Raw genomic sequence first — 72,089 nt, forward strand, 5'->3', positions numbered from 1 at the left:
TATTTGTTTCCCACTGTATTGCCATTTAAGAGGGGGTTTCGGTGGAGATATCGTGTCTTCTAGGGGTGCGTTCATCCCCCTTTTTAACAATACTTCAATAACTGCAAAAATGACTCATACTAAGAAATTTTGAACTGGGGTATGTAGGCTTGACAGGTGATGAAACTGCTCCTCTCAGTTATTGGACAATGGGTTATGTAATCAAAGCAATACCAGATGCCAAATGTACAATTAGACTGTGATATGTGCAAACCAGATAGCAGGATGGGAAATTACACTTCTTGATTATATCTCACTGTAACCAGCAAAAAACAGTCTCTTTTTTTTTTTTTTTAAACTAATGGCAGTTGTGGTGTATGGCCGGCCGTTCATCTCGGCTAATACCCCCAAGCCGCCAGGTGAAGCCCTCCCTGCAATATGGAGGTCCCCCGAAGACCAGCAGGGCATCATGGACATTGGAGTTTTTATACACAGCCCTGCTGGATACCATGGGGACCACTAGGAGACGCTGCAGGGAGGAACAAGGTTATTTGCCTTACGCGCCATTAGTACATCCAAGTCACATGGACAAGGGGGATAGCGTGCTTCCGGGGTGAAGAAAAGGACTTTGTATCTGACCCAGAAGTGATAAAGAATCACATGGACTGGGGATTGGGAACACTTCCGGGTCAGGGAATATAAAAGGACTGTGGTAACTCCCAGACGGCGAGCTGAGCTGGGTGGAAGGGTGGCAACGCGTCTGGGAGTGGTGGAGAGTTTATTGTTATTGTATTGGTGAATTTGAATGAGTATTGTGGAGGAAAGGGTGCTTTGTGCACTGTGCTGTGAAAAAAAAGTCAACTTTTGGACTTTCATCGGGTGTCTGGAGTCTTTGACAGGGGTTCAAGGGAGCGATAGCGCCCCCTATCTTTCACACAGTTTACAAGGGCATACGGTTTTCTAATCATATTGTAGTTTCATAGTCAGGTAATTATGTAACTGACACAAAGTAACATAATGAAATGCAATGTAGACAAACTTTTTTCTTATTTATGATTTGTTTTTGCTCTGAACTTTACTAAATGTTTCAAAAATGAAGTTACTTGGACTGTGAAATTTCTTCTGTTATGCAACATACTCAGTGCATAAATTTATGCTATTTTAGTAGATGTATACTTTTGAATCATTGAAGAAATGTGTCTGCAGCCTCTTTTTGTTAAATTGAATTTGTATATTCTAACTACTTCTTGCCCCTCTGACTATAGAATAGTCTCAGTTAGTGACCTGCCTTGCCGTGTGTAAGGCATGGAGGGCACATGGTTTTAAACCATGCCTTACATGCTCAATAGTATGAAAGTTAACATGCTCTATTGAATGTGCAGTGCCATATGGTTAGAGTGTACTGAAGATGAAGTAAAGCATCTTTAAGTATAGAAACAACTAAGGTTTGACAAGAAAAACTAAATATATAAAAGAAACATTTTTCCTATTTTTTTTGCCTTTTATTCTACATGTGTAACAACCTTTTTTCTTTATTCTTGTTTGGACTGTTTGCTTTGAATTTTCACTGAATCTTTTAAAACCAGCTTATGGACTGAGAGATTTCTTTCAGCATGGGTTATACCCTTGCTTGATCCTGCCTTAATCACCCACAACTACACAAGGGAAAAGGTTCTGTTCACTTTACATGTGTAATCATAAATGGGCACAAGTGCACCATCCTTGTTGCTTCATTCCCCCGCAACAGTATTATAAAAAAAAGAGTAGACATGGCAGCATGCTCAGGTTTCAGGGAACCGTTTAGTGCATGCAGGCAAATATTGCACACAACTCTGCATATTGTGTCTTGGAGTATGACTGGTCTAATAGTAAAACCCAGGGGACTCATACCCACCTGACAAGTCAGCACAGCCTTCTGGTGGAGCCCTTCAAAGTGTCCAAGCACACTTCCTTGCCATTTGATGTATGCACAGCTTCAGTTTTACTGGCATGGCATAAATAAGAAGCGTAGAAATTTTGTGCATCCTGTCAATTCACCTAGATATCCCACTTAGAATGATTCCCCTCATCCCATTGCGAGTTGTAAATGTCCCCTTCTAAAGAATCAAAATGATCATTGTGGGGCTGCTCAAACCCTCAGCCAGGGCATATATAGTGCCCTCCATAGTGTTTTGGACAAAAACACATTTTCCAGAATTTACCTTTCTAGACCACAAATTAAAATTACAAATCAAACAATTCAAATGTGATTAAGATGTATATTGCAGACTTTAATTTAAGGTTATTTGCATCCATTTCAGTCACACCATGTAACAATTACAACACTTTTTATATATTGTCTCCCTGTTTCAGGGTACAACAATGTTTGGGACAATTGGTGTTACAGGTGTTTGTGATTACTCACAGGAGTTTCATGGTGTATTTCCATGGAAGGAGTGGGAGCTGGGGACCCCTGCCTTTAATAATCCTGTCTTTTAATGCAGACTAATCAGATCTGAACTACAGAGATAACTTCATCCCTCTTTAAAAACGGTGGTTATCACAAGGAAACATGGCCATTCCTGCCGTGAGTAACACTCAACCAGAAAGAACAACCTTGGTAACCCACGATATAACCTACCACCTTCCAGACCTGAAGCAAGCAGAGGTGAAACTCAAGATAAAGAAAATGGTCAAAGAGAGTGACCAGGAGTTTCTCAATTCCCAAAGCCAGATATGTCATGGCGTTTTTGCAATAGTTTCTGACAGTTGAGCTAAATCTCAACATTCAGCTCTTCTCCCATGCCCCAGTTTGGCAACAAGTTTGCTTGAGCATCTGGGTAAGGCCCTTTACCTGTCTGCCATAGACATGACCAAGGGGTATAGTCACATTCCATTGACGCCTTTGGTTAAGATGACTAACTCCCTCACTAGTCTTCCTGTTATACGATCACTGTTTATCTGGTTGCTCTGCTTTTTTTTGTCATAGTCATTCAATTTCCTAATGATCGATTTCACTTTACTCCAAGGGATATTCAGTAGCTTGCATTTTTTCTTGTATTCATCTTCCATATTCTACCTTTCGATAACAAATTCAGAGTATTTTGGAGTATTCTTTTGCCTTCATTCAGAGCATTTGTATACAGATACATGGTTGAGTTAAGGTCAACAACCCTGTTAAGACAGAAACCTTGTTTCTTATTATCCGCACTTATGTGTGCAAGTAATATTCTAGAGTTCTCTTTTGGCAAAATTCTCTGTCATTAAACTGAACAAAAATGAGTTAAGTGTCATCATTGGCCATTGTGAATCAGAAAATAAGCCTGTGATAATCTTCTTATGTTTTTTATAAATTTGGTTAGCTAAATTGACGCTTTATTTATAGGTTTCTGTTACTAGATTGTATGTAGCAAACACTTTTCTGCTTGGCTTTGTGATTAAACCATGAAAAGGATCCAGTGTGTGTGCATCTTTATAATAATAATAACAATGATAATAATAATATATTTTATTTATACAACACCTTTCTCATGCCTTACACCCAGTGCTTGCTTGAATAATAATAACACAAGTATTTTTACTTCAATAAAATATGCGTTAGGTTACTTTGTACTTTAAAAAGTAATCATGTTACTTTTAATGTGTTAGCCTACTGCTCTTGAGATTGTGTTGCTGAATTTAGCACTGTATGTTCAACACAAATGTATCAATTTCTTAAATAATGAGACAGATTATTTGAGCCAGTAGAAGCAATATTGCAATTGCCCAAACATTTGCATTTGGAAATTTATTTTGTGGACACTCCACCTGTGGCTGCTGAAAGCATGTGCAAAGCAAATACTTAGGCAAGCTGACAGAGTGCACCAGACATGCGCAGACTACACAATCCTTAACAGTAACCCAGTTATGGGTTTAGAAGGCCACATAATCTGATTTTTGCTGAGAAATCTTCCTCTGTTAATCAAGTTTCTCAGATGCTAATAACCTGATTTTTCTAATCATTATGACAGTTTATGTTGCATTTTAGAAATTAGGTTTCTGTAAGTAATCGGGTTATTGAAGTGAATGTAAGTGCACTAATTGTGTTGAGTATTGACTCACAAGTTCCAGATAAAGGTGCATTTATACTGCTGTCAATTGAAACCCTTTGACTATAGACAAGTGATTTTCATTTAACTAATTATATACAGGGCGGCATGGTGGCGAAGTGGGTAGCGCTGCTGCATCGCAGTTAGGAGACCCAGATTTGCTTCCCGGGTCCTCCCTGCGTGGAGTTTGCATGTTCTCCCCGTTTATGTGTGGGTTTTCTCCGGGCACTCCGATTTCCTCCCACAGTCCAAAGTCATGCAGGTTAGGTGCATTGGCGATTCTAAATTGTCCCTAGTGTGTGCTTGGTGTGTGGGTGTGTGTGTGCGCCCTGCAGTGGGCTGGCGCCTTGCCCGGGGTTTGTTTCCTGCCTTGCGCCCTGTGTTGGCTGTAATTTGCTCCGGCAGACCCCTGTGACCCTGTAGTTAGGATCTGGCGGATTGAATAATGAATTAATGGATGGATAATTATGTACAGTAACTTCTAAAGTGAACTGGCTGCAGCAGTGATTATTTAAGTGTGCCATCTTACAAATGGTGAATGCTTATGTGATTAATTATTTTGTGTTATATATTTGTTATTAATTTAGACAACTTAGATCTGTTTTCACTTTGATATAAAAGAGTATTTTTCTTTTGATCAGTATCAAAAAAGGTCTAATAAAATCCATTGTAATTCAATGTAGTATAATAAAATGTGAAAAGTTCCTAGGGGGTGAATACTTTTTATAGGCACTGTAGGAAGTGAGATAATGCTCTATAAGGATTATTAGGATTGGAAGATTCTGAATATGAGAAAAAGAAAAACACAAATGGCACCACTGTGCAAACTCAGCACATGTCTGTAATCCTTTGAATGCCATGTGTCTCCAGTGTTGTATGTGTTTTTCTCTTTAGAAGGCAATAGATTATGAGAAAAATAACTATCTGGCATATGTTTTACAATTTGTAACCATGTGCCATTAGAACAATATGGACGAGAACAGGCCAGTCAGCCCAACAAAGCTCGCCAGTCCTATCCACTTATTTCTTCCAAAAAAAAGTCGAGTTTTGAAAGTCCCTAAAGTCTTACTGTTTACCACACTACTTGACAGCTTATTCCAAGTGTCTTTCATTCTTTGTATAAAGAAAAACTTCCTAATGTTTGTGCGAAATTTACCTTTAACAGGTTTCCTATGTTTTTGATGAACTCGTTTTAAAATAACAATCTCAATCCACTGTACTAATTCCCTTCATAACTTTAAAATCATGTCACCTCTTAATCTTCTTTTGCTTAAACTATATAGACTCAGTTCTTTTAATCTTTCCACATAATTCAACCCCTGTAGCCCTGGAATCAGCCTAGTCACTTTTCTCTGGACCTTTTATAGTGCTGCTATGTCCTTTTTGTAGCCTGGAGACCAAAACTGCACACAGTACTCAAGATGAGGCCTCACCAGTTCATTATAAAGCTTGAGCATAACCTCCTTGGACTTGTACTCCACAGATCATGCTAAATAACCTAACATTATGTTTGCCTTCTTAATGGCTTCTGAACACTGTCGGGAAGTCGATAGCTTAGAGTCCACTGTGACTCCTGAATCCTTCTCATAAGGTGTACTCTCGATTTTACGACCGCTCATTGTGTATGCAAACCTAACATTTTTACTTCCTATGTGTAATAGTTTACATTTACTGACATTAAATTTCATCTACCACAAATCTGCCCAAGCCTGTATGTTATCCAAGTCCTTCTGTAATGATATAACGGATTCCAAATTATCTGCTAATCCACCTTTCTTGGTATCATCAGCATACTTAACCAGCTTGTTATTTATATCCATCCATTCATTTTCTAACCCTCTGAATCCAAACACAGGGTCACGGGGGTTTGCTGGAGCCAATCCCAGCCAACACAGGGCACAAGGCAGGAACTAATCCTGGGCAGGGTGCCAACCCACCGCAGGACACACATAAACACATCCACACACCAAAGTCAATTTTTAGAAACGCCAATTCACCTGACCTGCATGTCTTTGGATTGTGGGAGGAAACTGGAGCGCCCAGAGGAAACCCATGCAGATACAGGGAGAACATGTAAACTCCACGCAGGGAGGACCCGGGAAGCAAACCCGGGTCTCCTAACTGTGAGGCAGCAGCGCTACCACTGCGCCACCGTGCTGCCCTTGTTACTTATATTCCTATCTAAATCATTTATATTTATTAAAAATTGTAGCAACCCTCACAGCATCACCCTTTTCTTCTTGTGTCTGAGCCAATTCTGCACCCATCTAAAAAATCCCCCTGAACTCTCGGTTCTTTTAGTTTGATGCCCAACCTCTCATGTAGCACCTTATCAAATGCTTTCTGAAAGTCAAGATAAGTAATATCATATGCTACACTTTGATCATATCCTTTTGTTGCCTCCTCATAGAATTCCAGCATGTTAGTAAAACATGACCTCCCTCTTCTGAACCCATGCTGACTGTTCAGTAAAACCCCTGTCCTTTCCAAGTGTTTCTCAGTCTTATCCTTAATAACACCTTCCATTAATTTTTCTGTGATGCATGCTAAGCTTTCTGGCCTATAATTACTTGGATCTGCCCTGTCACAATTTTTATATAATGGGATGATATTTAAAGCTTATTCCAGTGTATCCTCCTTAAACTTTGTCGCATCTGGTCAAAATTTGCCCTACCAAAGTCCAACGTAACAATTTTATTCTTTGCATCTGCACTCTTACAAAATACTGAGAATTGTATAATATTATGGTCACTTGTCCCTAGTGGTTCAATCACCTCTACACCCGCAATTCTGTCTTAATTATTACAAAATACTAAATGCAGACAAGCTTCACCCCATGTTTGTGCTTTAACATACTGTGTTAAAAAACAGTCACTGATTACTTCTAAAAACTCTTGCTCTAGTGCTCCTCCATCTTCAAGGATATGACACAAAAAGCAACCCCACCACCTTTTCTGTTCTGTCTATCCTTCCTAAAAAATGTGTATCCCTCTATGTTACACTAATCCCCATCTTTATTATTTAGCCAGGTTTCTGTTATTGCTATAATATCATAATTATTCTCTGCTACATACAGCTTTAACTCACTTACCTCATTTTTATACTTCTAGCATTAATGCAACCTATTTTAATGTGTTACTCCTTCTACATTTAAATGTCGGTGTAGAATTTACATTAATACAATTTTTTTTCTACACTGTTGTTTGTTCCTCCATGCATAAACTCCCTGCCCCCCCATTCCCTCCTCTTCATTAAAGCACCAATGCATTTGCTACAAACCATGAGAAAGACCCAGTTAAGATGTGAAAGAAGGTTTTATGATCAGATGAGACCAAAGTAGAACTTTTTTGCCATACTTCAAAGAGGTATATGTGTCACAAAACTAACACTGCCCATGCCTCAAGAAACACCATACATAAAATGAAATATGGTGGTGGCAGCATCATACTAGGGATGCTTTTCATGTACTGGAACTGGAAATCACAGAATTGAAGGGGCAATAGATGGACATAAATACTGCACAATATTGAAAGAGAACTTATTCCATTCTGCTATGAACATACAACTCGGGAGAAGATTCATCTTTCAACATGACAATGACCCTAAGTATAAGGCCAAAGCGACACTGGAATGGCTCAAAAAGAAAAAGATGCATGTTTCAGAATGGCCAAGTCTTGAATGGGGAAGAATCACTCCTGATCAATGTATGGGTTTAATACTTTAGCAAACACTTACTTTTAAGTTTTTCTGCTTCAGTTAAATATATACAGAAAATGGCTTAATTTGACTTTGGAAATGTATTATTACAACATAGCAGTAGAGTGTTGTACCATGTTAGCCATACTGTAGATTGATATGCGAGAAAGTAGGATGAAATGACACCTTTTATTGGCTAACTAAATAGATTACAAATGCAAGCTTTTGAGGCATCAAGGCAAGGTATAACAAAGAAACTGAAAAATATTCTTGCTTATATTGCAAGCAAATCACAGCAAAGTGATTTTTTTCTTTCATCTTAACAACCTTTTTATTCAAATGCTAGCAAAATGAATACACCTGAGATTAATTAATCCTGAAAGAAGAGAACAATGAACTAATAAAATGTTTGATGAAGTCTGTCCTGAGTTTCTGCAGTTGTGTGTCCCGATCCATTGGGTCTGAGCAAATACGATTGTAACATATTGCCTGGCTGTAGATGATGGAGTTCCGTATATGCTTTGGGTAGAAACTGTCATTTCTTAGATATGTCCATCTGTCTGTTGGTTAATGAAAAATAGAGGTCATAAGGATACCGTCCTTTATGCGAATGGTAGTGTCCAGAAAGCTGATTTCTGTTTGTGAATAATTTAGTTAGCTTTATGTTTATATACCTTAATAAGGAATTCTCTGTCATCCATATTCCATGCACATGTAAAATGTATGTTTGCCAGAATTAATTTAGATTAATACAGATTCAGTATGAGTCAGTTGTTGCAAATGTAACTGGTATATGAAAAATATTCCACACCTCTAGTTTTCTTATCATGATTAGAATGAATAATTTGACCAACCTAATGTCTTTTAGTTAGTCTCCTTTAAAAATATTGTTTTGAGATGTGAGTACTTTTTTCTACTAAGGTCTTCATTGACACATTCAAAGTTCTAGTTTACCATGTTTGTTGAATGATTAGAATTATACTTTTTATAATTTTTTATATTAGATGAAAACAGTAAAATATTTTAATTTTTGCTTTATCATCATTTTCACATCTTTGTTATCTTACCATGCAACTTGTTAACTAACCAATAAATGACAGAATTACACAGTGGGGGGAAAAAGGCCAAAAAATAAGAGATTGTTGGCTTTACTTTTGGTATCCCACCCTTATCCCAGATATTTCTGCAGGTTTGGAACAGGGAAACACAGTGAATAGGAAGATATGGTATTGATATTGACAGATCATTATATCATCATACACCACAACAACTGACCACAGTTCAAGAAAATCACAAAGAAAAAAGTGGTGGAATTTCATATTAAGTTAAAGGTGTCACAAACTTGATCACGAGCCATAGCAAGGTTTGGGGCAGCCACCCATATATTATTTTCCTGGCTGCAAAATTGCAAACAAAAAAGAGAGCATTGGTGTGAACAAATCAGAATCCCAAACAGAACTGAGGGAATAGGGGAAGTGACATCACCAGGGTTAGGTGGAATTTCCCATGAATGGTCTGCAGGGAAGCGAGAAAAAGAATTAGTGCACTCTGCCACATCCCGGTCTGATTAGGAATTGCCCTCACTCAAGGCCTTTAGCTGCCTATCATGAATAAGTTTTTCCTCCAACTGGTCAATCTGGTGTTTTCGTTCATGTCTACCGTGCTTTTTTTCTCTACTGTGCTTGATGTGAGCCTGCACATTAGTCAGCCAACACACAAAGGGGCACATGTTGGATTTAGTGGTTACTAAAGGATTAAAAGTTGATGTGAGGCAGATCATGGATATTAGTTTATCTGGCCATTTTCTCTTACTATTTAATGTAGAAATACTGATAGATAAAATGAATGAGAAGCGTATTGTTAAAAAACGTTTCTTTGATTCATCTGCAGCTTCAAAGTTTACAAACAAGACAACCAATCCATTTGTAGTGCTTTATACAATAGTGATAATAATGTAAATAGTAAGGTGACAAATTTTAATGTTAAAGTGAGAGCTGCCGCTGACATAGTCGCTCCAGAAAAGACAGTTAAAATTCCTCTAGCACTGTTACACCATGGAAGACCCAAAGAGTGTTTGATGTAAAGAAAACATGCCAGGGAACTGAGTGTAAATTGAGAAAAACTAGATTGTCCACTATGAAATATTGAAGGCTGAAGTAACAGAATACAATATAGTCCGTCTTGAGAGGCGGTGTCACTTCTCTAAAATTATAAATAACAGTGCTGGTAATCCAAGAGTTTTATTCTCTGCTATTGATTGTTTTCAAAACCCAGGTCTCTCAATGGAATGCCTCCAAAAAACTTCAAGTGAAACTTGTGTGGCATTTGCTATATTTTTTAATCACAAAATTAAGGATATTAGAAATAATATAGTTAATCCCCCCAGTACTGATCCTGTTAAACCCTGGTATTCCATTTTAAGCAAATTAAAGTTCTTTCACCAGGATATATTTATCCGATTTATGTAGAATAATTTCTCAACTGAGACCCTCCACCTTGACCCTATACCAAAAAGTGCTTTCAAAGAAGTATACAATACAATACAATTTATTTTTGTATAGCCCAAAGTCACACAAGAAGTGCCACAATGGGCTTTAAGAAGACAAGGAAAAACTCCCAAAAAAACTCTTGCAGGGAAAAACTGGAAGGAAATTTGGGAAAGGCAGTTCAAAAGACCCCTTTCCAGGTAGGTTGGGAGTGCAGTGGGTGTCAAAAAGAAGGGGGTCAATACAATACAATACACTGAACAGAACAAATCCTCAATACAGTATAAAAATACAAATTTTAGAAGTACGGAGTAGAATTTAACAGTAGATGATATCACATAATATGATTTGGCAATTTCACAGCTGAAATAGCGCTAATCTGATAAAAGGACCCCTCTTTGCCATGATTCCTGCGATCCTCCATCAGGGATGACTTTACCTTAGGCAGGCAAAACAACTTGGTATATGGGCAGTGGCACCAATGCCATATTTGAGTACCGAGAAGAGACACAGAATAGGGGAGGGTTAGTATCAAATTATAACTATCATGTTACTTAGGTTTTAGTGCTAATGACTAACAACATAGATGTAGCCTGTACAGTTAATCAGCAGCTCTAGTCAGGATATGCTAAACTGAAGTAGTGAGTCTTCAGCCGGGATTTAAAAACTGAGACTGAAGGGGCACCTCTTATAGTAGCAGGCAGACCATTCCACAGTTTAGGGGCCCTGTAACTAAAAGCTTGACCTCCCACTGTTATTTTATTAATCCTTGGAATCATAAGCAGACCGGCATCTTGAGATCTTAATGTGCCTCTGGTTTGTAAGTCATGATAAGTTCAGACAAGTAAGCCGGACCTTGGCCATTTAATGCTTTATATGTTAAAAGGAGGATTTTGAAATCTGCCCTAAACTTAACTGGGAGCCAGTGTAAGGATTTAAGAACTGGAGTTATGTGTTGTATTTTCTTGTTCTTGTAATAATTCTTGCAGCAGCATTTTGGATTAACTGGAGGCTATATAAAGAACAGTTTGAACATCCAGTGAATGATGCATTGCAGTAGTCAATCCTACTAGAAATAAATGCATGAATTAATTTCTCAGAATCCTGTTTATTTAGAAAGCACCTTAATTTCCCAACATTTTTAAGATGGAAGAAACATGATTTGGACAACTTTGTAATATGCGCTTTAAATGACATGCTAGAGTCAAAGATAACTCCTAGATTGCGGGCTGATTCAGTAAAATTAATGGTGATTCCAACTGAGTTAAATGATGACAAAATATTATGTGATCAGCGTCATTCCCTCCAACAATTAACATCTCTGTTTTATCTGTGTTTAAAGACAAGTAGTTCTCATCCATCCACTCCTTTAATTCACTAACACAACTAATTAAAGACAACATCGGAGAAACTTCATTTGATCTAAATGAAAGGTATAACTGGGTGTCATCTGCATACAAGTGAAAATTAACATTATGTTTCCTAATGAGAGATCCCAGTGGAAGCATGTAAAGTGAAAATAGTAAAGGTCCCAGTACTGAGCCCTGTGGGACACTATATTCACTTCTGTGTATAATGATGGAGTACTGTCAGCACATTTCTGTACATATTGGAATCGATTTGATAAATAAGAACTAAACCAAGCGAGCACAGTGCCTGTAAGCCCAACATCATTTTCTAGCCTGTGCAGTAAAATAGAATGGTCAATGGTGTCAAATGCTGCACTTAAGTCTAACAACATAATTACAGTGGAGTTTCCTTCATCAGAGGATATCAGAATGTCATTTACAACCCGTAGTGCGTTTCTGTACTATGACCAGTACAAAACCAGACTGGAATTTCTCAAATAAATTGTAATGCGTAAGGTGTGACTGAAGCTGATTGGCGACTACTTTTTCTAGTATTTTAGAGAGAAAGGGTAAATTTGAAATAGGCCTATAATTATTTAGTATGTGTGGGTCTAGGTCTGACTTTTTAAGTAATGGTCAATTTTAGTGCATCAGGAACTATGCAATGCAATAATGAACTATTGATAATGTTTAGAATAGGTGCTGCAAGAACATCCATTGCACTTTTTACTAGTTTTGTTGGCACTGGATCTAGGGAACAAGTAGTGGGCTTCATTTTAGTAATTAAAGTTAAGACTTCCTGCTCAGTTACAGGATTAAAATTATTAAAGTGCTGAATGCAATGTGAGGCAGGGTCTGCTAAGCTAGTATTTGGTTTGTACTGTGATGCTGAGATCTGGGATCTTATATTTTTAATTTTCTCATTGAAGAAGTTCATAAAGTCTGTACTGCTAATATCTGTTGGTATTTTGCACTGTAGATCTGAATTCCCATTTGTTAATTTAGCCACTGTTCTAAACAGTACCGAGGATTTTATTATTGCTCTCTATTATCGTAGAATAGTATCCTGAGCGAGCTTTAGAGAGAGCCTTTTTATGTTTTTTAACACTTTCTGTCCACGCAATTTGCAAGACATGTAGCTTTGTTGTTCTTCATCTGCATTCCAGTTTTGACACTCTAATTTAAGAGCTCAAGTGTTTTCATTAAACCAGGGAGAGTTTCTATGTGCTTTGATCACTTTTGCTTTAAGGGGAGCCACTGTGTCAGAGCATCTCTCAAAGTCACATTATAATGTGATGTTAGCTGATCTAAATTGTTTTCCACGTTTACATTTGATGTTAACTGATCTAAATGGTTTTCCACAATTACACTCGACTTACTCAAAGTATCTATAAATTTTGAAGCAGAATTACAATCTAGATGTCACACTGTCTTTGTTTTAATCTGTGAGTGCGTTGGCAAGGGCAGAACTAAATCAGATGTAATTAAGAAGTGATCGGAAATAACTTCATTTAATGGAGTGATATTTAAATTTTGAATTTCAACTTTATAAGTTATAATTAAATCTAATGTGTTGTTGTGCTAATTGATAGTGTTCTTGGCATAGTTGATTCATCATTAGATAAGGGGGTCTTCCCAGACTATCTGAAGGCTGCAGTTGTTAAACCCCTGCTCTAGAAAAATAATCCTGACTCCTCTATTTTTGACCTATTTCTAACATGCTTTTCTTAAGTAAAATCCTAGAAATGACAGTCATTAGGCAGCTAAATGATCCCTTGAATAAATATTCTGTTCTTGATAAGTTTTAGTCAGGTTTTACAAAAAATCACAGTACAGAAACTGCACTCTTTAAAGTAGTAAATGACTTGCAGGTAAATGCAGACAGAGGCTGTTTTGTTTGTCCTCATCCTCCTAGATATGAGTACCACATTTGATACCATTGATCAAAATATTCTTATAAATCACCTCAGTCAGTGGATAGGCCTCTCCAGTAATGTCTTAAATTGGTTTGGGTCTTACTTAACAGGTAGAAAATTCTTTGTTAGTTGTGACAATTACACTTCAAAGACACATCCTATTCTATATGGTGTTCCACAAGGTTCTATCCTAGTTCCACTGCTCTTTTCGATTTACATGCTTCCATTAGGTCAGATTAACTCAAGGTATAACGTGAGCTACCACAGTTATGCTGATGACACACAACTGTATTTATCAATAATGCCTGACAACCCCAATTCTCTTGGTTTACTGACCCAATGTCTTACTTGTGTTTCTGAGTGATTAGCAAAAATGGATATAATGAGGATATTAGAAATAAACTTGATCCATTAGGCTTAAAATTCAAGATAGAGGTAAAGAATTTAGGGTTAATTATTGACTCTGACTTAAATTTTTAAATTGCATATTAGTCAGATCACTAGGACAGCATTTATTCACTTAAGAAATATAACAGAATATAACAGAGACTGACAGATTTGATTTTTAGGAAGATGTAATTGTCTGCTATAAAGGCACACTGTATTTCTCTTAGTTTGATGGCATTATTCACTATGACCATGTTACATGTCTCTAGTTCTTTTTCAGGTGTGAAAAGTGTTCTTCTGTCACAAGCATTTGGACAACATGCAGTCCTAAATGAATATCACATAAACACTGATGATAAATTGAATTGCACTGCAAAAACACATCATATTACTGAACTGCCTTCTTCAAAATAACTTGGACTACACAAGAAGAATTTTAAAATATTTTTCTTTTCTGAAAGTCTGGATTATTAAAGACACCAACTGAGTGACCCACATTAGACTGTACTCTCTGCCCAGCCTCTGCCATTGTAAAACCATGGTTTATGATATGGTTTACTAAAGTTTATCTCATTCATTTTGAAACATTTCTCAAATCATCCTTAGTAATCACAAAACAGTAATGGTATTTCTAGGAACAATTCATAGAAACAGAACCATATAATGAATTACATGAAAAAGCCTGTAAATTGCTCAAAATTCTGAGCTTATCTCACAAAAGTAAAATATTTATGATAATGAACATGTCAGTGCTATTAGAATGACAAGTTCTTGTGACATTGTTCACAAACAACATAGTCAAAATGCTTCACCATGTTGTCAATATAATAGTGTACTCTCTAAGTATTTCTGATGTGAACTATGGCTAAGGTTTTGAGGACAATGACTGAAAATAAACAAGGTTGCACTTTTTATGTCTGGCACAAATTAATTTCAACATTACAAAGTTACAAATGACTATATGTGGAAGACTGATTTCAAGAGACTGGACAGCATTCACATTTACATTGTTACTGTTTGTACTGTAATCTGTTGACAGACCATATGATTATGATACAGAAAAGAAAAACACAAGACTCTTTTACAGAACAATATAGCACAAAATAAAAAAGTACAAAATTAGCAACATAAACATATGAAACTCCTCTTAGGCAGAACTGTACTTGCAGCACTGTATTTTTCAATCAAAAAATTAATGATATTAGAAATAACATAGTATATCTCCCCAACACTAATGATCCTCCTAAACCCCAGCATCCTGTTATAAACAAATTAAACTCTTTCACTAGGATAGATTTACCTGATTTACAAAAAATAATCTCTCAATTAAAATCCTCCACCTGCATCCTTGATCCAATACCAACAAGGTTTTTCAAAGAAGTATCAGGCGTGCTAAATGATAATGCTCTGGACATAGTAAATTCGTCATTAGATACGGGGGTCTTCCCAGACTGTCTTAAGACTGCTGTAGTTAAACCCCTTCTTAAGAAACATAATCTTGACTCCTCGGCTCTTGAAAATTTTAGACCCATTTCTAACCTGCCTTTCTTAAGTAAAGTTCTAGAGAAGGCAGTCATTATGCAGTTAAATGACCACCTCAATAAACATGCTATTCTTGATAAATTTCAGTCGGGTTTTAGAACAAATCACAGCACAGAAACGGCACTCGTTAAAGTAGTAAATGATTTGCGAGTGAATGCAGACAGAGGCCATTTATCTGTTCTCATCCTCTTAGATCTGAGTGCTGCATTTGACACCATTGATCATAATATTCTTAGAAATCGCCTTAGTCAATGGGTGGGCCTTTCTGGCATGGTCTTAAATTGGTTTGAATCCTACTTTTCAGAGAGAAAATTTTTTGTTAGTTGTGGGAATTACAACTCGAAGACACATGCTATCCAATATGGTGTTCCACAAGGCTCTATCCTGGGTCCGCTGTTATTCTCAATCTACATGCTTCCGTTAGGTCAGATTATCTCGGGGCACAACGTGAGCTACCACAGCTATGCTGATGACACACAACTGTACTTATCAATAGCACCTGATGACCCCGATTCACTAACACAATGTCTGACTTGTATCTCAGAATGGATGAATAGTAACTTTCTCAAGTTAAATAAAGTGAAAACTGAAATCTTAGTGATTAGCAATAATGGATACAATTAGGCTATTAAAAATAAACTGGATACATTAGGATTAAAAGTCAAGATGGAGGTAAAAAGCTTAGGGGTAATTGTTGACTGTAATCTGAATTTTAAATCGCATATTAATCAGATCATTAGGACAACATTTTTTCACTTAAGAAACATAAGTAAAGTTAGACCTCTTATATCACTGAAAGATGCTGAGAAATTAGTTCACGCGTTTGTTTTCAGTCGACTAGATTACTGTAACGCCTTTTCCTAACTAGGAAAAGAAAATCCGAACACATTTCTCCAGTTTTAAAGTCACTACACTGGTTACCTGTGTCATTCAGGATTGACTTTAAAATTCTGCTTATGGTTTATAAAGCCTTAAATAATCTCGCCCCATCGTATATATCGGAATGTCTGACACCTTATATTCCAAATCATAACCTCAGATCCTCAAATGAGTGTCTCCTTAGAATTCCAAGAACAAAACTTAAAAGAAGTGGTGAGGCGGCCTTCTGCTGCTATGCACCCAAAATCTGGAATAGCCTGCCAATAGGAATTCGCCAGGCTGATACAGTAGAGCAATTTAAAACACTGCTGAAAACATATTACTTTAACATGGCCTTTCTATAACTTCAATTTAACTTAATCCTGATACTCTGTATGTTCAATTCATCATAATAAATATTCATGGTGGCTCTAAAATCCGTACTGACCCCTACTCTCTTTTCTATTTCTTTTTCCGGTTTCTTTGTGGTGGTGGCCTGCGCCACCTCCACCTACTCAAAGCTTCATGATGCTCCAACAATGATGGATGGATTAAAAGGCAGAACTCTATGTGACCATCTTCATCAAGCCCTTCCGTGAGAACCCTAAATCCAAAGAGGACTGTTGCATGTATGTTAGGTAGAATGCCCAGAGGGGACTGGGCAGTCTCATTGGCTGCTACGCCAATATACTGTATATCTATACCAATAAAAGGCAAAGCCCTCACTGACTCACTCACTCACTCACTCTCTCACTCACTGACTCACTGACTGACTGACTCACTCATCACTAATTCTCCAACTTCTCGTGTAGGTAGAAGGCTGAAATTGGGCAGGCTCATTCCTTACAGCTTACTTACAAAAGTTGGGCAGGTTTCATTTCGAAATTCTACGCATAATGGTCATAACTGGAACCTATTTTTCTCCATATACTGTAATGGACGTTAGCTCGATGGCCGTGAGGGGCGGAGCTGTGTGTGACATCATCATGCCTCCCACGTAATCACGTGAACTGACTGTGACCGCAGTACGTAGAAAAGAAGGAAGAGCTCCCAAAGAGCTGAAGAAAAACGCAGAATACTTTATTCGCGAGATACAAGTTTAATGAGAAGACACAAGGTATAAACGAGACTTTGGATCACTTTGTAACTGAGTTAAAATTGCTGTAGCGAGAAACTTTTAAGTGCTGGGTCTTAACTAACATTAAATAAAGCCATGGACATCGCAACATCACACAAGAGAGCAGGTCACGTGAACTGACTGAACGCAGTACAAGTGATCACTTCCATGCATCAAACCTGTTCAAAAAACGCATTACACAATTGACAAGGTGGGAAAAGAATATGCTCTGAGCTGAGCTCCACAGCTAACGCGGTCTTGCGGAAGCAACTTCATCATGCTGCCACCAAATACTCACAGAAAAATCCATAAGTTAATACACACACTGTCTCTAGAGTTTCTTCACACACAATGTATTCCTCGCATCCCCGTTACACCCTCTGATCTCCCATTTCAATTCAGATGCCTCCAATTTCCAGTAAGGCTCTGCTTCACGATGAGAAGTAAGAAGTCTCAGGGACAGACCCTACAAAAGGTTGCCATTAATTTCAAGCAAGATTGCTTTTCTCCTGGACAACTATATGTTGCATTCTCAAGAGTGAGCTCACACAGCTTCGCCATATTACAACCAGAGTGTTGAACTGACAACGTGATATATAAAGAGAACTATAATAATTGTAATAAACGAACAATAAAACAGTGGAGAACCTGTGGATTAAATAAAAAGGCAGCTTCCTTTGCAAAGCAAGGAAAAAGGATGGCTTTATATGTTGTTCGTTTATAAAACAGCGGAGAAGCTGTGTAAAGGCTGCTTCACAAAAAAAACAGCGGAGCGCCTTATATGAGCAGGCAGTCAGCTAAAGAAGGGAATCAATAAATATCTATAATCGTAATAAACGAACAAAAAATAGCATACAAGCCGCGGATTGCATTGCATTCTCAAAAGTAATCTCAGTGCACAGCTTGGTCATATTACAACCGGACTGCTGAACTGACAACGTGGTATACAAAGAGATCCTTAACAGATAGTTATTGGTATATTTTCCCTCAGTTTAAAAAGGTTTTCTTTTCTTCTTAAAAAAAATTTAAAAGCAGTTCTTTGTCGCTGCGAAGCGTGGGGATTTTGCTATATACAGTATATATATATATATATATATATATATATATATGTATATATGTATGTATGTATGTATGTGTATATATATATATGTAGATATGTATATATATGTATATATGTGTCTGTGTGTATATATATATATGTGTGTGTGTGTGTATGTATGTATGTATATGTATGTGTATATATATGTATATATATGTAGATGTGTATATGTATATATATATATAGATATGCGAATGTGTAGATATGTGTATATGTAGATATGTTTATATGTATATGTATATATGTTTATATGTGTGTGTGTGTGTATATATATATATATATGACAGCAACACTCATAACAGTGACAAAACAATTACATTGACAATCATGTTACATTATTTTTAAAATGTTTCCTTTTCTTTTTCATAACTTCTTTAACACACTATTTCTCCACTGCAAAGCAGGGGTATTTTGCTAGTTGAATATAAAACAGAAAGACAAAATAACGACACAGCCGACAGCAATGCGGCCAAAAAACATTGTGTTTTTTGTTAACTAGTACGCTGTATTTACTAATGTCGCTAAAGTCGGAGCAGTAAGCTATATGTAGTATTATAACATTCTGCCGTAATGAGAATATCATGGGCCACCACTTGGTTTTCAAGTTACGGACACACGTATATAGCAGCATTTCATGAGCACAAGGCAGCTATGCAGTGTCTGCAACAGATGTGGCCATCCACCATGCATAAGATACCATATTGACATTTGAGGGCAAAGGGGCCCTTCTTTCTCTGCCCAGGGCCACCATTAGCCTAGAACTGCCCCAGCTAGGTTACACTACTGGCTGGGCTGCTGAGACTGGCCACTGAGCAGAACTGACCATCATGAGTAGTAATAGCTTGCATATTTTCATGTTTTTTTGCTCTAGTTTTATGTAATTTTCTGCTAGTATTGTAACGAACAGTTAGTGCAGACTACAGCTGAAGATATGAAGTGGACGCAAGAAGTTGGTGAGTTGTTTATTAACATATTTTTGTGATTTGGAGTTTGTGAAATTAGTGTGGGTCAGGTGGCTTTTTGCATATCGGCTTATTTTACAATATAAACTTTGAAGTAAACTTAGTAAAGTAAAATTTGATTTTTGGAGGATTTGTTTTCCAACTTGAATTACTGAGCAATGAATTCAGTGAGCGTTTTTGTGATTTCAGTTCAAATGAACAGGACTTTGCACTGTTCTCTTACAACGTTGAGAAAGCGCCTGAGAATATCCAAATGGAATTGATTAAACTGCAGTCAGATTCTATTCTGAAGGCAAAATACAACGAAGTTGATGTGCCAGGCTTATATGCTTACCTGCTACCCACGTATGTGCAGATCCATAAGTTGACATTGAGAGTACTGTCTATGTTTGGAAGCACTTACCTTTATGAGCAAATGTTTTCGTTAATGAAAGCTACCAAAAACCCACATCGCTCAAGACTTACTGTTGAGCACCTTTCATCCCTCATAGAAGTTGCAGCTGCACAAGATTTCAAGCCTGATATTGACAAACTGGTTACTAACAAGAGATGCCAAGTGTCGGGACAAAAGAAATAGATCTCACACTCTAAGACTCCTATATAAGAAAATGAAATAATACAATGAATATAATATAATAGGGCAGCAGTGGTATCGCTGCTGCCTCGCAGTTAGGAGACCTGGGTCCTTCCTGCGTGGAGTTTGCATGTTCTCCCCGTGTGTGCGTGGGTTTCCTCCAGGTGCTCCGGTTTCCTCCCACAGTCCAAAGACAAGCAGGTTAGGTGGATTGGCGATTCTAAATTGGCCCTAGTGTGTGCTTGGTGTGTGGGTGTGTTTGTGTGTGTCCTGTGGTGGTTTGGCACCCTGCCTGGGATTGGTTCCTGCCTTGTGCCCTGTGTTCGCTGGGATTGGCTCCAGCAGACCCCTGTGACCCTGTGTTCGGATTCAGCAGGTTGGGAAATGGATGGATGGATATAATATAATAATATAAGGACTTAGCTAAGAGGCTAACAACAACAACAACAACAACATTTATTTATATAGCACATTTTCATACAAAAAATGTAGCTCAAAGTGCTTTACAAAATGAAGAATAGAAAAATAGAAGACACAATGAAAAATAAAAATAAGTCAACATTAATTAACATAGAATAAGTAAGGTCAGTTGGCCAGGGTGGACAGAAAAAAAAAAAAACTCCAGAGGCTGGAGAAAAAAAATAAAATCTGTAGGGATTCCAGACCAAGAGACCGCCCAGTCCCCTCTGGGCAATCTACCTAAGACTCTAATTGTACACTTTTCTTTACACTTTAAGTGTTACATTTTTTAACGTTTTGAGTATTGGAAAGAAAGCTACAGTAACTTTATATAATAATATACTGTAATAGTATTTGTTACAGTGCAGCCCACTAATGCAAGTATGGCAGTCGAAGCGTCCCACTAATGGTAGTGACTTTGACATGCCTGCTGTAGAGGGTGCCTGAAGGTGAGGATATGCTGTGTGTTGTAAGGCCCTATAATGGGAATAGCACACTATGCCCTGAAAAAGTAGCACACATAGTGACGTTCTTTCTTTGGCCAGTTGAAGCCAGCCTCATCCATGTATATAAAGTTGTGAGGTGGTTCATTTTATTTCACTTCCATTATTCGCTATATTCCAGAAAAGAAAAAAAAAGAGTTGTATTAATTACATGTGTTTTCATTTTTGAAAACATACAGTTACATCAAATATACCAATAGCAAATGTTCTTTTCTACAGTGAAAACAAATGTGTACAGGTCACTCTTACTTTACTGTATATCACTATATAATGTTGCTCTGTTTACTGTAAGGCACAGCTACTGTAGGTACAAAGATGGTTTACCTGTACATACTGATACTGTATCTCCTTTACTGTATCACCATTCCTTTCGGATGGCACTTGTTACAGCTGTTTCATGCTCATCTGGTGTCTCTTAGTTGAGATGCTAATAGTTGGGATGTTTTCAAAGACATTGTTGTCTTCTATAACAGCACTATCTCCATTAATCTAATGGCATTATTTGCTAGGACCATGGTGTTAATAGCTTAATTTCCCTGTTGTTCTTCCATTGCCAGAAACTGAAACAATTTGCCAATTGAAGGCTCATGAGATGCACCTCTTAGCTGTTTACTGGACTGGTTGATCTAATGCTTCAAACATTCACCTTCATTGGTAAAATTCAAGATATACCTGAGAGTAATTCACCAATTCAAGGCATATTTAATGAAACGTCTAATAGAAAGGTACATAAAACATGCTTGAAAGATTCTGAAAATTGGTTCATCTGTTTTTTATGTAATGACTTATGCAGTGAACTAATGATTCAATGTTTCGGGGATTGAATAGAGAACCAGTTTAATACATTCTGAGCAACATGATTTAAGGGACTGATAATGTAGGAAACAAGGGACTGATAATGTAGGAAACAGTAGACACTTGTACATAGTCATTAGCATGAATGTGCCACAGCATTTGCAGTTTGTTCAAAACAATGAGACATTGCTTTTATGATGTGCACAGTTGACTAGATAATGTGGACACTGGAAAAGTAGTTTTGTGAATTTCATTTGTGCCCTGATAAATGTAACAAAAATTAATGAGAAAAACTGTAATTTTGTCCTTATTTCATCTCCCACAGGTTTGTATTTCTACACTTTTCTTGCTCTTCAACTGTGCTGCTTTCCTCTCAGCAAACCTCCTCGCTTCCTCCACCTTCTTTTATACAGCGCATTTTGCATGTGGTCAACAACAGTTTGTTCCCCCATTTTCAAAAGCTGGAACATCCCTAAGTTACAGGTATATGCTTGATCTTGCTATGAGTTGCACCTGTATATAGTTACAGTGTGCAATTGGTTGATCTGAAAGTCTGAACACTTCTTTTTGTAAATGAAACTCAGGATTCACCTGAAAAGAGGTTTCTAATTTTATCATCCACTTAGGCTTCAATTTTTAAACTATTTCCATTATACTTCACCACTGAAGGAACCTTTCTGACAACTTAATTAAAATTTTTGCATGTAATGACTTAGACCTTGCACACATCGAAATAAATGAGAAGCGTTCATTTTAGCAATATGACAAATACAACTGATTTTTGGGCTAATCCAAAATGAATATACCTAATCCTATATGAGCAAAACTAAATCATTTGTAAATGAATAACAAGAATGAAAAATGACATTCTACTGTGAGAAACCGACTTAAGGGTGTGCAGGTTTACATATGTGGTCATTTTCATTTGAGGATTTGTCCAAAGCAACTAAAAAAGAAACTGTAATTGAAATTAGAACACAACACCAAATTTGAAAAAGTGAATTAACATCATCAGACTCCCAGGAGACTGGTTTTGAATCCTTGGCCAGGTCACTCTATATTTTGTTTTTTTTCTTCTGGCACTCTGGTCTTCCACCATATCTAAAAAGACTTGTCAGAAAACTGGTGACTGTCAAAAAGTAATAATGTGTGTGTGAAGTTGTTCTGCAAGGACTATGGAACCTTCCCCAGAAATGGAATCTGCTTCTTGCACACTGCTGGTGGGATATGATTTAGTCTCTGTGACACTAAAAAGGACAAAGCAAACAGGGAAAATGGATAAATGGATAACTGACATGTTGAAGGGGAATATTACTATATCATCCATCTAAAATGTTGTTGCTAGTTTTACCATTTTAAAAACATCTCCCTGAAAGGTATAAATGTTATGTTGAACTTAAATCAAAATAAAATGTAAAGAGTGTGTGTGGTATACATGGGTGTCTAAAGCTAAAGTTTCCATTAGAACTAGGGCAGAAGTTTTACAATGTTTCTTAAAATGTCTTTCAGATCATATGAGATAAATGATGATTTTCATTCTTAATGATTTTAATACCAAATTTCATGTGAACGGAACAGCTGAAATTGCTGTCCTAAAAGATTATTGTTCCAAAAGACCTGAAAAACATTTAGAGATTAAAAAGAAAAAAATATTTGAGTTAGTTTAGACAAAATTTTAATAGCAGACATATCCACTTGTCTGTGTTATCTTTTCACCAGTTCATGTAATGTCAAGTCAGGTGTATTTAAGTTGGCTGGACTTTGCATTACAATGCTTTATGAAAAAGGCTTTTCATTATAATAATTAACCCATATGTCTGTTCAAGCATTCCAGAACACATCTTAAAGCCTGCTGAAAATTGGAATCAGCTATATAATTAGTCGATGAAAGCACTGCATCAAAACAGCCCTCACCCTGCCCTAGTTACAGAATCAAAAAAGAACTTTGCAAGTGGAGACAACAGTTGTTAAGAAAATATCTTTAAAGCTTTCCTGTGGGCTTTTGGCACTTTGAAACCACAAATTAAAGAGTCATAGCGAGGCAGCATTAGGGGGCTGCCTCTGTGTGGTCCTGTTTAATGATCCTATTTAGGTTTTTACTTGTGACAACAAACAGCCAGATTTAGATCTAACTTACTTAGTTAATGCTTTTAAATGAAGAACTAGTCCTCATACTGCAAAATGTTTTTTAAATATATTTATTTTGGTGGACATACAATTAAGTTGTTTAATTTTTCCTTCTGTCTGCCATGAATTGGTTATTAACTTCCAAGCACACTATATTGTGCTATGTTATTTCAACTTTTTTGCTTTGTTCTGGCATGTGAAAGCTTGCGTCTGATGTGTGTGTTCTGAGTGTCTGTTAAGTTGCACACAGCTGGTATCTTCTTGTTTAAGTGACAGTGTAAAAATATATCATCCCTTGGCTTTGGTGTTCATATTAAAAAAACTTGCCTGGTTATTAAAATAATCTTTCAAGGTACTAAGCTGGAGCATCAAACCATTAAGGGTTTCAAAAGTGCATATCACAATATAATGAACCAATCATGCAAATGTTTTCTAGACCAGTGCATTCATATTGTCTGACTAAGTTTCTCTGAAAGCTTTACCTCTATTGGAGGTATTTTCTGCAAAAAGGGAAATGAAAATTAAATTTGACTTTGCAATTGACTTTTCCATGTTGAGCTTTTGTTTAAATTTTGTCACTTATGTACTTCAGACCTAATGAAAAAGGAAATATAAAGGAAACATTGAATTTTCATTTTAATTTTAGCAGTTGTATGCATGTCATGAAGAAAAAGCAAATCTGAAAGTGGAGATTTCATTTTCATTTTAATTATGATACTGACACACCAAGATGGGTATGGAAAATGAAAAGACAAAATGGAAAATTAAGTGACAATAGAGTGATTTAATTTTATTTTTAACATTTTCACAAATAACTCTAATGTGGTGTGAAAAAGGAAATTACAAATGGTGTAATTACATTTTATTTTTAATCTTGCAGCATCCTTGCACAAATATTTTGAAAAATAAATGTCAAAAGAGAGATTGCATTTTTATTTTATCATTTTAATTTTCATTTCCTTTTTTGCAGAAAATACCTGCAATACCAATACTACTAAACAATGAAATTTTGAATTATGCATTTTTCCTTTTATATATTCATTATTCAAGAACTTAAAACAGTAACTTTCATATATTTTATGTGGGTGTGCAATTAATTCTAAAATTCATTTCACTTATTCATCATTATTTCACTAAAAGAAATCTCTACTCTAAACCTCCCATAGGATGTTGACCTTTAAAAGTTATTCAAGGAGCAGGCTTCATTGCTGTGTCTGAATACAGTGTACAAGTTTAGGAGACTATTTAGGTATCTGGCACAACAACCGCACTATTGATCAGTGAAGGTGTGCTTATTAGGTTAATTGGAAAATCTAATTTAGGGTGGTGTGAAATTTGATGTGGGTATGAATAAGATTTGAGATTGCTATGTGCCTTGTTTAGGGTTGGTTCATACCTTGTGCCCAGTCATGCTGGTGTAAATCTGGTTTCTAGTGATCCTGAGCCAGATAAGCAGTAGAGAAAGTGAATGGATGGAATTAATTTTTTGCATGCTATTTTTTTTTTTTTGGTAACTTACTTTTTACTTGTTTGGCAAAAAAATAAAAATATTAATTTACTTCGATTGGTCTTCTGTTGCTCTTCAATTTTTGGGAACTATGGACAAGTAAATAAAATACTTAATTTGATCACTTACATGTATCATGTATCAGGTATACAGTGCTTATAATGTTAGGCATATTCTAGACATGCTGAATACATACAGTACAGTAGGTCAACCCAATTTTCAAGAAATATGAAGTATAGCTGACTTCTGTATGTAAGAATAATTTGCAGACTTACCTGTTTTAGGAATACCTTCCAAACTGATGATGATTTTGATAAAAGGTTCCTTCTTTAGTTAAGGTAATGCTAACTAATCTTGTGCTTTAATTCATTTAATGGTTACTTACCATGATTACTATAATGTCTAAATTATTTTTTTACTTATTTTGATCATTTTTTGTAACCTAGTCTTGTAACATTTGTTTTGAAAGAGACCCTAAATGATATTGATTCAGTTATGTGGATCTCACTTGTAAAGCACTTTGGATAAAAGCATCTGATAAATGAAGAAATATATGTGCAAATGCACCCAGCAGAAGGGTGGTGCAGTGTTTAATCGCATCTTCAGATTCAGCTGATTGAATTTGATTCTTGTACCTGGTCATCAGCCTTGTGGAATCTGCACATTGTTCTTATGCCCACATTAATTTTTCTCCTACTTCTTTAAAGATGTGTATCTTTATAGTTAACCCTTTGTGGGTTTGTAAAGGACTGGTGTCCTGTTTACTTTGGCTTCTGCTTTGTATCTGATGCATTTGGTACAGTCTTTCTCCCTTGCAACTATATTTCATTTTAGTTTGACAGTTTTACAATAAATACATCTAGCATGTCTGGATTTGAAAGAGAGAGAGAGAGTTAGATAGTGATGGATCAAACAGAATTCCAGCCAAGATGGACATTCTTCCCTTACCTAGGCCAGTATAATAGATGGTCACGAATGGGAAGTGTGGCATTCGAGGTGGCAGGCATGGAGGGCTAGCCTGGATTTCAACATAAAGGGCCGGCCAGGAGGTGGGCTTGGAATGGCACTGCAGCACCATGACAAACTTCTGAGCTGGAGAAGCATTCTGTCCAGCATGATTAGCATCCCCTTTCCTGGTCATAGGTGCAAGAAATGTAGGATAGTTGGGGGAGGGTGGGGGGTTTCTGCCTGAACCAGAAATGCTTCCTGGAGACAAGGATTTGGTCACAGGAAGAACTCAAGGTCAGGTTTAATTGGGGAGTCAGAATCAGAGTTGGGAGAGGAGAAAGACAACATTTGCCTGAGAGGAGTAGTGGAGAAAAGAGAAGAAACCAAGGTAATACTTGTGTATATAAGAGTGCAGATTAAGACCTGTAAAGAGGTACTTATTTGAACCTTGGATTTTCTGTGTGGTTGTGTCTGGGGTTTGGTGCTCAGTGATGCCCTTTACTGGTCACTATACATATATAAATTGGATCAAGCTGTTTTTATACAGCCTCAACTGGAATGAGTGTGACATGCACCCTGCTCTATGAGCAGAGTTAGGCAGAGTTAGGCACACTCATTGAGTGTCCCCTCGGAGTTGTGGAGCAAAGAAAAGAGGCAGCTACTGAAAGTGCCCACTTTCGTCCCAGAGTGGCATTGATTACCTTAGCTGAGCCAGGAAGATGGCCACCATCTTACATGGCCCCTGTCACCTCATGGCAGAGCTAGCAGAGAGGTTTAATGTGCAAAAGAGAGAGTCAGTGTTAGTATTAAGCATTCCGAACTGATGATGAACGTCAAATTTGTATTGCTGTAGGCTCAGAAACCAGAGGGTTATATGGGAGATGCAGTCCTTATGGAAACAACAAGATAAACTCTAGTCTCTGCATGTAGTTCTTGAGTTGGATTACTGTCCACTTAGTGGCCAGGGCCTACTCATTTCCCAGTGAAACAGTTTCTGGCTGAGGTATATAATGGTGTGCTCGGCTCTGTCATTGACCTGGCTCCACATAACTCCCAGGCCAATGTCTACTGTGACTATCTACTAGAAGTCAATTTCATTATGATTGGTGACCATGCCGTTACCTGCTCTCTTGCATAGTGGGGAATAGCAGGGCACTATCCAGGAACAGGCTTAACTTACCCACCTCACTATCAGGTAATAGCAGGTTCTCATTGTCTTTTCTCTGTAGCCAGTCTTTGCTCCGTATGATGGCATAAGAAGGTTGTGGCAACACCAACAACCTCAACTAGAGTTGTACTAAAGTCGACCTTTGTAGAGTACAAAACAAGTCCATGACTGCAGCTAGTCAAGACAGTCTAAAGAGGGATCAAGACCAAGTCACAACCATGTCCAAATAAAAGTGAGACCATGTCCAAAATGAATCACTAACTAAAATTTAACTACTGTAGTTCCAGCCCAATTTACTACTCTCCGATGGTACAGATACGATTCAACTCTACTGAACCCCCGGAAATTCACTTTAGACCATGGATTAAAGCATGGAAAAGGATCACACTAGTTTCTGAGTAGGAGTGTATATAACAGAACACTATAATGTGTTACTGGAAATGTAGCTTTAATCTCAAATAAAAATGTGATTGTTAAATTAAAGAAATTATCAAATACAAACAGACTCGTTCAGTGCGGAGCACACTAACTGGACAGCAGGTGGATTTTACGTTACTGACTATGTATATCACCTATACATATTAAACCTATAACCTATCACCTATCACCTGTACGTATTAAACAATGCTGTTGGCAGATATTGATTGAAGTTATAACAAAGAAAATGAGACTGCTAATTATTACGAAAAATGGCCGAATCAGGATATTCCCAGACACAATTATAACCATCAACCAAACTAACTGATGCAGTAACGTGCACAGACCTTTTTGTGGGTAGTGGCTCAAATGTTTGCCAGATTATTAGAAATTACATATTTTAACAAGATAAACAAAAGACTTCCTATCTGGTTATGCAAATCTTAACAAAAAGAGTTCATATCATAGCAAAACAAATCAAATATTTGTTTCTTGTTTAGATATTTAGTAAGTCACTTGAACCAATCATATGGTTTCAAATATAACTATTATTTTTTGTGTATTAGACTTTCAGCAAGAAATGATTGTAGTAGGCCTTTGACCCTTGAAATACAATGTAAAATCATTTTATATATGTTGCATGTAGGTAATAACTTTATTGTGTCTTACTGTTGTTACATGTATCATTTAAAGATCCTTTACTGCTTCTCAAGAGTTGGTATGATGACAATATTAAAGAAAAATGAAATGAAAACGTCAGTCCACTGTACCTGTTTCTACACTACAGACTGTGAGTGCCGTATTAGACTTAACACCAGTACACCAGAGTCTACTATCACTCATACACACATTTCTAGAGCCACCTGAAAGTAACAGTACATATGAATTTTAGGTTTGATAACAAACTGAAATCAAATGAACACTTTTAAATACCAGGGGAATATGCAATTAAGAATATATGTTTTCTATAAAATGAAGAAACGGCTACTTATTTAAAAAAATTGGTTCAACTGTGCAGCATAACTTGTGTTTACACATTAGCCCTTACTTAAAACAGCTTTCAGGCATTCCAGTGTTCAAGTAAGCATATCCACTCCAGATTGTTTGAATGTGTTGTCACTCTTCAGTGTTAAAAGCCCTCTTTGGCATTTCTGCTACCCCATATCAAAGACACAACAATCGCAACTATCAGTAGTTTATTCCTCAAATGTGAACGTGCTCAGGGTGGCCGAGTAATAATCTTGTCAAAAAGAAATCACCTCACTAGTGCCATGATCTAAATTCAACAGAGGCACCATAAGATAAAATGTATCTGGTAACATTTGGTTCCTGATGTTTGACAAAAACCTAATGCTGACTGGCATCTGCAGAAGATGCCAAACAGCCTTTATGACACATCCTTAGATTATGCCTACTAACCTACGATTTTCACTTTAAAACACTTAACAAAGCCAGGCAAATTGTTATCCAGTACAACACGAACAAAATAGTTACATACCTTATTAGCAGTTTTGCTCTGGCTTCTGTCAAATGGCAGATGCTTTTTGACGGCTTTTTGCAGCTCCTACACCATCATTTTCTATCATACCACGATAAAGAAGAGCTAAGCCACAAACACAGACCCAAAGAGAGTGTCCCATACAGTATCACCAGAACTTGATTGCATGCATTTTATACAGGAGCTGCAATTTTTATTTAAAACAATCATAAAGATGTCTTCCTAATACCTTTTCTTATTGGTTTCTCCAAATTTATTATCAAGAGTGTAAGGTGGTGCTTTTACTTGCATCTGCAGGCACCCCATTGAATCCACACTCATGAAAAACTCTACTGCAATAAAGTTTAGCTGAAAGGCAGACAATGATATGTACTATACAAATCTGCTATTTTATAAATCTCAAATAATGGTTAGGGTCAGGAAACTGTAAGAAGCAAAGTAAAAAAAAAAGCTTGTGTTATAGTCAAAGGTAATATGTGTCGCTTGAGCTTATAATTACAAGTACCATTCACGTCATCACGTCAAACAAAAAACACAACCAGCACACCAATATTTATTTGAGATTTTTTGGGGGTTTATAAAAATAATTATGATAGACCATATTGTGTTTCTATGTGACATAGTAAACAGCCAATCTGGCCTTAACAAAGCATGTTGCTTATCATTGCCTTTTATCCTTCTTACAGCAAAAAGACAGTGTACTCATGTGTCCAGGTCTTAATGGGGTGCAAGAGCATTTATGCCAATGAAGGAAACAGAAGAGGGGCTAAAGCCACAGGAGTCCAAACTTTGTGCACGTCCCTGAACATCAGTGAAAGTGCACAAAGACGTGAAGTATAGCGATTGACCTGTACTAATGGAAACTTGACACGGATGTGACTGTTACACAGATCAGAGTGGAAAAAAAAAAAAAACTCAATCAAGACCAAAAAATAGACCACCAGCAGTCCAGACTGAAGTACTCCAAACCTACCCTTAACCTGTGCAGCTGCCCCAAAGAACACACCCAGCATGTTGCAGTGGGATATTTTGGGGACATACAATGAATACAAGTAAACCTCACTATTTTACTGTCATAATGTTGTGACAAGACATATCAGTAGACAACAATGGCGACATTCCTGCACAGGGTGTCCATGCAGTCTGGATGTGCCTATAAATTGTAAAGTGAGAGGGGTAGGCACAGCCACATGACAGTACATGTCTAACTGTGTTTTTTGGGGACAGCTTGTCACCAGATGCCCTGGTTTCCCATATGTGTAGCACCAGATGAGGGTGGGTGACTGGTCTCTCCTTCTCGGCCTGTCATTTGTCTTCTTGCTGATGGGTTCCAGTTTTAATGGTTTTGCCACTTTAGTGAGTTCCCTCTGCTGAGCTGCTACCTGTAGGCTGTTGCTGAGTTACTTGCTTACTGAACTGATTCATTAATTCAGCAAGGTGTGACGAGTCATTCATCCTGCCAACTACAACACGTGACCGAGTACAGCATCAAGCACACGCTGCCTCAGCCATACACTACTTGAACTGCTCTCATACGACACACGCTTCAGAGCCTTTCCTGTACGGACCTCGCAGTTCAGAAGCAATTTCATCCCAAGAACTATAAACACACTCAATCAGTCCATCAAGTGCTCCTTGTAGAACTGTTTGTACTTATAAGTACAATTGCCTCACTGTAAACTTGTGATACAGTTATAACATTGCACAACCTGAGCCACTTTATAAAGTCTGTATTTACATATGATGACAATATCATTTTTAAGAGTAAATGCAGCAAAATATGTTTATTACATTATACAGATAAAATGTTAATAGCATTTAATTAATCTATATAGTTAATGATTAAACATGTGAGGACATGGTGGTGCAGTGCTAGATAGTTTTGGGATTGTTCCTGCCTCGCGCTGTATTCTTGCTGGGGCTGATGCGACACTGGAAGGATAGATAGATAGAATAATTTAACATGTACTACAAAGATATTTCAATGTTCCTTAAAAGTTTTGAAGAATCGCCATTCTAAGCTTACAGATGGCTTAACATCTATTACAGAGCTGATTGTGTGGTGATTGGGTACTTGGAGAAAGAAAAGGAAGGACAGGAATTGGGCGTTAGTACTTTTGAAAGAGACAGTATTGCTGAAAATAAATAAATAATTTCATCAAAGGTTGCGCATAATGCAGCAAGCATCTTGCAGGAGGCAGGAGCAATCTCTGGACAGGGTGCCAGCTTGACACTATCACTGCGCCACCGTGTTCCCATGTTTAATACATGCTTTAATTGATATGATATGAATACTGAAATGATATCAAGTATACATTTCAGTATTTAAATTATTCAGAGAACTGTAACATCATGAATGTAATGGATTCTGTGTCCTGTTGGAGGAAGAGAAAGCCCGTTTAAGGAGCACGTAGTGATTCACAAACACAGAGCACATAGAAGAACACATACAAAACAAAGCATTTAATGCGCTACATTAGTTATGATGGTATTTGAGAAACTAGTGAATTAAACAATTTAAAGATGAAGTTTATGATATTCTACTTTAATGACAAAATAAACTACGTGATTAAAGTGGAAATTTTGAGATTAAAGTTGATATTTCAAGCTTTTTTCTCACTGTGTCCCTATTTTTTTTTTCTTTTCTCTGTACCCTAATTAGCTTTCATATGACACTCACACGGTGGGCTACGACTCACCTTTTCATGGTTACTTTGATATCTGACAACTGCTTTTTTATTTCGGGCACTGTGTGAACTTGTGCTTTCCAGTTTCTCCAAAACTCTATGTCACTCAATCTACTTCCTTTTGTTGTTTATACCACTGTTTAAACTCGTAGTACATTTTTCCTTGCCTCCACTTGGTATTTGCTAAATTTTTTTTTGGTTTTAATAATTATGAACTATGACACGCTGCTAATAGTTGGTGACTTTAACTTTCATATCAATAATCAGTGTGACCCGAAAGTAAAAGAATTTATGAACCGCCCGGACTCTTGATTTGAGACAGCACGTTAGTCAGCCTACACACAAAGCAGGTCATAAGTTAGACTTAGTAATTACTAAAGGACTAAAAGTTGATGTGAAGTAGATCATTAATTTTGGTCTTTCAGACAATTTTCTTTTACTATTTAATATAGAAATAATGATAGAAAATATTCACAAGAAGCACATGGTTAAAAAATGCTTCTTTGATTCATCAGCAGCTTCAAAATTTACAAACATTCTAAGCAACCAGTCCATTTGTAATGCTAACTACAATAGTGAGGATAATGTAAATAGTAAGGTGGAAAATTTTAATACTAAGGTGAGAGCTGTTGCTGACATAGTCGCACCTGAAAAGATTAAAAAATCTTCTAGCGTTGTTATACCATGGAAAACCCAAAGAGTGTCTGATTTAAAGAGAACATGCTGGACAGCTGAGCGTAAATGGAGAAAAACTAAACTAGCTATCCACTATGAGATATTCAAAGTTAAAATAACAGAATACAACACAGACCGTCTTGAGAGGAGCTGCCATTTCTCTAGAGTTATAAATAACAATGCTAGTAATCCCAGAGTCTTATTCTCTACGATTGATCGTCTGCTAAACCCAGGTTACTCAATGGAATGCCTCCAAAATACAGTACTTTAGTGAAACTTGCTGTATTTTTCAATCAAGAAATTAATGATATTAGAAATAATATTGTACATCTCCCCAACACTGACCCTCTTAAGCCCCAGTATTCCATTATAAACAAAAATTCGTTCACCAGGATTGATTTACCTGATTTATAAAAAATAATTTCTCAACTGAGACCCTCCACCTGTGTCCTTGACCCAATACCAACAAGTTTTTTCAACAAAGTATCTGGGGTGTTAATTGACAGTATTCTTGACATAGTAAACTCGTCATCAGATACAGAGGTCTTCCCAGACTGTCTTCAGACTGCTGTAGTTAAACCACTGTAGAAGAAAAATAATCTTGACTCCTCCGCTTTTGAAACTTTTAGACCTATTTCTAACTTGCCTTTCTTAAGTAAAATTCTAGAGAAGGCAGTCATTATGCAACTAAATGACCACCTCAATAAACATGCATTCTTGATAAGATTCAGTCGGGTTTCAGAACAAATCATAGTACAGAAACTGAACTCATTAGAGTAGTAAATAACTTGTGGGTAAATGCAGACAGAGGCCATTTATCTGTTCTCATCCTCTTAGATCTGAGTGCCGCATTTGATATCATTGATCACAATATTCTTAGAAATCACCTTAGTAAATGGGTGGGCCTCTCTGGCAGTCTTAAATTGGTTTGAATCCTACCCGGCAGGTAGATAATTCTTTGTTAGATGTGGTAATTATATTTCAAAGACACATGATATTCTATATGGTGTTCCACAAGGATCTATCCTGGGACTGCTGCTATTTTCAATTTACATGCTTCCATTAGGTCAGATTATCTCAGGGGATAATGTGAGCTACCACAGCTATGCTGATGACAATGCAACTGTATTTATCAATAGCGCCTGATGACCCCGACTCTGTTGATTCACTGACACAATGTCTTACTTGTGTTTCTGAATGAATGAGTAGTAATTTTCTCAAACTAAATAAAGAGAAAACAGAAATTTTAGTGATTGGCAATAATGGGTATAATGAGTTTATTAGAAATAAACTTGATGCATTACAATTAAAAGTTAAGATGGAGGTAAAGAATTTAGGGGTAACTGTTGACTGTGACCTGAATTTTAAATCACATATTAATCAGATCACTAGGACAGCATTTTTTCACTCAAGGAATATAGCAAAAGTTAGACCTCTCATATCATTGAAAGATGCTGAGAAATTAGTTCACGCTTTTGTTTTCAGTCGACTAGATTACTGTAACACACTCCTCTCAGGACTACCCAAAAAAGACATAAATCGATTGCAACTAGTGCAGAATGCAGCTGCTAGAATCCTAACTCCTAACTAGGAAAGAAAGAGGGAGGGATATAAACAGATGATGTATTTATGTTAGTTGAATTATTTAGATCTTTAATTTTGTTACGGAAAAAGTGGAGGAATTCCTCACAGACTTCAGTAGAAAAGGTAGTTGGGCCAGATGTGGGTTGGAGTAGTTTATTAACTACAGAGAACAAAACCCTTGGTTTATCATGGCCACTTTCTATTATTCTGCCATAGTGGGTGTTCTTAGCAGCAGTTAATGCTTCTCTGTAAGCTCTTTGGTGGTCAGAGAAAGTCTGGATGTCCACGGTGAGGCCAGTCTTACGTGACATTCTCTCAAGGCGTCGGCCAGCTGCTTTCATAGATCGCAATTCTGAATTATACCAAGGAGCTGAACGTTTAAAGGAAACCTCCTTATGTTTTAAAGGAGATGTTTTATCTAATGGTGAATGCAGGGCTGAGTTATAGTGGTCAACAAGACTATCTAGTGTTGACGGAATAGGTGCAGACAGTAAAAGATCAGAAATGGATCCAGAAATGATAGAGGGACAAATATTTTTAAGGTTTCTGTAAGAAATTTGTCGTTTACAGGTAAGAGGAAAGAAAGGCAGTGAGACAGTGAAAAATAATGCTTTATGGTCAGAGAGTCACAAATCAGTGCTGTAGATGCTGGCAACAGATAGTCCAGAAATTCAGATCAGATCCAATATATAAACACCAGAATGGGTGGGAAAATCAACATGTTGTGTCAAGTCAAAACAGTCCAGTAAGGATAGGATTTCATTTCTCAGTTTACATGTATTAGTGTCAGTATGAATGTTGAAATCACCAAGAAGGATGATTTTCTGAGAATAAGAGCTTAGGTGGGTTAAAAGTTCAATCAGATCAGATAAGAAAGATGCACTGTATTTTCGGGAACGATAAAGAACAATGAGTGAGACAGGACCTGATTCTGTTATTAGTTTAAGAGCCAGGAACTCAAAAGACAGTGAACAGTCAATTGGGATTCGTTTGATATTTAAGTCGCTCTGATAATTACTGCTAGCCTACCTCCTTGTCTAGAGCTGCAAGGTTCTGTATGGAAAGTGAAACCAGGTGGAGTCGCCTTCGTGAGAAACATAAATTCGTTCGGTTTTTGCCAAGTCTCTGTTAGACGCAGTATATCAATTTTGATGTCAGTGAAGAGTTCTGACAGCACCAATGCTGAACCATTAAGAGATCTTCAGTTAAACAGTTCAATATTAGTTGATGAGGCTTCTTTTTGCACAGACCCGTGATCAGGGTTTATTTCCACATAATGTAAATTTGGCACACTGACACTTCTATTTCCAGGGCCATGAGAAGGACAAACGTGGAAGTTGATGAACGCACAGATTTATGCATCTGGATTTTTTTGTGCACACGTATATTACCGCTTTTGTCCGTAAGCCATGTTTTAGTGTGAATTCTACACACTGCGTTATGCATGAGGCCCCTGGTCACCACGTTATGGTCAGAGCACACGAAAAGGTGCATGAGGGAGCGAGCCTGTTGGATACGTTATATGTTTGAACTCCTAAGAGTTAAAACCAACAAAAGTTAGCTGTAGACACCCACTTGAATGTGCCGCCACCTTTTGCAGATGTGCAGGTGCAGCTGGAGGAGCTTCAAGTCCAGGTAGAGGAAATGCCGAAGGATATGGCAGCAAAGGAAGAAGCTCTACATGGATACATGGATCTGGCTGTTACCGAAGTATGTGAGTGGGTGCGGGATTGTCTCAGATAAGTCTGGAGGAGAAACTGGTACACTGCAGAGACGTGATCAACAATGGGAGCAGGAGATTCAGGATGCTATGGGTGGGTACTGTCACACACGTAAGTATGGGAGGCAGTGAAAGGGCTCAAAAGAAGGTAATTCCTGTTTAGACCAGGGGATGGCAGCATTCACTAATCCTTTCTCTTGTCTCCCTGCAGACCAAATGTGGGAAATTCCGCCTGGCTTCCATGATGTCACTTCCGGTTCTGCCCCAGAAGACGTCACTTAATGTTTTGCCTCAGAAGATGTCACATCCGGTTCTTCTCCTGATTGACATCATTTCCTCCCTCCAACTTTAAAAGCACCTTGCCTGTTCTATTGATTCAGGTTTGTTTTGGACTCTTGTCTGTAAAAATAATTTCCTCAAAACTTTTGCATTTGCAACCAACTATCAAGTATATGGGAGGCTGCCCCAAACCTTTTTGTTGTGTCAAGGCTTCATTTTTTTACCACAGTATTTTCAAACACCATGCCTAGTGATATTAGTCATTCGTTTAAGTATGGCCATGCTTCACCTCAACACCTACAGCTACAGTACCATATTGCAGGAGTTTCCAAAACTCCTGTAAAAAGGTGGACGTTCTTCAATTTACTCAGCAGTCAGATGCATTTCTAGAGCTACACCCATTAACATTAGTGGAGTTAATGGGCTTATTTGGGCAATATTAATGGGCAAAGTTAATGGGCAATATTCTTATAAAGTCAGTGGGTGGGCCTCTCTGGCAATGAATTAAATTGGTTTGAGTCTTACTTTACAGGTAGTAAATTGACTAGATTACTGTAACACAATCCTCTCAGGACTACCTGGAAATCAATCGCTTACAACTAGTGCAGAATGCAGCTGCCAGAATCTTAACTAGGAAAAGAAAATTCGAGCACATCTCTTCAGTTTTGATGTCACTAATTTGGTTATCCGTGCCATTTAGAATTGATTTTAAAATACTGCTTTTGGTTTACGAAGCCTTAAATAATCTCGCTCCACCCTATATTTAGGAATGCTTTTCCCCTTACACTCCAAATCATAACAGATCTTCAAATGAGTGTCTGCTTATAATACCAAGAGCTAAACTTAAAAGAAGTGGTGAGGTGGCCTTTTGTTGTTATGCACCTAAAATATAGAATAGCTTACCGATAGAAACTCACCAGGCTAGTAAAGTGGAGCACTTTAAAAAACTGTTAAAAACCCTTTATTTAACATGGCATTCTTATACCTTCATTTTAATGTAACCTTGATATTCTGTGTATGCCTTTAATTATCGATTTTATCATGGCTCCTCAATCCACACTAACCCCTACTTTCTCTGCTGTTCTTTTACTGGTTTTCTGTGTTGGCAATCTGTGCCTTTGGGAGTTTTTTTTTTTTAATTTTTCTGTCCTCCAGACCATCAGACCATACTTTATTCTTTTTGCTTAGTATTGTCTAATCTTATTTTTATATTTTTATTTTTTTAAAAACTTTTCTTTCTTCATCTTGTAAAGTAACGTGCTATATAAATAAATGTTGCTGTTGTTGTTTTCAGTGTATCATTTCAAGACCAGCCAGCTACCAGTGGCAGGTGGAGTAAAGTAATATTAAAGATTGGACATTCTTCTTTACAGCTTTCCTGGAAGCTTTTCTATAGACTGACTACCTGACTGAGGTGGAGGAACAATTACTGGCAGCTCGGCAAGGTCTGTCTTAACCAATCAGAGACTTTGTTTGTGAATACTGTGTAGTCTGTTTGAAATGGAACTCAAATATGTCAGAAGAACACATTGTTAGGTGCATTCTTGGTGCATGTAACCCGCACATTGCAGTGACAAGGTGAGTTCCATAAAATCTCTAGTAAAGATTGGATGCTTAATAGGGAAGGACTGAGCTTCTATGAGGGGTAAAAAAGAATAACCCTTTGGGGACTCTCCCAAAATAACCAAAGTTCAGCAGCTCTAGTATGCAAAATGGGATTCAGGCAAAACTTCACGCGTTGAAATGATTCCACAAATAAAATATCTTTGTTTTAAAAACTTTAGTAAAATTCAAATTAAAACAGTTTACACTAAATAGAGAAAAACTAATGCAGCAAGAAAAGTTCTGTTTAAGAAAAGTTCTCTTTAAAGCTTCAAATTTTCTTCCCCTGACAGGACACAGAATCAATTATATTTGTGATATTACAGCTCTCTGAATTATTAAAATACTGATATATATATTTGATATCATTTTCATGATGATATGAAATAAAAATGTTATTAAACATGGGAACACGGTGGCACAGTGATAGTGGCAAGCTGGCACCCAATCCAGAGATTGTTCATGCCTCCCACAAGATGCTTGCTGCGCTGTGCATGACCTTTGATGAAATAATTTATTGCAGTAGTACTGTCTCTTTCAAACGTACTAATCTCCAATTCCTGTCCTTCCTCTTCTTTCTCCAAGTAACCAATCGCCACACAAGCAGCTGTGTAATAGATGTTCAAATATCTGTAAGCTTAGAACGCCGATTCTTCAAAACTTTTAAGGAACTTTGAAATATCTTCGTAGTACATGTTTAATTATTCTGTCCATCTATCCTTCCAATGTTGCGCCAGCCCCAGCAAGAATACAGCGCGAGGCAGGAACAATCCCTGAAGTAGCTAGTGCTGTGCCACCGTGTCCTCACATGTTTAATTATTAACAATTGTCGCAGTAGAGGTTCTGATCCACCTCTTGAACCCTCAGGTACCTCTCCAAACACCAAGTAAAAGTCCAAGACTCTTTTATTTTCTTATAAGACAGTGCACCAAGCACCTTCCCCCTACACTATTCATACAGCAATTAACCAACAAACAATCCTCCTCTCCCAGACACAGCTAACCTTCCACCCAGCTCAGCTCGCTGTCTGGGCTTTCCCAGAGTCCTTTATACTCCCTGGTGTTCCGGCCCAGCAGTCCACAAATCCTTATTCCTTCCGGGTCAGGGTAAATAGTCTGTATCTTCACCCCGGAAGCACGTTGTTTCTTCCTGTCGCGGGATTATGACGCACTTCCAGGTTATAGGGCATATATGAGTCCACGGGCCTCCCAACAGTGACTCCCAGTGGCCCCTATGATATCCAACAGGGCTGTACATAAAAACTACATAGTCCATGAGGCCCTGCTGGAATTCGGGGCCCGTCCATGCTGTCAGGAGAACTCCTGGTGGCCTGGGGGTGAGGGCCAGAAAATGAAGCCGGCCATCCACCACACAATATAGATTATTTAAATGATGTTAACATTTTATCTGTATAATGTAATAAACATATTTTGCTGCATTTTATCTTAAAAATGATATTGTCATCATATGTAAATACGTGCTTTATAAAGTAGCTCAGGTTGTGCAATATTATAACTGTATTGCAAGTTTACAGCGAGGTGATTGTACTAATAAGTACAAACAGTTCTACAAGGAGCACTTGATGGACTGATTGAGTACGTTTATAGTACTTGAGATGAAACTGTTTCTGAACCATGAGGTCAGTACAAGAAAGGCTCTGAAGCGTTTCCCATATGAGAGCAGTTCAATAGACAGCATGGCTGAGACAGTGTGTGCTTGATGCTATATACCGATAATTCTCTTTCCAATCAGCTGCTGTAGAGCTGTGATTTCACACTCAGATACAGTGATATAAATACTCCGAGTGGTGTGAGAAAGAAAATAAAAATTATTAAATGTAATGATTATAAGTATTTAACTCACAAATACCAAGGACTGAATTTTGTATCAATCATGCTGCAGAGAGCTATATGATTTTTACTTCTATATGATTTGTTCTTCATTTAGAAAAAGAATTAAGCTTGTGCACAGAATATGAGACTAACTTGCATTCTTTTATGAGAAAATGCTGACCTCTTGATACTAACAAAACACCCTGTGATATTATAAATCAATGTGATAGTTTCTGAATCTTTGCTTAAAACTATAAGAAACATGTCCATTATGAATTAATAGATAAAGATTTATTAATCTAACCAAACAAAATAACAACAACATTTATTTATATAGCACATTTTCATACAAACAGTAGCTCAAAGTGCTTTACATATTAAAGAATAGAAAAATGAAAGACACAATTATAAAACAAAATAAATCAACATTAACATCGAATAAGAGTAAGGTTCAATGGCCAGGGGACAGAAAAACAAAAACTCCAGACGGCTGGAGAAAAATAAAATCTGTAGGGATTCCAGACCATGATACCGCCCAGTCCCCTCTGGGCATTCTACCTAACATAAATGAAACAGTCCTCTTTAGATTTAGGATTCTCACGGAAGGGCTTGATGATGATGATGGTCACGTAGACTTCTTCCATTTAATCCATCCATCATTGTTGGAGCATCATGAAGCTTTGAGTAGGTGGAGGTGGCGCAGGCCACCACCACAAAGAAACCGGAAAAAGAAACAGAAAAGAGAGTAGGGGTCAGTACCGATTTTAGAGCCACCATGAATAGTTATTATGATGAATTGAACATACAGAGTATCAGGATTAAGTTAAATTAAGATTAAAATGAAGTTATAAAAAGGCCATGTTAAAGTAATGTGTTTTCAGCAGTGTTTTAAAGTGCTCTACTGTATCAGCCTGGCGAATTCCTATTGGCAGGCTATTCCAGATTTTAGGTGCATAGCAGCAGAAGGCCGCCTCACCACTTCTTTTAAGTTTTGTTCTTGGAATTCTAAGGAGACACTCATTTGAGGATCTGAGGTTACGATTTGGAATATAAGGTGTCAGACATTCCGATATATAAGATGGGGCGAGATTATTTAAGGCTTTATAAACCATAAGCAGAATTTTAAAGTCAATTCTGAATGACACAGGTAACCAGTGTAGTGACGCTAAGACTGGTGTGATGTGTTCTGATTTTCTTTTCCTAGTTAGGATTCTAGCAGCTGCATTCTGCACTAGTTGCAAACGATTTATATCTTTTTTGGGTAGTCCAGAGAGGAGTGCATTACAGTAATCTAGTTGACTGAAAACAAAAGCGTGAACTAATTTCTCAGCATCTTTCAGTGATATAAGAGGTCTAACTTTACTTATGTTTCTTAAGTGAAAAAATGCTGTCCTAATGATCTGATTAATATGTGATTTAAAATTCAGATTACAGTCAACAATCACCCCTAAGCTTTTTACCTCCATCTTGACTTTTAATCCTAATGTATCCAGTTTATTTCTAATAGCCTCATTGTATCCATTATTGCTGATCACTAAAATTTCAGTTTTCTCTTTATTTAACTTGAGAAAATTACTATTCATCCATTCTGAGATACTAGTCAGACATTCTGTTAGTGAATCAATAGAATCAGGGTCATCAGGAGCTATTGATAAGTACAGCTGTGTGTCATCAGCATAGCTGTGGTAGCTCACGTTGTGCCCTGAAGCTCACGTTGTGCCCTGTAAAATCTAATGAAGATATTAAAGCTACAAAAATGTAATTTCTTTATAACTAATGTACTTTAAGAAACTGCTTTAAACTGGTCTTGTGTGTGTGTGCTAATAGGAACGTATTTCTTAGAAACGTGAGTGCCCTAATAGCTCTTTATTTGGATAAGAAACTCTGTGCACTCTTGCATGTAATAATCAGGATGTAAACGTAATATTCAACAATTTATGTACTGTATGACCTTAAAATGAACTGTCATGTGTTTTTTTCTCTTTGTCTAATAAATAAGCTAGGTAATAAAAAGCAAGGATTTTTTTTTTCAGGCAGGCTGTCTGATCTTACCTGACCTGACCAGCCAATGGCACTGAGCTGGGGTTTAGGCAACCCCTAACAATGGCAGCTGAAAGAAGAAGAAGAAGGTGCAGAGAGAGTAACAACACTAAAGCAGCTATGGTATTTGGAATAGTTTGGCCATTCCATGGACCACTTTGTTGTTACAGGTTAATTACAATCAGATGCCTTAAACTAATAAACAATATGCGGTTAATTTCAGCGTATATGATAAAGACACGTCAGGGATGTGGATCTAAAAAAGAAAGGGAAATCACACTGGAACAAAAGCACTGCTTTGACACTGGGTGCCACCAGTTTTCAAAACTAAGTGGAGAACTTGCGTACGCCAGGGTTTGACCTACCGTGAAAATGTGCATTGCTTTACGCCAAGTTTAGGTTTTATACATTGCAATTTGAGTGTGGAAAACAAGAGTATGTAACATTTTTGTACGTACACACTGTTTATACATGAGGCCCCTGGGATGCCTTTATTGACAGTTAGAGCACCTTTACCTTAATTAATCGCATATTGTGGGAGAAACCAAAAGTGCCTGGGGAGCTGCTTACAGGAGGTGACAGAGTAAAATTCTTCTTGGCAAATGGGCAAGTGTGTGGGGATAGTGGTAAAGTCCGGGTCAAGAGTGTGTTGTAAAACATCTCTTGGGAAATTGACCATGCCACTGCTTCTAGGACTGAATTCCATCGTGGCAGCCAACATCATTTTGCACCCAAGGACTCGGGAGTATGTAATGCCTGTGGGTGGGATGTTAAAGTCTGAAGTAAGAGGACATGATGAATTACAGTGGCCGAAATTAAATTACTATTTGGCAGTACCAGTTAAATATCAGCCCACTGAAGGACAGCATTTGTTCTCAGTCCTGCAAGGTACAACCTATTATGAGGAGATGGCCTGTGGTATGGATGGACAAATGTCATCAATGTTATTCACCATAATATGTACCATTGATGATGTCCTTGTCTGTCAAAGAGCTTACATGGTTTCTCCTATGAAGAGGAAGGTCACTAAAGAATAGGTTGATTGTATGCTAAGGGATGGTATTCTTGAGTCCTCTACCTCGGCCTGGGCATTCTCATTGGTTTTGGTGTGTAAGCTCAATGGAACCTTTCACTGTTGTGTGGATACCAAAACCACTAGTGACACCTATTCTATGCCCCTGCTGCATGCAATTTTATAACCTTTACAAGGAGCAGTGATTTTCAGCACCCTGGATTTATTAGCTTTCAGCTTGAAGAACGTAGGGGCATCTTTTCAGTGCCTGATGGAAGAAGCTCTAAAGGGGTCTTGAGAAGAACTGCTTTGCCTAAATAGATAATATCATTGTCTTTTTCCTGACACAAGAACAACAACTCTGGGACCTCAATGAGATCTTCCTTCGCCTACAACAGGCTCATCTGACCCTGAATATCACCAAGTGTCACTTCAGACAGCCACAGCTTATCATCATCAGGCATCTAGTGTCAGCGAAAAGAATGAGTGGATCCTGAAAATATCATTGCACTTGTTGGCTACCCACCAGCTTCTGATGTGAATTCCCTGCATCGTTTTTTGGGATTGATGGATTGGTTCCACAAATTCATTCCAAGACTGGTACTACCAAACCTTTACATTGCCTACTGAAGAAGGGCACCTCATGGCAGTGAATTCTTGTGTGTCAACATTTGAAGAAACAAATTTTGGAACCACCGGTTTTGGCACTGCCTAATTCACTGCTCAGCTTCCTAGTCCAAATTGATGCAAGTATGTAGGGCATGGGGCCATCTTAACTGAGATCAGTAATGGAGAAGAAAATGTCATTGTCTATGTTTCAAGGTCTCTCTGTGTTCCCAAGCTCTATTTAATATCACAAAAGAAGTGTCTAGCAGTTTTTTGAACAGTGGAAAAATATTGAAACTACCTTAAGGGTTGCTGTGTGAGTTGTACACAGACCACCATGCTCTGGCCTGGGTATTTAATTGCCTGAAGATGTCCTCACAACTTACCAGGTGAGTTCTTCGTCTCCAGCAGTTCACCTTTAAGGTCTTTTACTAAAACGGTTGTGGCAACATAGTTCCAGATGTGCTCTCCTGGGTTCTGGAAACACTGGAAAAATCATCTATCGCTCTAGTATTGACTCTGGGTCGTGACCTACCTCTTGACCTGTCAGACATTGCTTGAACTAAGTACAACAGTCTGGTTTTTCTGGAGGTACAGGAAAACTCAGTGTTGCAAAACATATTCATTATCAGGTACTCCAATGGATATTATGTTGCTGTGTACCAGTGATGGGAGGTATACTGGGTCATACCAAAAAAACGTTTTTTTTTTTGTTATGATATGGATTTTTCTTATACCACAGCACCGGTTTAAATAGCCTAAACAACATTCGGAACATGGTACAGTGGGAAACTTTAAGTGGGGACCTTTTTCACTGCTACACCACTAAACATACATGCAACGGAGTACATGCGTTAGTAGAGGTATTCAGTGGTGAAAATGGACAGAGAGCATTCTGAAACTTAAGTTGTAGCAGACGATAAAGTTCAACATGATGACACAGAAGAACCTTTGCTGAAAAAAGAAGCTGTGTCTGTTGTCTGGAGATACTTTGGTTTTAAAAAGTCGGATGTGAACCAAACAACTATTTACTGCAAATGCTGTTGAGCTAAAGTTGTCGACACGACCTTAGCTGCAAACATGCTTTGGAGTACCAGTGCTTTTGACACAGGCTTCACACAGCCATAGGTATGTGATAGTAATTAAAATAATAAACTATTTAAGCAATGGTAGTAAAAACATACCATAGTAATAGGAAATGTACAATGAATGTGTGTATAATCAATTTTTCTGTTATCTCTATTATCAGTCAGTACAGGAAATCTCCTACTTACGATGGTTCAACTTAGATTTTTTGAAGGTATGATGTTAAAAGTGAGATAATTTATTTAAAATTGTGTAAAATATACATTTTCAAGTTGGCACGGCAAGCAAACGTTTTTGTGGGCCGACCAATGCAGTACGATAGTTGCCGGAAACTCCCACGTTGTAAGATGCCTCAGTCTAGCTAGCGATCAATGATCTTGTTGTTACAGTGTTTTTCGATCTGCTTTTGCTAGAAGGAAAGTTAGCTTTGTTGATTTGACCTCAATTCCCTGTGCGTGCATGAGTAGCGAAGAGCAAACAGCTTCTAAAATGATACCAAAGTGAATGCTTAAAGCAAAATAATCCGTGGATGACTTTTTTGCGTATTATCGCTGAATTGGACTCTGACTTGTCGGACCCCGATTTTCATGCAACAGGTGGAGATTGAAAATGACAGTGAGGTGCCGGGATCAGCTGATCAGTCCCCAGCTGATCATGGTGCTGAACATGTTCCTGTAGCTGATGCACCCATGGTAACGTTCACCTGGGATGACACGAGTTACAAACCATATTGCGTCTCACTGCAACGGTCACCCCTGCATACCCATCTCACAAAGAAAGCCAGGCAGCCAGTCCACCGTGCATTCCTGCTGGCCTAGCTTGAAGCAAGGCCCATATTAATGCAATTTGCCTTAATGATATCATCACCAAGTTGCACTTTTTTATTTTATTTTTATTTGGCGAATATTGTGTAATGTACCTGGGCTTGAATCCTTGAAGTAATAGTATTATTCCTGGAAGCTGCACTATTATTTATTTTATTATTATTTATTAGTTTAAATATTATGCAGTTTAATGAAGGTAAAATTGTTTAAAAAGTCACTTTAATGTGTAAGTGGACAGACATTGTTAATATTAACAGAAAGTGTAGTTGGTTTACAAAAAATATTTACTATTTATTTCTTTTCTAAGACATGTTCAGTGCAATACAACTTTTGACAAGCACCTCTGGATATTTTACTAAGTCTAAGTGCTTTTTTTGGATGGTTGAAAATATGTTGTCAAAATTATAGTTTAAGTTGTTTGCAAAATTTTTGTTTGCAATAAAAATGTTCTATATTTTATTATAGATATTAATCATATTAATTAGCATATAATTAGCATATTAATCAGATCACTAGGACAGCATTTTTTTCACTTAAGAAACATAGCTAAAGTTAGACCTTTTATATCACTGAAAGATACTGAGAAATTAGTTCACGCGTTTGTTTTCAGTCAACTAGATTACTGTAACGCACTTTGTTTGCAACTAGTGCAGAATGCAGCTGGTAGAATCCTAACTAGGAAAAGAAAATCTGAGCACATCTCTCCAGTTTTGATGTCACTACACTGGTTACCTGTGTCTTTCAGAATTGACTTTGAAATTCTGCTTATCTATACTAATAAAAGGCAAAGCACTCACTGACTCACTCACTCACTCACTGACTGACTCACTGACTCACTCTCTCATCACTAATTCTCCAACATCCCGTGTAGGTAGAAGGCTGAAATTTGGCAGGCTCATTCCTTACAGCTTACTTACAAAAGTTGGGCAGGTCTTTTTTTTGAAATTCTATGCGTAATGGTCATAACTGGAACCTATTTTTCTCCATATACTGTAATGGACGTTAGCCTGATGGCCGTGGGGGGCGGAGCTGCGTGTGACATCATCACGCCTCCCACGTAATCACATGAACTGACTGTGACCGCAGTACGTAGAAAAGAAGGAAGAACTCCCAACAATAAAACAGCGGAGAACCCGTGGATTAAATAAAAAGGCTGCTTAGTTGACGAAGCAAGGTAAAAGGATGGCCTTATATGGCGTTTGTTTATAAAACAGTGGAGAAGCTGTGTAAATGCTGCTTCACAAAAAAACAGTGGAACGCCTTATATGGGCAGGCAGTCAGCCAAAGAAGGGAATCAATAAATAACTATAATTGTAATAAAGGAACAAAAAAATAGTGGAGAACCCGCGAATTAAATAAAGAAAATGGGTACTTGAACAGTAAACTAAGTCTAAAATAGCTACACAATAACTATAACAATCGTAATAAATGAACAATAAAACAGTACAGAACCACGAAGCAAGGAGAATAAAATAGCGGAGAAGCTGTGTAAAGGCTGCTTCACAAAAAAAACAGCGGAGCGCCTTATATGGGCAGGCAGTCAGCCAAAGAAGGGAATCAATAAATAACTATAATCGTAATAAAGGAACAAAAAATAGCAGAGAGCCGGTGGATTAAATAAAGGAAATGGGTATCTGAACAGTAAACTAAGTCTAAAATAGCTACACAATAACTATAACAATCGTAATAAACGAACAATAAAACAGTAGAGAATCGCAAAGCAAGGAGAAAGGACGGACTTCAACCAATCAGATTTTGAGTTGGTGTCAGTAGGGCCCTTTAGCAGGCGTACGGCTACGTCACCGTATTCAGACCCATTGATTGGATAGAAGCCGATATGAGGAAGTCTACAACGTCATTGAACACACCATAAACGCTCCGAACAAAAGATCGTTGCGTGCACTACGGACAACTCCATGGCAGGATTCTGGACAATATTATTTGCCAGACACAGACCAGATTTTAAGACCATGAAAACCTGATGTTTGTCATGCTCCTCGAGCCCCAAAATTTCCGGAATACAAGAAAAATGTCACGCATGCAGCCTTCTACACTTTAACACAACAGCCACGGAGCGCTTTTGGATCTGTCTCGGATAAAAACAGAACTAACTGTAATGTATGCTATGGATGATTTTGCAGGAAAATCTCCCACTGATCTCCTTGACTTCCTTCATCAGAAAAATCTGAATGAGAGCATGAGGCGGCTGTTCACATTGGTATATTTGGCGGTGAGCATTCCCGTGTACACTGCTTCTGTCGAGCAGACATTTTCAGCCCTAAAGCGAATTCAAACTTATGCCAAGAAAACCATAGGGCGGGTTCGCCTTTCACCATTAGCTTCGATGGGGATAGAAAGTGAGGTTTTGATGGAACTGAAGCGCTCCGATAATCCGTTCGACAGAGTAATTGAACTGTTTTTGAGGAAAGAGAGGACGATGGATTTTGTTTATAAATAATCCGAATTTTTGGTGAGTAAAATGTTGCGATTTTCCTAAATGATATTGCACGTTTATGAGTTATTATTGATGTTTTTTTATGTGTGTCGCGGCTGTGGCTGCAGTAGAAAGGAATTTGTTCATCCCTGGTTTGTCTATAAAATAAAGGCATTTATTGTGGCTACAGGAGTGTATGTGTATATATATATATATATATATATATATATATATATATATATATATATATATATATATACTGTATATATATATATACTGTATATATATATATATATATATATATATATATATATATATTACACCCGATCTACATACTGTCAAATAAACGAAACACACGCCGTGGTGCAACACGAGAGGCTTCGCCTCTAGCGCTAACGTCCGAAGTTCGATTCCCAAAATGGGGTGCAGTGAGTGTGTTCGCCTGATGAGCCCAGAATTAGGGCGAAACACGTGCCGCCTATTGGTTGCATTATTTGACAGTAAAACTATTTCACTATGTTCAATATATATAAATCAGCGCTTCCCGATTCATTTTACCCTCGCACCCCCTTGGTTTGAGAAGAAGTATGAAAAAATATGAGGTTAACGCAGAAAAAAAGATCACCAATTGAAGCTTTATGAATAATGGATACTTTATTCGCCATCAATAATTATTTTGGTAAAGCCATACTCAGTGTGATCCTCCTTCCATGTTCTAATTTTTTCGCGACTAGCCATGAATACATGAACGGTTAAAAAGTTAGAGCGAAGCGAGGGTGACATATCAGGCAGGCGACAGCTCAATAGCTCGAATTTGGATATAAGTAGGTTCTATTTAGTCAACAGAAATATCTTTGGTAGGAATGTAAGTTGAATTTACTCTTTAAATTTCTATGGTGAAGAAAAATGTATGCAATGCTGACTAAATTTATCTTTCATTCCTACCTAACATATTTCTGTTGACTAAAGAAAAATTACTTATATTTAAAATTTAAATAGAACTTGAACAGATACGATACTTCATAATACCCACGCAGCACTACAGTAAGTGCACGTAAGAGCAAGAGTCATCCGATTTTTTTTCATTTTTCTTCCTCGATGGATTCTGGCATACCCAGCAACAGCTGCTCGCACCCCAAAGGAGATATATATATATATATATATATAGATATAGATATAGATATAGATATAGAGAGAGAGAGAGAGATATAGATATAGATATAGATATAGATAGATATATATATATATATAAATATGACAACAACAATCATATTAATGACAAAACAATTACATTAACTATCATGTTACGTTTTTTTTTTTATTTTTCCTTTTCTTTTTCATAACTTTTTTAACACACTACTTCTCCGCTGCGAAGCGCGGGTATTCTGCTTGTGGTTTATAAAGCCTTAAATAATCTCGCCCCATCTTATATATCGGAATGTCTGACACCTTATATTCCAAATCGTAACCTCAGATCCTCAAATGAGTATCTCCTTAGAATTCCAAGAACAAAACTTAAAAGAAGTGGTGAGGCGGCCTTCTGCTGCTATGCACCTAAAATCTGGAATAGCCTGCCAATAGGTATTCGCAAGGCTAATACAGTGGAGCACTTTAAAACACTGCTGAAAACACATTACTTTAACATGGCCTTCTCATAACTTCACTTTAACTTAATCCTGATACTCTGTATGTTCAATTCATCATAATAACTATTCATGGTGGCTCTAAAATTTGTACTGACCCACAAAATTATTTAAACTAGGTTCCCTGCCAATTAACAGCCAGTAGGTCCCATCTAGGATGCCACTGTGGTAAACAGCCCGGACACAGACAGACATAGAGGCACACAAGTTCCACAAGCACACGCTATATATTATTCTTTGCCCAGTACACAGTGCACAAATCACCATCAATGCTCAGTCCTTTCCTTTTCTCTCTATTTCTTTTTCTTTATTCTTCTTTTCTCTGTCCTCTGCTGCCTCCACTCCTGTTCCGCAAGTTCTGTCCTCCACCTCCTGACTCCAGCTCCCTGAGTAGTGTCAGCTGGCTCCTTTTATACGGTACCTGTATGTGCTCCAGGTGCTTGATGACTTACTTCCAGCTGCACTTTCGGGTGTGGAGAAAGAACTGCTCATACAAGCTGCCATCTAGTGTTCTGGAGGAAATACTGTCCTAACCAGGCTTGCTCCCCCGGTCCTCCCAGGGAAGAGACATCCCGGCCGGACAGGAAAATAAGTATTGAATGTGTCAACGTTTTGCAAAACAAAAAGTCATTAAATTAAGTTTTGAAATGTAATACTTAGTAGAAAAGCCTCTGTTGATAATGACAGCTTCAAGACGCCTTCTGTATGGAGAAACTAGTTGCATACATTGCTCAGGTGTGATTTTGGCCCATTCTTCCACACAAACGTTCTTCAAATCTTGAGGGTTTCTGGGTGCCTCTTCTATGAGCTTTGATCTTACAATACATCCATCCATCCATCCATCCTCCTCCTTATCTGAGATCGGGTCGCAGGGGCAGCAGCTTGAGCAGAGATGCCCAGACTTCCCTCTGCCTGGCCACTTCTACTAGCTCTTCCGGGGGAATCCTGAGGTGTTCCTAGGCCAGCCGAGAGACATAGTCCCTCCAGCGTGTCCTAGGTATTCCTCGGGGCCTCCTCCCAGTTAGACATACCTGGAACACCTCACCAGGGAGGTGTCCAGGGGGTATCCTGATCAGATGCCTGAGCCACCTCATCTGACTCCTCTCGATGCGGAGGATCAGTGGCTCTACTCTGAGCTCTTCCCAGATGACTGAGCTTCTCACCCTATCTTTAAGGGAAAGCCCAGACACTCTGCAGAGGAAACTCATTTTACTTGCTTGTATTCGCAGTCTCATTCTTTCAGTCACTACCCACAGCTTATGAATATAGGTGAGGGTAGTAATGTAGATCGACCGGTAAATTGAGAGCTTTGCCTTTCGGCTCAGCTCCTTTTTTACCACGACAGACTGATGCAGAACCCGCGTCACTGCGGATGCCGCACTGATCCACCTTTCGATCTCCCACTCTATTCTTCCCTCACTCATGAACAAACCCCGAGATACTTGAACTCCTTCAGTTTGGGCAAGATCTCACCGCCAACCCTAAGAGGACACTCCACCCTTTTCTGGCTGAGGACCATGGTCTCGGATTTGGAGGTGCTGATTTCCATCCCAGCTGCTTCACACTTGGCTGCGAACTGATCCAGAGAGAGCTGAAGATCATTGCCTGATGAAGCAAACAGGACATCATCATCTGCAAAAAGCAGTGACCCAAAAATGAGCCCACCAAACTGGACCCCCTCAACACGCTGGCTGTGCCTTGAAATTCTGTCCATAAAAGTTATGAACAGAATCTGTAACAACCGGCAGCCCAGGCGGAGTCCAACTGTCACCGGAAATGGGTTTGACTTACTACCGGCAATGCGGACCAAGCTCTGACACCCCTTATCAGGGGGTCCGGTACCCCATACTCCTGGAGCACGCCCCACAGGATTCCCAGAGGGACACGGTCGAACGCCTTTTCCAAGTCCACAAGTAAATTCTGTAGTCAAGAGATGCTTTTTCCAACTTCGTCTATTAGGTAAGATAAAGCCTTTTTTATCTTCTAAAGATCTTGAGAAAGCTACTCATGCTTTTATTTTTTCTCACCTCAATTATTGCAATTCGCTGTATTCTGGGATTAGTAAATCTCTGATACACAAGTTACAGCTGGTCCAAAATGCTGCTGCTCGCTTTCTGGTTGGGGCAAGGAAGCATGACTCTGTTTCTCCTATTTTAGCTTCTTTACACTGGCTGCCTGTCAGTTTTCGAATAGATTTTAAAATCTTACTGCTAGTTTTTAAATCTTTAAATGGGCTTGCTCCTGCCTATTTATCTGAATTGTGTGTTTTACACCAGCCATCCAGTGTGCTTAGATCTTCTGGTCAGTTGTCTTTTGTTGTCCCTCGTACCAAATGTAAAACCAAGGGGAACAGGGCCTTTGCGGTTGCTGCCCCTCCCGCACGGAACATGGCCCATTTGGACTCAATGTCCTCCACCTACCTCGTTATGTGGTCAAAGTTCTGCCAGAGGTGAGAGTTGAAGCTACTTCTGACAGGGGACTCTGCCAGATGTTCCTAGCAGACCCTCACAATACGTTTGTGCCTACCAGACCTGTCCGGCATCCTCCCCCACCATCGAAGCCAACTCACCACCAGGTGGTGATCAGTTGACAGCTCCACCCCTCTCTTTGCCCGAGTGTCCAAGACATGTGGCCGTAAGTCCGACAACACGACCACAAAGTCGATCATCGAACTGAGGCCTAGGGTGTCCTGGTGCCAGGTGCAGATATGGACATCCCTATGCCTGAACATGGTGTTCGTTATGAACAAGCCGTGATGAGTACAGAAGTCCAATAACAAAACACCATTTTACAATACAATAAAATACAATACAATTTATTTTTGTATAGCCCAAAATCACACAAGAAGTGCCGAAATGGGCTTTAACAGGCTCTGCCTTTTAACTGCCCCCCATCCCTGACTCTCTAAGAAGACACGGAAAAACTCCCAAAAAAAACATTGTAGGGAAAAAAAATGGAAGAAACCTTGGGAAAAGCAGTTCAAAGAGAGAACTGTTCCAGGTTATTTTGGGTGTGCAGTAGGTGTCAAAAAAGGAGGTAAATACAATACAATATACGGAATAGGACACAAGTAATCCTCAATACAATATAACTACAGAGCAGAATTCAAAATTAGATGATATTATGTAATACAATTTGGATTTGTTCAGAGTCCTGGAGACCTTGTCCATCAAGCTGCCTCCCCCTATTGGCCATTCCACAGCTGAGATGGCGCTGGGCCAGCAAATCCAATGAAAGTATGCCTCTACCCGATGATTCCTGCAATTCTCTATCAGGGATGACTTTACTTTAGGCAGGCAAAACAACTTGGCAGTTATGCAGTGGTACTAAGTGAGTACCGACAAGAGAAACAGAATAGTTGAGAGTTAGTAAGAAATAACTATCATATTACTTATGTTTTAGTGCTAATGACTAACAGAGATGCAGTACATACAGTTGTTAATCAGCACCTTTGGTCAGAATGTGCTAAACTGAAGTAGTGAGTCTTCAGCCAAGATTTCAAAGCTGAGATCGAAGAAGCACATCCTATAGTAGCAGGCAGACCATTCCAAAGTTTATGGACCCTGTAACTAAAAGCTCAACCTCCCACTGTTATTTTATTAATTCATTGAATCTTAAGCAGACCGGCATCCTGAGATCTTAATGTACGTTCTGGTTTGTAAGTCATTATATGTTAAAAGGAGGATTTTGAAATCTTTCCATAGATTTTCAATTTGATTCAAGTCAAGTGATTGACTGGGCCATTCTAGCAGCTTTATTTTTTTTTCCCAGAAACCAATTCCACGTTTCTTTTGCTGTGTGTTTGGGATCATTGTCTTGCTGAAATGACCACTCTCGTTTCATCCTCAGCATCATGGTAGATGGCAGCAGAATTTTACTAAGAATGTCCCTGTATATTTCTCCATTCATCCTTCCATCAATTATATGAAGTCTGCCAGTACCATATGCTGAAAAACAGCATTTTGGTATGGTGTTTTTGGAGTGATGTGCTGTGCCATTTCTCATCCAAACATGGTGTGTGCAATGACATCCAAAGAGTTCAATTTTCGTCTCATCTGACTCGACTATATTCTCCCAGTGTTTCATTGGCTTGTCCAAATGTTGTGCAGTAAACTTTAATAAGATTCAACATGCTTTTTCTTCAGCAGTGGAGTCTTGTGTGGTGAGCATGCATAAATGCCATGGCACTTGAGTACATTACTTATTGTTTTCTTTGAAATAACTGTACTTACTAATTCCAGGTTTTTCTGAAACTCTCCGCAAGTGGTCCTTGGCTCTTGGACAACTCTTCTGATTATTCTTTTGACTCCTCTGTTAGAAATCTTGCATGGATCACCTGGTTGTGGCCGGTTTATAGTGAAATGATGTTCTTTCCACTTCTGGATTATGGCCCAAACGGTGCTCACTGGAACATTCAGAAGTTTAGAAATACGTCTGTAAACAATGCCATCAGTATGTTTTGCAACAATAATGTTGCAAAGGTCTTGCGAGAGCTGCTTTTACCCATCATGAGATGCTTCTTGTGTGACCCCTTGGTAATGAGAAACCTTTTTATAGGCCATCAATTAGGACTAAACCAGCTGATGTTAATTTGTACTAATAGTGGGCAGGATTGCTTTCTAAATACTGACAAATTTCAGCTGGCTTCTTGGCTTTCCATGTCTTTTTGCACCTCCTTTCCTTCATGTGTTCAATACTTTTTCCCTGTGTCATTCCACTTTACTACACATAACTTAAATTGACTTACTTGTTTTGATTTCTTTGTATGTGTGGATTGCTTGGGTTGAAAATATAGAAAAATGTATTTTTAAAACTGGTAATCTCCATGTATTAGAAAAGTATTATAAGCACATGAGAAAAGTAGACACTATATTTTATTAAGCATGAAGATGTAAGAGATAGAATTAAAAAGACTTATGCTTACATATTTTTATTATTATGTATGAGCTAGAAACCACCAATAGTTTATTAAGCCATAGGTTAGATGTGCAGGAGAGCTGGAGGAAGATTGGCCCCTTGATTAGGGAGATAATGTGAATTCTCTGGCTGTAAATTATAGTAGCAAGCAAGAATAGTCCTTATCAAACAGATCAGATAGACAGAGAGTGAGTGACAGCCCCTTAACTAAGAATTATTGGTGGAATCAATTAGAGGCAAGACTAGAGCAATGGAATGCTTAGGAGTCAGATGAGGGTAAATAATTACTTGTGTGATAAGAATTCTAATAAATGTAACAGTTGCTTTTAGTTGTTTGTTCATTGTTCCATCTTAAGTGAGTCTATATGCGTGCCATACAATAAAGCTTAATTCTGCTGTCTGTTCTGAAGACTCCGAGTGTCTTCATTGGGGCTGAGGACACTCCTGCTGTGTCAGGCTGCTTCAGCATTACTGACATGCGGTGAAAATTTCATGTCAATAGTCCCATTAGAAAAATATTTACTGAGAAAAACATTGACACGTTCAATGCTTATTTTCCCTGATAGACAGGGCTATTCGAAATGAAAGAGCAGATTTCAAAAATTTATGTCAAACAAATTGTATAAGACAGAAACACATTCCACACATCACTGGATAGAGGAATATATATATTGTTTCCATACATCCTAGTAGTAAACACAAATTTGCTAACGTCAAAAAAATTATTGATGGATCTTTTGGATCCATTATCTCTATATTTGGTGACACATTCCAGTAAGTAATAAGAAAAATGATTGACAGTTTAACAAGCATTATAAAATTCTCTCCTTTTGTACAGTTTGGTGCCGCCATGAGTGGCAGCCTTTCCAGCAGCTCTCCGTGTACGACTTTATATTTCTACCTTTTTCTCTATCTCACTGATCATTCCTACCACATTCTTTTATGTGGACTCGTTTCCTGGACACTTTTTACTACTTGAAAATAGATTTTTACACGCAGAGACTCGTCTATTCAGGTTGTCAACTTCAAGCGCTGAGAACAAAGGCCCGTGCAAGTGTGGTTTCCTATTTACCTGATGAGGTTAGAAGGCGGTATTGTGGCAGCAGAGCTGGCACTAAGTTAAAGGCTAAGCGGCTATCGAGGAAGTGGTGATACAAGTCTTCGGTGCCTTCTGTGATCCTGGGAAATGTGAACTCACTACCAAATAAGATCAACGAACTGGCTGCGCAGGTGAAAAATATCAGGACCTACAGAGAATGCAGTTTGTTGTTTTTTTGTGAAACATGGCTAACAACTAACACTCCAGATGCTAACGTGGAGCTATCCAGGTTTAGCACAGTTGGAGTAGACAGAGGTGCAAATACCTGTGGGAAGCGGAAAGGAGGAGTACTCGATCTCTATGTGAATACAAGGTGGTGCAACCCTGGAAATGTACAGATGGAGCCACGTCAAATAGCCGCGGCCGTGTGAATGGCGTGCGAATGGCGTACGGCTGCCCTATGCACGCCGTGATCCCCCTCCCTCTACTGATAGAAGGCGTGTCAAGATTTCACAGTAAACACGCCCATTCATGCCCTATTTATTCATTTACCTGGTTCCACCACTAGATGGCGCTTTGTTCTCAAGAACACGTTAACACACGCCAGCAATTTAGCTGCGCTGAGTTGCAATCACGTGATTTTAACATTATATTTTATTATTATAATTATAATATTATATTATATTATTATATAGGAGCTTCCCTGTCTGCCTATCATATAGTGCCTTTCCTTCCTACCTACCTATCTATATATCTATCCCCTTAGCTGTTTTTTATATATCTATTATACAGTGCCTTCCCTGTTTATTTATATATCTAGTGCCTTCTCTGTCTGTCTGATTGCATATAGCGCTGAACTTACTGCTCTGTACTATTCTGTCCTCTGCATGTCCTGGAGTACAAAAGAAACAGCACCATACAGCAACATGTGCGAACTGGCAAGATCGGGAAAAACACGCGTCACTGATTACAAACCGCAAGATGAATGAAAGCGATAATATATGTAAAAACATCATCGCACTAATGCAATATTATTTGAAACGAATAGCGTCAGATCGGGTTTGAATATGCCTACATATTGCATGTACTGTGCGTTGAAAGTGCTGCACTGAATAAGCTGACTCCTTCTGTAACAGCGTGTATTCAAACCCGATCTGACGCTAATATTGCATGTACTTAACTATTTTAGAATAAAAACATACATTTTATTTCAGTCAGTCTGTAAGAGCCAGTGTAAATGCATGATAATTGTAACGGTTAGCTTTTTTTAAATTCAGTTCCATTCTCTCAGTCGCGTTCACGAAACCCAATCTGACAATGCTGTTTTCACATAAAGACGCGCTATAACTCAAATGAGATTTATTTGGAGAGCGCTATAGCTCGAATGTGATTTATTTGGAGACGCGCTATAACTCAAATGTGATTTATTTGGACGCGCTATAGCTCGAATGTGATTTATTTGGAGACGCTATACTCGAATGTGATTTATTTGGAGCGCTATACTCGAATGTGATTTATTTGGAGCGCTATACTCGAATGTTATTTAAACAGGGAAGAAAGTACAATGTCAGGTGCTCATTCAGTGTAATAGGAACCATAGCACAGAGAGATGTGTACACTGCAACAAGTACACATGTCGTGAATGTAGGAAGGGTGTGTGGAATTGTTAATATTTGAATGTGATGATTTTATACAGCACGGATCGGAAATCAGCAATTCTTAGCATTGCACCACGCAAGCTGTCGTATCAACCGCCTACTGTAACTTGCTTTATTTTTCTTCACTTATAGTCTAGAATAAAAGTGCACTTGTTTTTATTCTTGTACACCAACATATGTTCCTGTGTTTGAGCGACATGGGCATGCTCAAAAATAGACGTGTAATGCCACGAAAACTGCATGCAGGCACTTCAGTTCAAGCATTGGTACGAGAATGCAGTCACAAGTACACTGCAGAGCTACAGCGCATCTTTATGTGAAAACAGCATTCTCAGATGGGGGGTAGGGAAGGATCCTGAACACGACTGAGAGAATGAAAAGTGAATAAAAAAACTAACCTTTACAAGTATCATAAATTACACTGTTACACACTGAAATCAAATGCATGTTTTTATTCTAAAATAGTAAGAATAAGAGCAGTTTACTTCTCAAAACAAAGTGGTGCAGGATCGAACTCACGGTCTTCTGACTCGCAGTCGGAGCTGATTCAATTGCGCTTACGGAGGCAGTCGCGATAAACAAGTGTCAATGTCGCATGTTAAGGCGGTTTTTTCTGCAGTTATATTTTTTTGAATAAAAGCATACTTGTTCTGTTATATTTGTTCCTTTTGTGAAAGTGTTTGATATTTGGACTTCAGGCTTCATACATTATATAGTTTATGCTTACATTTTGTCATTTACTACTACAATATGAAAACGTTTCTGTTTTAAAATGTGTTTACACGGATTACTGTAGAAACGGAACACACGTGAAAAGCGTGTATTCCAAATAATGATCTATTATTTCCTCTCTAAAACTCCACTTCACTCCCAGATAATCCAACAAGGCATGAGCTGGGAGAAGTTTGTGCACGTTCTAAGTCGTTCGGGGGATGGAATAGCCGGCTACTTGCAGCTTTTCTTTTATCAGCACATTTAGATTAACAAAAGACACTGGCGGAGAGGTGAGAACGGTTTTAAGAAGCGATTGACTAGTTTTGGAAGAATACATTTTATTTCTAAAGTCGTGTGCGTGTTTTAATTGTTGGGGGATTGTTTGGGTATTTAAAAAAAACATTTACTTGAACCAACTACTTACAGTAAATGGGCAAAAATGGGAGACGCTTTTGTTTTAAATAGTCAAAGAGTTGGGCTAACAATAATAATTATTATTAATATTATTACTGGTCATAGAAACAAATGAAAACAATAGTTAAACACTTGATCATATGTATCTGTGCTAGTTTGTGTTTGTGATTATGTGACCCATAATAATTTTTTCTCAGTATAAATAATTTTTGGGTTTTAAGAACTCCATCAAAAGAGCAAACACAAACTTAGGTGAGAAACCTCAGTGGAGAATCCTGACTATGACGTGGCGCTAATTGCTCTGTGTGTGTTTTTTGGCGGGGAGGGTTCTTTAGACCTGTCTGCAAATGTGTTTGTGTTAAAGCCAACGGAGAAATGCAGGAGCGCACACACACACACCTCTCATCCACAAATGCTTTAACTGTTGTCTTGTAAATCGTTGATTAAACCTATGAACACAGCTGTTCAGCAGTCCTAAACACAAGCGCATGGTCTATTTTTGTCCTTAATTAAAAGACATCAATACGTTAATAATTAACACAAAGATAACATTGTTTATTTTGCTGAATAAGGTAATAAGCTATATTTAAAATAAAACAAACCAGGAAGTTAGTGTTTTATACATTAAAGTACTCTGTATAACCAAGTGCCCTAACAAACAGCAACAGTGTACAGTACAGACAAAGAGTGTGTGTGCTGGTGGGGATTGGAAGGTGAATTAGGATACCTCATTTACAAGACAAAAGACGGTCTGAGGTGTGAATGCGCAGCTCCGCTTTGCTCTTCGTGTGTGTGTGTTTTTTAGGTTACTAGGGGTGCATTCTTAAATTCAGTCTGTCTAAATCTTTATAAACGCCAAGTTGGAAAATCATGTTTGAGAAAATGACAACAACAATTAAAATCTTGATCATTTGCGTCCGTGCTATTTCGTGCTTAAGTGACCCAAAATATTTTTCTTAGTTTTCTTAGAACTTCATTAAAAGACAAACTTAGGAGGAGTGGAATGTGAGAAATCTCAACGGAGAATGTACTGACTTCTCCTTATTACTGACTGTTAGATGGTGCTAAAATGTTTTTTCGTCCTGCTGGCGCAAATGTGTTTGTGTTAAAGCCAGCTCAGACAAACCTGACGAATGCCGGGGCGCACACACACACACACACGGTGGCACTTTGGCAGTTAGTGCTTCAACGTTAAACGAAGCCCGTAAACTTGATCCTGAACAGCAGACTGACTTTAACAATAATAGTTGATTGTTTTATATTTATGTTTTTGTATATACTGTATTTTTAAATGTTCAAATGAACGTTTCAGAGTATATAATTTGTTGTGTCATCTGTTTACAGTGTTGGCTGATTTTGTGATTGAGACCCATGGGTTACATTGAACTGGAGTGGGACAAACGGCAAAGCCAAATTGTCCAAGAATTTAAAAGAGAATGTGCACGAGACTGTCATGCAGAGATTTCCGGATCTGACAGCGCACCACTGGTTCCGAGTCGGCTATTCCATCCCCCCAACGACTTAAAACGTGCACAAACTTCTCCCAGCTCATGCCTTGATTGATTATCTGGGAGTGAAGTGGAGTTTTAGAGTGGAAAGAATAGATCATTATTTGGAATACACGCATTTCACGTGTGTTCCGTTTCTACAGTAATCCGTGTAAACACAACTTAACTGGGTCGGGAACACTTAATATAAAGCATTTAATGTGCTACATTAATTAATGACGGGTTTGAGAAAATCTAGTAAATTAAACATTCATTTTAAGATTTAGTTTAGTTTGCGACATTCTACTGACAAAATAAACTATTAGAATAAAGTGGAAAATGTCGACTTTAATCTCGACATAATTGGCGACAATAAAGTGGAAATGTCGAGAATAAAGTCAACATGTCGACTTTAATCTCGACATTTAGATTTTTTTCTTCACTGTGTCCGTATTTTTTTCACCGTGGCCCTAATACGCTTCCGTAATGTACACTGGCTCTTACAGACTGACTGAAATCAAATTTATGTTTTATTCTAAAATAGTTAAGTACATGCAATATTAGCGTCAGATCGGGTTTGAATACACGCTGTTACAGAAGGAGTCAGCTTATTCAGTGCAGCACTTTCAACGCACAGTACATGCAATATTATTTGAAAACGAACAGCGTCAGATCGGGCATATTCAAACCCGATCTGACGCTATTCGCTTTCAAATAATATTGCATTAGTGCGATGATGTTTTTACATATATTGTCTCTTTCATTCATCTTGCGGTTTGTAATCAGTGACCGCGTGTTTTTTCCCCGAACTTGCCAGTTCGCACATGTTGCTGTATGGTGCTGTTTCTTTTATACTCCAGGACATGCAGGGGACAGAATAGTACAGAGCAGTGAGTTTAGCGCTATATGCAATCAGGCAGAAAGACAGACAGGCAGAGAAGGCACTAGATATATAAATAAACAGGGAAGGCACTGTATAATAGATATATAAAAAACAGCTAAGGGGATAGATATATAGATAGGTAGGAAGGAAAGGCACTATATGATAGGCAGACAGGGAAGCTCCTATATAATAATGCAATATTGTTTGAAAACGAATATGTAAATGCATGATAATTGTAAAGGTTAGCTTTTTTTAAATTCAGTTCCATTCTCTCAGTCGCGTTCACGACCCACCCCCCCAAATCTGACAATGCTGTTTTCACATAAAAGCGCTATAACTCAAATGTGATTTATTTGGAGCGCTATAGCTCGAATGTGATTTATTTGGAGACGCGCTATACTCGAATGTTATTTATATAGGGAAGAAAGTACAATGTCAGGTGCTAATGTAATAGGAACCATAGCACAGAGAGATGTGTACACTGCAACAAGTACACATGTCGTGAATGTAGGAAGGGTGTGTGGGAATTGTTAATATTTGAATGTGATGATTTTATATAGCACGGATCGGAAATCAGCAGTTCTTAGCATTGCACCACGCAAGCTGTCGTATCAACCGCCTACTGTAACTTGCTTTATTTTTTCTTCACTTATAGTCTAGAATAAAAATATTTTACTAACTAGTTTTATTAATTCATTATTTAATAATAAATAGCATAATCATCATGGGTTGTGTATTGAGTGATTTAACTAATCTGTTTTATTAATCGGTTTGTTGTTGTTTTTTTTACCACGTCATCTATTTATGAAACTATGTTGACAATACAAGAACTGCCTATACAGTATATTAAAGATACGGTATAGGGCTTCCTGGACACTGCAGTTAACTGAAGCATTCAATGCTCCATCTGGCGGGATTATACAGCATTGCAACCATCTTTTAGAAAGCGCATGGGGGCGTTTATGGGCGGGCATCGTTAACTGCGTCATCGCGGGGGATCACATTCCGTGCACGGATCGTGCATGGTCCTGTCATGGTCCTGTCATGGACCTGTCATGCTCCAGGCGGCTGTTTGACGTGGCTCCCACTGTAAACGTCGAAATCTCCACTTGCTATAGGGACTTTGAACTGTTGGCTGTAAGTCTGCATCCCTATTATTTGCCCAGAGAGTTTGGACACGTCATTGTTGTTATTGTTTACATCCCTCCTTGGGCGGATGTGGAGATAGCGGGTGACATCATCTACACCGCTGTTGCTAAACTGCAAACACAGCACCCCAAGGCACTTGTGCTAATCTCTGGAGACTTTAACCATGTGATGCTGGACAAAACATTACCTGCCTTCTCCTAGTATGTGGATGGTAACACCCAGGGAAATAGGACTATTGACCTACTGTATGCAAATGTTAAAGACGCATACAGTGCCACCCCACTGCCTGCACTTGGGGAAGCAGATCATAACCTGGTTCTGCTTCAGCCTCACTACAAACCAAGAGTGAGGGAGCTACCTACAACCACACGATTATTCAGGATGTGGTCCCCTGAGGCAGAGCAGGCTCTGAGAGACTGCTTTGGAACTACAGATTGGGATATTCTGCACTGATCATATAGTGAAAACATTGAGGAGGTTGTTGACTGCACTACTGACTACATAAACTTCTGTATGGACATTGTAGTTCCAGTAAGAACATTACGCTGCTATGCTAAAAACCAGCCATGGATTACAAGTAACATCAAGGGCCTTTTGAACCAGAAAAAAAGGGCTTTTAAAGGCGGTGATCAGCATGAGCTCAAGCGTGTGCAGAAGGAACTCCGAGTCCAGCTCAGGGCGGCGAAGGAGCAGTACAGGAGAAAGCTAGAGCAGAAGTTGCAGAATAACAGCATGAAGGAAGTGTGGGATGGGATGAAGATCATCACTGGCTGCTGCTCAAAGCAGGGTGCCACCATCGAGAGAGACGTGGAGAGAGCAAACCTGATGAACAACAGACAACCACCCTAACCCACTCTCACCTCAGAGTACTGCACCCTCCACCCATCCTTCTGCTGATACCAGCATAGGAGAGAGTTTCCCCCCACCCACAATTACAGCAGTGCAGGTAAGTAAAAAGCTGAGGAGACTTTGTGCCAGCAAAGCAGTGGGTCCAGATGGAATATCGCCATGACTGCTGAAGACCTGTGCCTTGGAGCTGGGGAGTCCTCTACAGCGTATCTTCAACCTGAGCCTCGAACAGGGGAGAGTCCTGAGGCTTTGGAAAACATCTTGCATCACCCCAGTCCCAAAGGTATCACGTCCTGGTGAGCTGAATGACTTCAGGCCTGTCTCCCTGACATCACATGTGATGAAGACCATGGAGCGGCTGCTGTTTCACCACCTGAGGCCACAGGTCCACCACACCCTCGACCCTCTGCAGTTCGCATACCAGGAGAAGGTGGGAGTTGCGGATGCCATCATCTATATGCTACATCAATCTCTCTCCCACTTGGACAGAGGCAGAGGTGCAGTAAGAATTATGTTTCTGGACTTCTCTAGCGCCTTCAACACCATCCAAGATCTACTCCTCAGGAACAAGCTGACAGAAATGGGAGTAGATTCATACTTGGTGGCATTGATCGTGGACTATCTTACAGACAGACCTCAGCATGTGTGTCTCGGGAACTGCAGGTCTGACATTGTGGTCAGCAACACAGGAGTGCCACAGGGGACTGTACTATCTCTGGTCCTGTTCAGCCTATGTACATCGGACTTCCAATACAACTCAGAGTCCTGCCACCTGCAAAAGTTCGCTGATTACACTGCTATTATGGGCTGCAATAGGAATGGGCAGGAGGAGGAGTATAGGAGCCTAATCAAGGACTTTGTTAAATGGTGCGACTCAAACCACCTACAACTAAACACCAGCAAAACCAAGGACATGGTGGTGGATTTTAGGAGGCCCAGGCCCCTCATAGACCCTGTGATCATCAGAGGAGACTGTGTGCAGAGGGTGCAGACCTATAAATACCTGGGAGTGCAGCTGGATGATAAAATGGACTGGTCTGCCAATACTGATGCTCTGAGCAAGAAAGGACTGACTTTTCTTAGAAAACTGGCGTCCTTCAACAACTGCAATAAGATGCTGCAGATGTTCTATCAGACGGTTGTGGAGAGCGCCCTCAATCTACACAGTGATGTGCTGGGGAGGCAGAAGAAGGAGACCTCACACCTGGACAAACTGGTGAGGAAGGCAGGCTCTATTGTAGGCATGGAGCTGGACAGTCTGATATCTGTGGCAGAGCAGCAGGTGCTGAGCAGCCTCCTGTCAATCATGGACAATTCACTGCATCCACTGAACAGTAACATCTCCAGACAGAGGAGCAGCTATCTATCTATCTATTGTAAAAGGCGCTATATAGCACCCGACCCGGCACAGACTACGCAGAGGCACGTGTAAAACAAACAGGCTTTTTTATTTCTCTTCACCCGTGGGCACACGTCTTCCCCGTGTCCCACAGGCCCAACACAGTCCCAAAGCACTTTAACACAGAGCTCTAACAACCCTTCCTGGCACCACCACTCCTCCCAGGCAACCTCGTCCTCTTCCTTCCAATTCTGGGCTCGAATAAAGGGAGGCTGGCCCATTTTATAGCCCACCCGGAAGTGTTCTAGGTGCTTGACCAGCTGGTCCTGATTGCACCTCCGGGTGGGGCTGATAACTCGGCAGCACCCCCTAGCGGCCACCCCATCTCCCAACCAGGCTATGGAGGACTCCATGTCCCATGGAGCCACGTGGGAGACTAGGAAATGAACAATGGCCAGGGAGGCTGCCCCCAAGCCTCCCAGGGGAGGTATTGAGCTGTCCATGGTGGCTCCCCTGGAACATATGCAGCAGGGGCGTCCAGGCCGGGCATGGGACCCGGCTGTCCGTCACACTATCTATCTATCTATCTATCTATCTATCTATCTATCTATCTATCTATCTATCTATCTATCTATCTATCTATCTATCTATCTTCTGGGTTCCAATCAGATACTATTTGCAACCACCTATACTTCAATTACATCTGTTCCTATCACACAGTCCATTACCATGTAATTTTGGCCATTTTGAAACAGTAAATATTGAATACAGGGTATAGAATATAGTATCTATATATATAATTCACTAAGGCAAGGCAACCATGGAAAGCATGGCGGAAGGGGCGTGGATTCACTGAGCCGCCGACAAGTAAGACACCTATGGCGCACGCAGAAGAAGCCATGCCCACCAACTCCTGGCACCTCCGAGCCACGTTGACTGTTCATTGAGTCATGTTTCTCACAGAGGTGAATCACCATATGCAGCGTGTAAAACTGTTTGCGAGGGGTCTCTCATGGGATCCTTAAAACAATCCTTTACAACTGAGGTTAAAACACAATGAAGTAAGCAGTCTTTAATAACCGAGTTTTCGGTTACGATGCTGTGTGTTGGTTCGTTCCGTGCATTGCTACAATGTTGCTTTTCTTGCTGATTTATTACATTACCGATTTTTCAAATGTAAGACCAGCACTAAAAAGGCCTCAATGCACAGACTTTACAGCATGTACCTCCTGACCTCAGAAGAAGAAGTCTAGCACAAAATGTAAAATGAAATCCAAAAACATATTCTAAATTGGCTTTGTAAACAGAATGTCCATGAAATGTGTAAAATCAGAGCTGGGCTTGTTTTCGTTACCTATTAATCAGACCAGTATGAAAAAAAACAGATATGTGGGAATACTTCCTCTGTTCTCAATTTCAGATGTTTCACCTTTAGAGCAGTGCATTCTACTTGGACCTTAATAAACACATTACTACACTTAAGATATAAAATTGTCAAAGCAGATGGCAGCCATTTTAATGCCGCTGCGAAAATCAGTTTTATTAACTATTGTCAAGAAACGGACGCTTGAGGGCGCTGTTGTCCCATGAAACCCAACAGACAGATGCAGACACTGGTTTAAAAGCACCCAGAAGTATTTTTATTTTCTTCTTCAAAGTGCCCCAAAGCACCTCCACCACCATAAACAAGTAATCACTAATAATAAATGCACACTATCAAACACAATAATTCTCCTCTCCTCCCAGCAGCTCCATCACATTCCATCCCAATTCCAGCTTGCTTGCTAGTCCTTGACCCGGAAGTGCTTCTTCTTTTCTGTTCACGTGACTTGTCAGCACTTCCGGGTCAGATTGAGAATTACATTTTCCTTCAGCCCGGAAGTACTTATGTTCATCCGTCCCCGTAACTTTGGGCTATACGGGAAACAAAAATCTCCTCATCTCCCTGCAGCTTCACACGGCCCCCAGGGTACCCAGCAGGGTTGTGAAGCCAAACTCCATCTTCCATGATGCCCTGTGGGGGTCAGGTAAAATGGGGAGTAAGTATCCTGTTGCTTCATGCAATTATATAAATGGACAACATGAGGTAGGTGTTCCTCCAATTTTCTTTCTCCTTTTCTCCCAGAGTTCGCAGAATCTGCAATAGTGACCTGCTGAACTGCTCTGCCAGGTTTCCTTGTGGATGGTAGGGGGAGATCCTTGAATTGTGTACCCTAGCCAACTCCCTGAGGGCTCTGAATAGTTTGTTTTCAAATTCCCACCCCTGGTCATGATGAAGTTTGGCTGGGTACCTGAACCGGGGGATAAAGTCATTAAAGATCTTGTCAGTGGCTGTTTTTTCCACTTTGTTTTTAGTGGGGTATGCTTGCGCAAACTGGTTAAATGATCGATTACAACTAGGATGTACTCATATTCACCCCTACTGGTCTCAAGGTTAAAAGGCCAGTAGAATCGTTGTCTTGCCATACTCAAAACTCTTTCTACACCAACATGCCCCATTCTATTATGTGGGTGTGTGAGTACTGTCTGTCTGTAAATGGCAGGAAGGACTAGTTGTTTGCGACTTGATGTCTTCCTGTAGAGGACATCTCCTTCCATATACATTCTGGACCATTCCCTCAATAGCTTTTTGATAGATTCATCCGATGTTCGACGACTTTCCTCCCTTAGCTCTATGGTTAGCATTTTCAACTCAAGGATTTTTCTCCTGTGGACTGATCACTGGAAAAGGCTCCGAAGGGTTGAGTTGCTGAGAGGTTACATTGAGGGCTGCCACCCATGGCACATCACCTTGCTGGGCTGTCCTGGTTCCTTCCCAGGTGGCATGCACCGCCTCTTCTGACAGTTGCTCTGAACACTGGGTCATGAAGGCATCAATATCAAGGGGACAATGAGAGCGTGTGTCTGCATCTATGTTTATCTTGCCTGGTCGATACCTAATTTTAAAGTGGAAGTCCACCAGCTGCCCTTCCCAATGATGACCCACTGCATTCAACTTGGCAGTGCTCATCACATACATCAAGGGATTATTATCAGTATAAATGGCAAAATGTCAGGCATAATACAGATAGACCCTAAATTTGTTGCACACTGCCCACTTCAAGGTCATGAACTCAAGATTTCCACTGTGGAGGTGGTAATTCTGCTCTGCTGATGTTAACGTGTGTTACCCATAGCCGATAACTCTCATTTTGCCATTTTGGTCTTGATAAAGGACCGCCCCAAAGACCTGTTGGGAGGCATCCATGTGAAGTATGAAGGGGTGGTCAAAATTAGGGTAGACTAGCACTGGTGGGTTTGTTAGAATGTCTATGAGGTGCTGAAGTATCTGTTGGTACTCTCTGTTCCACTCCATTGGGGTGGTTGAAGGTAGTTGGGGTCCCTTTGTCTTATCATTTGTAGATTTGGGTTGTGTTACCCCCTGCTTAACCTGAAGCAGCTCATACAAAGGTCTTGCAATGTGTGAAAAGTCCTGCACATATTCTTGGTAATAACTTAGGAAACCCTAAAGCCTCTGGACATCCCCTTCTGTTTGTGGGATTTTCTCTTTCTGTGTCTGTACTGCCTCTTTGTCCTTTGGATCCACCTTCACTCAGTCTGCTGACACCAGCCAACCCATGTACCTGACTTCTTTACAAAAGAATTCACATTTTTCTTTCCTCAATTTTACCCTGTGTCGTTGTAGAGCTATGAGTACAAAGGAAAAGCACTTCAAAATGCTCCACAAAGTCCTGTAGTAGCATATGACATCGTCCAGATAAGGTATACAACACTCATCCCTAAGTGTGTCAAGTATTTCTTCCATGCTCCTTTAGAAGGCAGCTGGTGCATTTGACAAACCAAAAGGTATCCTGTCCCACTCACACAGGCCCCATGGAGTCATAAAAGCAGTGAAATTCCTGCTTCCTTTAGCAATAAAGCCTTGGTGATCGAAGATCGAAAACCAACTAGAGCCTCCAAGTGAATCAATCAAGCTCTGTATACATGGGAGAGGGTATTGATCTGGTACAGTCTTTTTGTTGAGCAGCCGATAATCAATACACAGATGTAGTGATCCATCTTTCTTCCTCACACACACAATGGGTGCTGCATATGGTGACTGAGATTTTTCAATCCATCCTTTCACCAGTAGCTCCTGTATGTTTGCTTTTACTTCCCTATACAGTGGTTTTGGGATTGATGCATACAATGTTTGAACCAGTACATTATCCTTGAGCCTAATAGATATCTGAAGAGATGGAATGCACCCAATGTAGTTGTTGTCTCGGGCGAATGCAGTAGATTCTTCATACAGCATCTTCTCAATTACCCGTTACTGTCCCGGACTGAGGTTACTGAGGTTAACAGGTAGTTGCCAGAGGTTGGTAGGAGAGGTATTAGGGCAGGGTACATTGTTAACTACTGCCATTACTGCTCTGGCTGATGTTGGTTCTGTCGACTGAGCTTCTGGTTTACCTGTATCAAGGATTTTCACTGCATGTTGGATACAGCCTAACTCTCTTAGGCAAGGTGACTTCATGCTCGTTATGGTTGGAGAAGGGTACAGAAATATATGGCTGCCTGCCCTTACTGATCTCTAATAAGCCTTCACCTATACTAAGCTTCCCAAGAGCCACATCTTTCTCTGTTGGCTCATACAATACAAGAGGGTTGTTTGTGTCAAAAGTAGGTGTTAAGTCTGCATCGCACATATGTCGTCTTTCAGGCTGGGATGTTAACATCATCCCAGCATACTCTTATTTTGACCATGCTGGAGCTTGGGGTTTTCTGGACTTGAATGAGGTTGACCATGGCTTCAGCTTGTTCTCCTCCCACACCAAGGGCTTTTCGGAAAAGACTGATTACCATGGATGACGCATCAGAGACAGACACCTGAGTTTCAACCATTGTTTGGATGACATTTGCTCCTAGTAGTGGCTGAGAAAGGGGAAGCTGGCTGACAAGGAGGGGAGCATGCATTGCAAGGTTGGGATTGTCATTTCCCAGAAGACTGACTGTTAGCTCCACCCACCCATCATGTGGGATCAGCTGCCCATTTGCCACACATACATCAAGGCTTTCCCCTGTTTCAAGAAGCTCTTGCAATGGTCACACTGGGTTATTAGGATTGAAGATTTCCCTCCACTGCCGGTCGATAATGCTTACTTGTGAACCAGAGTCGAACAGTAGTGTCACAGCATATCCATTGATAAAGCAGTTCGGCAGACTTTTCCTACCAATTAGTGGAACAGTGGGGGTCTTAGCCTCTGAAGGTGTTTGTAATTTTGAAGGATAGCCCTTGTTTGCTCCTTTCCCCTTTTTGTTGTCTATGTTCTCGTATTGGGGTCAATGGTTGGAACTGTAGCTGTGGAATAACCTCTATTTGTCCCTCAACAGAGGCTGACTTCCATTTCCCTGCTGCTTAGCTCTTTTCAAACAGCCAATTGCTTGATGCCCTGGATCCTCACACACAAAGCAGTGCTTAGTTTTCCAACCATTGTTGGGTACAATTTAGTGCAGCTGGAGGTCCTACCTTTCCACACGGGTGTGGGCTGGCTTGGCGAAGGATCAGAATTTTCACTGAAAAAAGTCTGACAGGTAGCATGCACTTGATGGTGGACTGGGATAAGTGCAGATGTATTCTTTGACTTAGCTGCCTGCATGACTACGTTCTGTTGGTCCATTAAAGCAGCAATCGTGTTTGTTAGAGCCTCCACCTGTGTACTGAGAAGTTGAATGGTCTCATTACTCTGTTAACCGGCGGTCTGATCCTTTTCATTCATCTGAACACTATGTGCATGTGTTGTTTTCTGGCACATAGTTTAACCAAATCTACGCTGGTGTTCAATTTCATCAGCGATTATCTTCATGGCCTGACTTAGGATTTCCTCATCAGTGACAAGGCTGTTTGAAATGAATGTGTACTTTGGCCCTAGGCCCTAAACAGAATGTATGGAGAAAAACCTCCTGGATGGTCTTGGGGTCATAGCGAATATCAGTGTTCACTTGCTTCAACTGGAAGAGAATTTTCTGTTTGAGCCCAATCTTGCAGTGCAAAAACTGCTGAGGGGACTCTTGATCACAGTTTTGCACACATCAGTTCCTGGAACAATTCAGTGCTGGCCCACTCCCCAGGATGTGACCTGAAGAAGCCCTTCATTTCACTAAAGGTGATTTCATCCTAATTGATAAGTATGCCCTTGAAGACACCTGGCTTGACAATCTTCAGCATACCTCAGATCACTTCTGTTTCATGGAAACCCTCCATGATGCCCTCATTGATCTGTTTACAAGTACTACTACCGTAGATCCTGGAATACAGGCCGACCCGGTATATTAGCCGAACCCCTTCTCTACCTACTAAATTATATGTATTTGCCGATGACCGGTATTTAAGCCGACCCCCTTCACCCAGCAAAATTTTCTAAATTTCCTTAAAAGTGTCTCTTCGGGTATATTTATAATGTCTATCGGCGAGAATTTGAGACTGCTGGCATTTTTGATGGAAAAACAGGAAGTGATTGTGGAGAAGTTTGTTAAAATTAAACCTTTGTGTTGAAACTATATACAAAAATACGGTACATCGGTGGGTGGATTTCCGGAGACTCGTTATAAATTTGATTAACTTAAATACACAATACAGTGGACCCTTGACTTACGAACTTAATTCGTTCGCAAAGGCTAACCCATAATGCTTTCCGAACCTCCCACTGCAACACTTACTTAACCTTTTCATAATAAAAAAGGGTTGTACTGTATAATGTGCATAATTTACCAAAACACCAAGAATTTTTCTAATGTACTAACCAAAAAGTTATAAAAAGTGCCTAGCCTACTTCGATTAAGCTAGGAGCATGGCGGTGCGCATGGTCGCAGCAGCTCAGGGCTCTCCTTTTCAGTGCACTTTTTTTGTTGATTTTTTACTTTTTCTTTTGTCCTTGTTTGTGCATGATCGGTTCACAACATCCCAGACAACATAGCGAGACCAGCGGGCTCTCCATGGATTGTTGTCGGGTCTAGGAGATGACACAGACGGAGGAGAGAAAGAAAGCAGAAGCGGGGCCGTAGATCCTGCGTTATGCTAAGGCTAAAAAACAATCATACAAGCCCTATACAGAACTTTTTTCTGCACTGAAGGAGCTGCTTTTAATCTCATTGTAGATATGTATAGTGACAATAAGAGGCATTCTATTCTAGAAACAATTTCATACTGTACTCACCATTTAATTTGACATCTTTGGGCTGCAGGAAGGGAGGAGGAGGAGATATTTCCTTACAATGTCCATCTTCATTTCGATTGTGAGCGCTTTCTTTCTTTACCTTCTCTTCCTTCCTTAGCAATTATGTGTCTTGCTTGCATGGTCTTAATGAATTATATATATAGGTAAATCACTGCAATGACCGAAATTACATCCACAAACACATGTATCTGGGCTCTGACTAACGCTCTTGGGTGTTTGTTTACAATCGCGCAAGCGGATACACGTGACCGCATCCATTTTGTAATGCAAAATATTGATCATAAATCAAAACAAAAAAAATTATTTTAAACTTCCCGATAATTTATTATAAATTTTATTAATAAAATCAACAACTAAAACACTTTTTTTGAATACATTCTTTATTTAATTTTAAGTACCGGCATGCAAAGTTACTTCTTCATCTGAAAGATGGCACTGTGGTTTCGTCATTATTTACTTCCATATTCATCGGCAAAACTGGCATTGCGCTGGAAATCTTGAATCTGAAACGATACTCGTTGTATAAACCGACCCCCAAACTCCAAGCCAAAAATCTAGGACGAAATTCTCGGCTTATATAACGGGATCTACGGTATATGTGATATCAAAATTGTGGTAACCAATCTGCCTCCCATGTACCTTAAACTCCCTGTGTGGAAGATAAGGAAATTCGCTTAGAGAGGCTATCCTATCTGGGGCTGCCTGTGGTAGTGTATACCGTGGTGGTGGGAGGGATTTTGGCACATCTCTATTGCAATTGCACAACAGGTCCAGTGCTAGATATGCTTCTGAAGTGTTGAGGCTGCCATTTTAATCCATCGTGGAAAACCAAGTGCTGCTCTGTGTTCTGGCCTGTAATACTGGAATCTGTACTACATTCAGTGTGTGGTCATGTAGCATGCACTGCCATAGTGGTTGTACATATGTCTTGTGCCTGGGTTA

This window comes from Polypterus senegalus, chromosome 5, assembly GCF_016835505.1.
Source record: "Polypterus senegalus isolate Bchr_013 chromosome 5, ASM1683550v1, whole genome shotgun sequence".
Taxonomy (NCBI): Eukaryota; Metazoa; Chordata; class Cladistia; order Polypteriformes; family Polypteridae; genus Polypterus; species Polypterus senegalus.